The sequence below is a fragment of the Lampetra fluviatilis genome, chromosome 3 (assembly GCF_964198595.1).
Source record: "Lampetra fluviatilis chromosome 3, kcLamFluv1.1, whole genome shotgun sequence".
NCBI lineage: Eukaryota > Metazoa > Chordata > Hyperoartia > Petromyzontiformes > Petromyzontidae > Lampetra > Lampetra fluviatilis.
Window position 1 is genome coordinate 32,215,540 of NC_136277.1, and position 63,156 is coordinate 32,278,695.

Sequence of the window (63,156 nt, forward strand, 5' to 3'; positions counted from 1 at the left end):
TAGAAGGGAAACAATACATTTTGAGAATTGTATTGTTTTATATTTTTATTATTGTATTGTTTCCCTTCTACGTGACTTTACCGAAAGAACCAATAATACGTCGTCGGTGTGTTTGGGCCAAAGACGGCGGCGCTGGGTCGGACAACGTGCGCAGGGTGGATGAGGGCCGATTGCCGAGGCAGCTGTCGGAGTTGTCTCCACGAGTCCAACGACAATGGGGAAGAGAAAGACCTTCAGGGTAGATGGTGGGAGACTTGACAGGGCAAATCGTGGAGGTCACGCGTCTCCCGTGCAGCAGCTGTGGGATCTGGGAGAGGGTAAAACGCATTGGCGAGGTGCGATTGCACCAACGGCTTTGGCCATGGTGACATCTCATAATAATAATAAAAGTTCAATTTGTAACGCGCGCAAATTTGCAGACGTAGTGACCGAAACTCAGAGGCGCGGAGCCAAGTTCAGAGTCGCTCGAAAGCATGATTGTAGAGGTGAGTTTTTAAGTGTCTCTTGAAGGAGGCGATTGAGGTGATGCTGCGAATGTGCAGATGGATATCGTTCCAGACTGTTGGGGCTGCCACCGAGAAGCGGCGCATAGACATGACCATCTTCATCACATTGTCGTCACTCAGTAACTTTAACTGCATCACTCGAGACTGGAAAAACAAACAAATCCGAGGTGGCGTTTATATCTTTCTTAGAACTGGAGCCTGGAGCTGCCACCGATTCCTGCTGCGTGAAGTCATAGCGATTGGGTACCTGTTGCATAATAGGTATTTGTGGTATTCATAGCACAGAGTATTTCTTTTTTTAATCAGCTTAATGCCAGTCATTGTTTTGACAGGCGACCTTTCATCAAAACGCAAGCAATCGGTCTTATCAAATAATGCCTCGCTGGTATTTGCGAACTCGTTTGCATAATTCCTCTCCCAACAAGTGAAATAAAGGTTATTTTATATCCACAGAGTGGAGCGGCGACACAGTGGTTCGCGCTCGCTCACTCGGCGACCTTAGTTCAATGCTTGGCCATGGCTCAGACTGGTAGCAAGCGATATAACATCCAGAACCACACGTGGTCAAATAGCCCCCGTGAGCATCATTGTCCTCGGAGGCATTTATCCAGCAGCGGAGTGGCAAAATCATGTAAGTAATAATGATTATTATTATAATAAAATTGTTGCATCGTCCGCACAGAGTTTTGTACAACCGATTTGCAGCGTTCTAAATGCCCAGCAGCCTGGTCGTGCACACACACACACATCTACTATATTACAGAACCCAAGCTTGTAGCAGCTTCATGCAATGCCAACAAATTAATGTTGTTGTGCTTTGTTCTGCTCTCTGCTGATTTTCATCAGAGCGATATGACTTCTGTGAAATCTGCTTGGGGTTCGTCGAATGTGTTTTTGCTGCATTAAAACTGCTACGCTTAAGACTTGCTCCGCGTTTCGTATGGGCACTACAACAAAGCAACAGTTAGCACACTGCACTCTTGGTCTCCCAGCACAGCAGTTAAAACAATGAATGGGTCAAGTTTTGTTTCAATCATAGATGGGTCCACCGCAGTTAATCTATCAGCAGGTCACGTGTCGAACTTTTTTCAAAGATGTCTGGACAGCGTGGGAGACAGGCTGGCTATTTCTCACTCGAGTGGAGGCCTTTCCAGCAGCGCTGGTGTGACCAAGATGTTTACACAGCTGCGCCTTTACCGATATGACCTTTAGCAGGGTCAGTACAGTTCTGTGCTACGTTGGTGTTTTATTTATCGACGTCCGCCGCATATGATACCAAAAAACGGCTATTCTTAACCCAGTAGTAGAGACAACATCTGTTAGCTCACTTGACCTCGTAATGTGTTTTGTCTTTCATCAATTCATCTGTTTCGTTTTGTTTCGGGGCAGATGGCAACAAATCTCTACCCGTAGCCACCGTAACCTGTAAATACGCAGATGGTTACAAACATGTCAGCATTTTGGATTAGTGAAACCGCTGCAAAGCCAAAGGTCGTGATAAGAGCAGCGGTCCATCTATTATACGATGTAATTACAGGGCTTCGTGTAGGGCCCCTTACAACGTGTTTTTTTCTGAGCAACAAAAAAAAAATCTCACTTGGAAGGCGAGAGAGTGTGGACCGAGCTTTCATGTACATGCAAATGAGTGGCAAGGATTACAGAGTATTTCCCAAACAAGGCGTAACGGCACAGATGTAATTGCTGGCAGGAGGATTAAAGGATCCTTTTAAATAAATATATAATATAATCTGGACGGCACCACCTTACACATCCGAGGAATAATAACTCCGATGGCAGTAAAGTTAATTAAACTCGCGGTCATTTTCGCTGCACGGCGATATATTGGCAATGCACATTAACATTTTCATCGCCATCAGCCATTGTCATTGCTTGTGAAAGACCCGACGCAGAAAGGTCCCTGGGTTTGATCGTCCACGAAGCTCATGGTCCACCCTAAACCGCATCCACGCAAACCAGCGGATGCCCGATGCACAAATGGAAAATGGAAAACTCTCCAATTCATCTTCTTGGTTCTTTCGGTAAAGTCACGTAGAAGGGAAATAATAAAATAATAATAATAAAACATAATAAAACACAATTCTCACGACGTTGCGGCCACAACGCAAGCAGTCATTCAGACGCTGTCTTTCCGACAGACCTGTTCTTCACCTGAGGACGGCTGCTTGCGTTGTGGCCGAAACGTCGTGAGAATTGTGTTTTATTATGTTTATTTTATTTTATTATTTCCCTTCTACGTGACTTTACCGAAAGAACCAAGAAGATGAATCCCTGCAGTCACGAAAGCTTTAAATCGAAATTTAACTCTCCAATTGTGTGCGACTGTGTTCGCCGAGAACAGACCGCACAACGTCTAACGACGCAATGTCCGATTCAAAACACACGAAGGAGACATCAAAGCCATGATGACACACTCCACTCCTCCTGACGCGGTGCATCTGGCATTGGCCACCTGAATGTGAAATTGTGGTTGTTGCCCTGCATCTGCATCAGCTGTACGAAAGGAGGAGGAGGAGGGAGGAGGGGCGAGAGGGGAGGGGGAGGGAGGCAGTTCCTCTAAGCTGCTGCCACCTCTTCAGGGCTCATCGTCGCTCCACATCCTCGCTGGGGTCCCGTTCATACCTCGTGATCCCTAGCGCCCACCGATTTCCGCAAGTTGCCTCGGATGTCAAACGAAACGCACAGAGCTCTGCCAAGGTTTTGTTTGCGTTTCAGCTCACGAGACTCTGCAACAAGAAGCATGTAATAGCTGCAGTCGGGCTACAACTTTTATTACCACGTAAAAAAAATGCATCAATTTATTAATGCATCCATTAAAAATGGACTTTGTTAGCAATAAAGTCTTTTGGACCATTACGCAAAGTTTAATTGCTGCATTAATGTAACATATATCACTACTGCATTATTAATGAAAAGCACTATTAACTTTTTTTTTCACACAACTGTTAGATTGCAATTAAGCATCATTGACGCCTCATATAACATTCACAATGCCACTTTAAACAAAATACATCATTCATAATTCTGAGCAATTCACTCGGAGCGTGTCCAGGGCAAGAGTAAATGGTTGTACACGATGTTTAAAAAAAATGTCGATACACCACATCCATCCGATGTGCAACTCTCAAAACCCACCAGCTGTGAGATCATCATAATCATCATCATCATCCAGCCAGCCAATCCCGTTGGCTCTCTGAGCAGCATTCATGGTACAGTAAAACCTTGAATCGCGAGCATAATTCGTTCCGGAAACGTGTTTGTAATCCAAAGCACTCGTATATCAGTTGTGATCACGTGACGCTCGGCAGACAAAGCGTATGCACGTACTACTCGTATTGCAAGACTTCGCTCGTTTATCAAATTAATATTTATTTTAAAAAATGTGCTCGTCTTGCAAAACACTCGCAGACCAAGTTACTCGCAATCCAAGGTTTTTACTGTATAAAAAAAGAGATGAGCAACATGAGCAGAAAATGTGTTTACATTTATTTGTTGTTTTTGCGGAAGTGTAAGTAGGTTTTTATTTTTGACCGAAAACGGATATCGAAACTCGTTAATGTTGCTCCGCTGTCAACCTGCGTTTGTGATATGAACAATAGAAAAAAAACTGCACTGCGATGAATTCGAAGCATGTTCAAATTCTCTTTAGTTTCGAATTTGTAAATAACAGAACACGCATGTTCTCTACATACACATGTATGCTGTACATACACAATGAGACACTTGGACCTCGGACCTCTGAGCCAGTTTCTCAAATTAGAGTTGAAGGCATCTGGCTGTCGGCGAAACGACAAAAAAGCCGGAGCTTTGCGTTTGCCAGAAAGGTGAATTTTTATCAGGTAGAGCATTCAATTTTCAGAATCTCCGTTGGCAAGGCATCCGGCGAGAGTCTAAATTGCTCGGTCTCACTCAGCGCGTGGAGGCAGAATGTTGGTGTGTGAAAGCACTGTTTGTGTATTTGTAAACAGGTACTTATGCGTTCATTGTTGTACATGGATTGCTCAAGGGAAGAAAGCTTTCAGCCAAATAGCTGACGTGATATTATAGAAAAGAGTCAAGCAACGGTGAGCAGGGAATATCAAGACAATGGGACACACATATCTTGAGTATGCGCATCAAATAAGTTATTGGTCCCATATTGATTATATGTGTTACTGAAGATTCTATTACAATGCAAGAGATTAAATTCAGTTGTGCGGTTATTCTACATTGTCACATTTATCGCCTTTGATATACATTTTTCCAAGGATCAATACCGTTTCATTTTAATAAATGTGACAACGTTGCATGAGCTCATTTCAGAACAGCTGTTTCGTTAACATTGCTATTGATGAATAAGCCCTGGTACTTAACGCAAAGCGTTTTGTTGCTGTGTTGTTTACTGTCAACTACATTTACCATCATTGGAAACAGTCATTTCTGGGTTTTAAGTTACATGTATGAAACATTTATAATGTATTTACGTTCTTATTCACTTAAAAAATAACGACAAAATATAACGTTGACATTAATTTGACGTAGGTATAAAATAAAATAAATCACGACGTTTCGGGCGCAACACAAGCGTCCGTCATCATTTCAAACCTTTTAAAACAGTCTGCCTCAGCAGCAGACCATGCTTTCCCACCTGATGACGGACGCTTGTGTTGCGCCCGAAACGTCGTGATTTATTTTATTCTATACCTACGTGACTTTACCGAAAGAACCAAAGAGTATGGATTCCTGCAGTCACGAAAGCTTCAAATCAAGATATTACATTAAAACAGAGCCATTTCATTGATCGCATTTACATATACCAGCGCATACATGTACGGATCATATCATAGCTAATACCGAACAGATAGAACCATTATGCAAGTGTGAACACAGTTCTCCGAACGATCCAACATTCAGCACATTACTCTTCATACTAATAACAAGAGGTACTTGTGCTCTGCCAGAAATTAACTCGGCGCACTTACAATTCTGCTCATCTCAGCGGAGACGCTGAGCTAATGTTGCACGGCACCTCTCCAACACTCACCCCTCACTTTGCTGGAGGCTTCTTCTCCCAAGGGGCTGGAAAAGAGTGAGGTGTACGTGTTTCATTTCAATAATTACATTTGTGCTATGTATTTATTCCCCCTGTAGGCGACGTCATCGATTCGCGCGTGCGATATGTAAGGATTCGTTGTAAAAACTCTCCGCGTAGATTTCACGCCGTGCGAGCTGAGCCAACGAGTGTTGTCCGACACGCCTGGTGTCCGACGTTTCACTCCCTTTAATGGGAGCTTCTTCGTGGAGGTAAACGTCGGAAAAAAATTCCGAACGACGTTGCGGTGTAACGCATACACACATCGGAGGTGTATATTTGTTGTAAAAACCCACTTGGGTACATGCAAGCACTCAATGTAACACCCGAGCCATAGGCCTACGGTAACTCTGCATGTTTACGCAATAGGCTCTGTACAGAACACCTGTACACACTGCACCAGGTAATCATTTAAGGCTGAGTCAACCTAGGGGAAAAATAGTCATCGCTGATTTTTTTACCATGAGCAGGAATCGAACTCAGGTCGCCGAGTTTGTAGAGTAGCGCAACTAGCCACTGCGACACCGCTTCCCAATGGGGAAGCACACACAATACGTGTGTGTAGGGAGTAAGGCAAACATGATATTGTTCATATCCTCCTGGCTTTGGGAAGTAAACATCCATCACGGTTTTGCATGCCATTTACTAGTCCCGTGAGAATTGATGTCATTACCCTGCAGACTGCCTCTCTTGAAAATGAAATAACTTTTTTTTCCCACTAAATTCTCAGTGACCTACAATTCTTTCTAATGACGTGATTTTTTTTTTCTGTCGCTGTATTGAGTGCACAGTGTTTGTTTTACGGTGGTCTGTCAGCTGGAAAATATGAAGCTTACATACAGCCAATCCAGCAGCCTGCAGAGACAAAACCAGATGTTTGTAACGCGCATGATGCCTCGCCTCGCGCTCTACGAGGACAGTTTAAATGCCACAAATCTTGAGGCTCATTGCGCAAACGTTAACAAACAACACATGAACATAATTTAAAACAATAATCATACGTCAACAAAAGCTATCCCAGGGCCTGTTTTCCTTAAAGCAGCCTGTGGTGCCTTTATAGCTTAAAGTGAGACGTATTGCTGGCTCACAACTGTCAAAACAACAAAGCAAAGCATTTCAGATATTCGCATTAAATCGGAGCATGCGTTGAATGAATATCAACTGCCAGAAATATACCAGGTAGGTGGACTGATTTTCGGTCTTAAACAAACCAAGGAGCAACACCTCTTCAATCGCTGGTAAAACACAACCTATAACAACGTGTATGTTTAATGAATAGAAGGGTAACCTTACTAAAATAAGATTGTGCACAGGATTATTAAATACAATAATCCGAGCGAATTGGATTGCGAGAGGTGTTTGTACGTATGTTAAACTTCTTTTGCACCATACGTAGCCACCATGGCTGGGCTGGCCAGTGGTTGCGGGACTCCTCCATCAACAGTCGATTGACCATGGCTCGTGACGATGATGATGATGGATTATAGAAAAAGTGCTTGAACACAAAATAGTACTTACTTTTATCATTATTTGCATTATCATAACAAGAGGAAAGTGCTGAAACAAAGAGAGCGTTTACATTCCCCAGGGAGAAATTCCTCATATTGTTTGTTCTGCCAGCAAACAAAAAGTGCGTGCAGCGATCACCTCTTAGACGTTACGAGTCAGCAGAAACGATCCCCCAAAGACAGGAACATCTTCTGCCACTTCGCATTACCACATTTTCTTTCAGTGTCAACACAGACCAGATTGCCCCGAAATCATCGTTTGACAAGGCTTTTCCATTTGCACCACAGCACCACAACAATGCATTGTTGATATAAAATATATATAAAATATATTTATACTTTATTTTACTTCCTCGTGTTAGAATTCTTGAGATGCATCCATCACGGGCAGCCCTCTCCAAGTGATCAGGACGAGTCTTATCATCATTATTGTTATTGTTATAGCAGGGCGAACCGTAGCACAGAGGTTAGGGGCCGTCCATAAATGACGTCACGCACCTAGGGGGGGGGGGGGTCAGACATTTGTGACGATGTGTGACGAGGGGGGGGGGGGGTTGAGAAATGTGACGTTACATCAAAATGCGCAACTTTAAATAAATATAGACAACACGTTCTACTTAATTAAATAGACTTTTTAATACATGTTTTCTCCTACAACATCAAAGTGCAGCGCCACATTACATACGCACTACAATGACAATAGTTTAAAGCGATTTGTAGCATGTTTTATATTTTTTCGGGGGTGGGGGGCAGAGCTTTATGACGTAATATTTGAGGGGGGGGTCTGACTTTCTGTGACGCCGTGTGACGCAGGGGGGGGGGGTAAAAAATCGTCCAAAATCGCTTGACGTCATTCATGTACGGCCTCTTAGCGCACTGAACACAAACCAGGCCACCAGAGTTAAACGGCCATGGTTAACATCGGTGATGAGTAGTATCTGAACTGGTTCTTGGCACACTACTTCACAAGCCAACACTGGGCCAGAGTGGTGATGTATGGTCACCTAACCCTCATGACCGACACATTTTGTATAGGCTTTCATCCAGCAGTGGACTGAACATGGATGGTAATGGTGATGATAGTTGTTTTAGCTGTGGCATAGCGCTATGGAAATGTGTATCAGAATGGCATCGTTATGCCGGTTTACCTGAACCATTCTGGAAAACATCATGCAAAGGGGCAATTACAAGAACATTTAAATTAAAACTAGGAGAGAGAAACCTCTTTGGGCAATTATACGGGATCCCTACTCGGATCATATTTCAAGGTTTTTATTATAATTTTAGGAAAACACCCCTAAGTGACACATAATTTTAAATTATCATAGCCACATTAGCAAGCAGTGAGAGTCTCTGGAGTGCCAAGACAGGCAATTTAGAGACATCTCCAAATCATTTTATTTCCCCAGGTCTCAAAGCAACTCATTACTTATCAATTTACACTGCAACACGGCGGTTGTGACTATGCAAAAGTGTGCTGTCATGCTAGACATCACGTCAAACAGTGAAATATGTGCGTGTAAATGTTGCATTGAATTTATTTTATTAAAAAAAAAACAGAAAGGGCATGGAGAAACAGATGTCAGGGTGAGTGGAGTCTTTTTTGTTGAATTTTCTTTTTCTGCCAACGCGCGGAACGCAATTTGACGAGGATTGCACAGGTTTAACGTATAATATGTGTGTGTGAGAGATGGAGGGAAGGAACGCGTAGACTTGTGAACGATACACAAGTCAATGACATCGTAGTGACTGTCAAAGATCTTGGGCAGGAGACATCGCTAAAGGGGACGATGCCAGAGTCACGGTCATTTACGTCTCTGAAATATTGTGCAGGACAAAAAAAAAAAATTTGGATTTTTATCATCATCTTCATTGTTATCAAGAATAAAGATGGTGTGGCTACCAAGGTATGGAATGCTTTCGAGAGGATGTCCACCGAGGAGATGGAGCAATTAAATCCGCTCATGTGCGAATGTTAGGTGGAGTTACGCATCGCGAGAGATGGTGGCAGCTCCGGAGGCCTTCATATAGCAACGGATTGATGAAGGCCGACGATCATGATGATGTACAGTACGTCAGGCCGTTTGTATGCGACAGTGCCAATTTATCTCTAAGAGATCGCATCAAAAAGATCGGTGGGGAGACATGAAAGCGGGAGGAAAGTGGAGAGAAATTGGCGAAAGTAATAGTATCTGTGATGTGTCATGACCATCTTGGAATCGAGTCATGTAATCTTTAACTGTGGGGCTGATGGAGAAAATATATAAAGATCACAGGGAAGGTCTGAGAAAAGCACCGTACACACCAGACAATACATATTAATAAAAGTCACTGCCTTAGGCTCGAAGGAAAATGTTACAGCTCCAGCAACTTAGCAGACCCGATATTCTCGTATTTCGTGTTTCAATTGCATTCACTTCGTTTGTGATTCAATTGCCAATTGATGGCGGTATTCACAAGGGTTGGTCTGTCTCGTTTAACGTTCATCTCACTTGGCTTTACTGAATTCCAAATGAAAGCAAATATCCATTTCGTATGCAGGAGGATCCACAAATTAGGCAATATTACATACTCTCATGTTGCATATTGGTGCATGTGCACATTCACATCGCTCTTTGAAAAAGATGAGAAATGCGAGCCGCTCAGTTCAGTTCCTGAAGAAGCTGCCAACGCGTTTAGAACGCAACGTCAGACGTCGTGCCAAAGACGCGCGGCAAACACCCGAAGACGTCTTCTTGGTTCTTTCGGTAAAGTCACGTAGAAGGGAAGTAATACAATAATAAAAACAATAAAAATAAAACCAAGAAGATGAATCCCTGCAGTCACGAAAGCTTTAAATCGAAATTTACCCGAATACGTGTCAGAGAATGATCGTGTTTAGTTTCAGATAGCGTCGCCTTTCATGCAAATTGCATCTCACCACAGACAAGCTGGACGGCAAGCAAAGCGGTGAGAGAGGCACCAACAATTGCACAAGCTCTGCAGACCTCTACATAGAAAAATGTTTTCAGCCGATTAATGAGTGATTTTACAATATACAGCACGACCGCGAAAATATATGTATTTGTATTGCTGTTCACTATTAAGTTTAGGCTTTCAATCATCCACCTCTTTTATTTACTCGGTTGATCCTGATGCACCTTCAAGAACTGCCCAGGTTATATCTCACGTGTTATGTACCAATTTACCAATTTTTCCTATAGAAGAAAGTTTTCAATCAGTGCACATGACCTGCTCCGACTCGTGGATCAGACACATGCAGATTGAGTAATGGGGCAAAAGCAGCGAAAGAGTGCAAAGAAGAATGGAGAAATTAATTCTTGGAATTACACTGAAAGACAACAAGAGAAGGACACGTGATATTGAAAACAGACACAAACTGGAGGCATCATGCAGACGGTTAGGAAACGTTAGCGAGCAGGCTTGGGCAGGACGCGTCGCTAAAATGGACGATGACCTCGTGGTCGAGACTATGAACGAAGCGAGCATACCGAGAGGTCACCCACCACGGAGATGGAGCAACAGAATGATTGTTGCACAGCAGGACCAAGAGAGATGGCAGGACGACTTGATATATTTACCTTGGCTGGCCATCATGATGATGATGCAGAAGAGGTGACATGCCTTCACTCTTTCCCATTTGTACACTCTGCACAGTGGCACGAAACTTCACCTATGACTCACCACTTGTCCTTGTGGGTTGGAGTAAAGAACATGAGACGTTAATTTGGTAAATATTAACAGGGGTGACTGTTTTAAAAATAGACGAACACATGGAAGTCTTCATTTCATTTCAATATCACAGGCCTCAACTGTTTTGCATACAATACATATATAATGTAATTCCACACTAGTTCATGTATTCATGTGCCTCATGGCGGTTCTCTCTTTATGATCACGTTCGTGAATGTCAAGTGGACAAACCCCTCACGGAATGATCCCTCTTGGCCAGACACAGACGCCGAATATTTATTCTGTAGAAATACGATGAGATATAAAGCTCTTTTTCACGTATGTCCACATAAGTAAAGAGACGCACAAATAGCTAAATAATATATATATATAAAGTATATAAGTTTAAATTGCAAAAGTACATTAATTTCCAAGCTTGGGCAAGGCAGAAAAACAACAGCAAAAATAGTCCGAGACCACACCAACTCTACACACAGGCCCTCAATAAAATTGCACATTAAAATGGGACTCTCGATACACGGGCGGCAAGTGTGAACGTTGCAGAGCACGCTGACCACAACAACTCTGGCGTGGCTTTTATGTGACTGTGATGCACTTTTAAACTTTTACCGGCCAAACATCAACGATTGTATATTCGTGTGAATGTTTCATTCGGTTCATTCAATTTGGACCTCAAGAGTGACCTTGTCAAATCTGTGAGCACAACAATGCCCATGTCTAGAGCCCCTCTCCAATGAAAAAGACTCGAAAAAAGCCCTCGGGTGCGTCGGTGGGTGGGTAGGTGGGTGGATGGCTCAGTGAGTGGGTGCTTAATTTGTTGCTGGGTGGGTGGTTTGTTGATGGATGGGTCGGTGGGTGAGTGGTTTGTTGGTGGATGGGTCGGTGAGTAGGTGGGTTATTTGTTGGTCGATGCGTCGGTGGGTGGGTGTGTGCTGTCCAGTGAGGTTTTAATGCTGACAGAGTACCGTGGCATGTTGATAAAGAAAGGAGCACTTCCATATAATCTACCTGGTGCTGTCCATCCAAAGGGACTTTAACTTATATAGAGTACAGTCCTGAGTCGATAACGTAGAGCCTTTCCGTTTTTTTCATTCTCCGAGACTATAAGCTCCTATGATCAATAATGTGTGTATGTGTGTGTGTGTCCGGCAAAAACAAGCCCCTACCTCCTCGTGCCGGACGGCAACGCTGTGGTGGGCAGTGCTGTGGGGGGAGGGCCAATTTAAATTGACCTTACCCCTCATGGCGTTTGTAGCCACCACAGCGGCCAAATGGGAGATCTGGATGGGTACGAGGGGCTGGTAACCCCTCCACCTTCAATCAATTACCACCAAACTGCGACTGAAAATTGTAATTAATAAGTTTGTGCCGGAGGCCCCGGGGGGATAGGCGTTTATGACGTGTACTGGCCAAACCCCATTTGGCGGAGCCAGGAGACTGAATCCTTACACTCGGGGCTCCTCCAGAAACAACAAAAACCACTACGTGTAGCCACGTAGAATGTTCGAACGCTGACTGCGAAGGAGAGGCTGCCACTCCTCTGTCGGGAGCTGGACCTATACCGCCTGGATCTCTGTGGTATTCCAGAGGTCCGGTGGACCGGCTCTGGCTCCTGCCACCATGAGGGATGGAAAGTCCTCTTCTCGAGGCAGGAGACTGCCAAACAACAGAGAGTGGCTGTTCTTCCGAACAAAAGAATGAAGGGGGAGTGGGAGCATGGCGGTGAGGTATGGGAAGCTGTAAGCCCCAGGCTACTTTGGGCTCGACTTCCCATCAACCAGAGGCGCTACATCGTTGGTGTGCGGGATACAAAAAAGCATTTTTATCGCAACAATTATTTATTTCCCCAATATTTATTTATTTATTTTCGCAACCCCCGGTCACGAGAAACATCCGTTTATCGTGATGTCGAAGCAGTCCGGAGACAAATGTCAGTTCACATTTAGATTTTGGACTGCTTTACGAGGACCGTTGTGGCATGCTGCACCACCAATAGGTCAAAATACCACGTGTACTTGTTTTTGTCTAGACGAGTGCATAACCTGTTCCTGCGTGAGCACGCGGGCCGTGAGACGGAGGCGCAGACAACCGATGGCCAGAAACGTCGCCGAGAGGGGGCCGGCAATTTCCCGGCGGAGCGACCGTTGTCTGGCTTTTCACGTGGCATGCGAGTAACGAAGATGCGCCAAAGCGTCTCATTGAAATATCTCTCTTAGGGTGTGGTGGGATCATGTATTTACACGTCGCGTGACTTTACCCGAGGAAAATTCATTATTACCCATTTTAACACGTAAGCTTTAGCGACCAATATCATCCATAATAGAGGTTTTTGGGTTAGATCGCGCAAATATATAAATGTGTCGTTTAAACCCGCCACCACCCGACACAGCCAACTAGTAAGGGTTGTCACGTAAACAGAACGTGGCCAATTCGTCACTCGTACAGCAACACCGGTGTGTTGGAGAGCCAAGCCACAACATTTACAACCTGTTTCGCCAGTAATGATGAAGCTAGTTGTAATTAGTTGTAATTAATGGCCAAACGTCGTACTCAGGTTGTAAATGTTGTGGCTTGGCTCTCCAACACACCGGTGTGCTGTATTAGTGACGAATTGGCCACGTTCTGTTCAAGTGACAACCCTTAATGGTTGGCTGTGTCGGGTGGTGGTGGGTTTTAACGACACATTTATATATTTACACAATCTAACCCCAAAACCTCTATTATGGATTACCCAATCTTGATTTGAAGCTTTCGTGAATGCAGACATTTTATTTTTCTACCTACGTGGCAGAAAAATAAAATAAAATAGTGATTTCATTTTAGAAAAATAAAAAATATATAAAAAAAGATTTGATGAAATATGTATTTTATTTTATTTTTCTACCTACGTGACTTTACCGAAAGAACCAAAGAATATGGATTTCCCACTTATTTTTTTTATTGGGGGGGGGGGGTGACTGGGCAGGATAGAGACAGCAAACCACAGTAATCATGGTTATCCTCGCTGGACACCGAGGCCAATCGCTGGTCTCAGCATGGTGATTTACACGGGAAAGTCAAGATGTGAATGTCGTCACTTTACCATCGCAGTAGGGTGGGCCAAATAGGAGGATTTTTCATCTCCTGCTTCCGAGCCTTCCCAGGTCGGTGATGGCAAAGGCGATCACTGCCTACTTGAATTCCTACTGGCTTCATTCATATACCGCGTATAAATGCAGTCACTTGTCCGTTTAAAGGGCCGTCATGGCAATTTCACGCTCAAAAAAAAAGCGGACGTTTTTTCAGAAAATAAAATTGTCGCATTTTTGAGCAGCGCGCAGGACAGGTGCGCTACGGGCAATGGCGAGCCGTCTCGTCAGCTGCTGTGCTCGTTATCGCAGCGTGTGGAACAAGGGCTTGTGAGCGAGTGGCATTCTCTGGGGTCTAATCATCCATTACAGGGGGGCTCACTACGCCTGGGCGCGCACACGCGCATGCTTTTCCCGGCCCACCGGCCCAAGTGACGCAGGCACAATCCAACGCACGCGGCAGTGTCTCCCTGCTGCAAAGCGCAAGCCAGGAGGACAACACCTCTTTCCCATCTTACAGTTTTTGGTTTTTGTTCACTTTCCCTTTCATTGTCAATTGAAGGATGCGTTCATTTAGGAACGTTTGAAATGTGCGACGCGGCTGTATTTCATCTAGATTGTTGTCATCGGCAGCAGCACTAGCCTTGATCTATCCACCGCTGGATGATTGCCGACCAAATGTTGTCGTCACCGTCGCTCACGGTCTTGCAATGAAAAAATGCAACGAGGCCCCTGCACGTGAACCGATCCCATTGCTCCATGTCCGTGATGGCGTTTGCCTCTCCCTTGTCTGCCACTGCATCGTTAGTCTCGACCACGTGCCACCATCCCTTCTGGCAACATTGGCAGTGGTGCACTAGCCTAAGTAACAATACAACGTAACACACTCGTCAATAACACTGTGCGGTGCTATTGACGGGTGTGTTGAGTTTTGTTATTTGGAGTAACCCTGCTCTGCCCAAGACCACTTAATTTCCTTAACAGTCAATGAGGTGTGGTTTACGTATGTGTACAACATTTCCATGACTTCAGCAATCCGTCACCGATAGATGGCATGGTATTTTAATGTTTTTGTTGGATAAACACGTACATAATATAATAAGTGCAGCCAATACGTTAAGGGGAAAAAAATTTCACAGCTGACAGAATAAATTACGCTTCCCGAAAACAAAAGTCAATCCCAAACCTCTACAGTTTAGCTGACCGCGTGCGTGCGCATTGAACGCTAATTGCATTCGCTCTTAATGCCGCTAAATAACTCAGTCAATGTATTGGCTGCAACTTCAGCGCAGCGAAAAATGGGCCCGCGCACATTCCAATCAATCGGCCGATAACCTCAACAACATGGACTGTGCTTCGTGTGAACTTCAATTAATCGATTGGCCGGTGATAATGAAGGGTCTAAATGAGGAATGTCGGGGGATTTATCGCAAATGGTAATGAAGTGGAATAGGGTTATGGAGCAATGGCACTGTCACCATAAATTATTGCCATCGTCGTTAAAAGCAGCTGCAGGGGTAGCCATGTTCTATCCACTGCTGGGTGAAGGCTTCTTCAAGTTTACCAGCCTGGTGGGTCAATTGTAGAGTTAGCCACTTGCATTCGGATAGTTGCAAGTTCAAACCCTGATTGGGGGTTGAACTCGGCAAAATCCTCCTTCCGAGGTGAGTGAAACGAGAAAAGCTTTGCGGGGAAGTAAACAGTGGTGGCACTGTAGATAGGCTCACTCCTGCCATGAGAATGTGGAATTTTCACCACTCTCTCAAGATTGTAAACAAGAGATGGGGCCCTGCCTCCATGCTCATTTGAGCAGCGATAAATCACAGATTTTTTTTAAGTCATACTGAAATATAATACACTATAAGATCAGCATGAATAAGTTTAACACCTGAGGATGAAAGTTCATCTAGGGCACCGTCAAACATGGCTTTGATATTTAGCATTGCTTCATTTTTCAACCCTTAATATTGTTGACCTTTTCATCGTGTGCGCACCGTGTTATATTATTTTGATGAGCCAGATTTTTATTTGAAAAACTACACTTTTATTCTGGCACGATACAAGATATAGCTTCATGTCTTCCAGTGGCTCAAGCAAATATCTTTAACGCAACATTTCCATGTCACGAGACCCCCGATGCCCATATGTTAATTTGAATAAAAGGACGCGTCCCGGGAGATAGCTATTTTTCCGTGTACATCACTTGCACACAATGCGGAAGAGATCGGGTGCATTGTGCCTGTGATTTATGTCCGTGTCTATACTGGATTATTTATCCACGTCTCTTAGGTAGCGCGCACTTAATTCAGGCTGTCAGTAAGAGACATTCGTTGGAGTGATCTTAGTTTTGTCGATGCATCTAGGGCAGCCGTTCATCAGGGTCTGATCACACGAACGCTTGAAGCGCTTTTGAACGCAAGGGCACAACAAAATAAAATGCAACGCCTCTTTACCTTTCTTTCGTCCCCGTCCCCCCCGCTTTCTCGAAAAAAAAATCCAATTTCATCCTTCAGCAAACTTTCACCGAAATTCTTTTACACTTCACGAGGCCACTGCAAATATCCAGGGTGCAGCACCTCGCAGCTGAGACCAGAGCTGGCGTGGGAGCAGATAAACATTGTCAACACGACCCGCTGATGCTCGTTCTGCTGCCGCTGGGCTGCATCTGTGAGCCCGCACACTGCCGATTAACCCCACCCAACCCCACGTGGAATATTCACGGTCAGCTGTGTGAATGCACTGTTGGATGAGGGCCTCCTCGTGCCTTACGAACCTTGAATGATATTTGACTATACTTCACCACGCTGGTGAGTGTCTATTGTTGAAGGTGGGGGAGGGGCGTGCAGAAGAGACGTGGGTTTTTGCTGCACTGGCCGTCGACTACCCCACAACGCCTTACTACACCTGCCTATTACTTATGGTGGTCACCCATCCAAGCACTATTCAGCCTTAAACCTGCTTAACCTCCCAGATCTGACAAGACTGGGTGCATTCCGGGTAATTTAGTCATGGGCTAATAAGCTGCGACATTTAAATAGATTTTAAGAGTCGCCTGCAATTATGTTCATCATCATTATCATCATCCTAATGTATGCATTGCCTGATTGCTTCCCATCATTGTGACAAAAACACACCAAATGCAACCGATCTGTCATTGGACCTGCGATGCTAAGCAGGCTTGGGCCTGCCGAAGGCTTGGATGGGTAACCAGAGGGGCTTCCCATATGTTATAGGGATAGGGATCAAGGTGGTCAGGAGTGTATGTGTAGAGGAGTAAAATGGGGACGTGACGTCAGGTGTGCCGTTCAGTGCGATGACGTCACGTCTCCTAGGGTACTTAAGGGAGACCCCGTGACGAAGGCGGGGTCACTGTGGGAACGGGTAGAGTACGAAGGGTGAAGAGGGAACCAGGGGTAGAGAGAGGGGGGATCGAGTGGTGAGTCTGGGGAGAAGCCGGTGGTAGCCGATAGAGGTGTTTCTCTCTCCGGTCGGTGGAGTCGGCAGAGTCCCCGATCCGACACGAGAGAGAAAGAGACCGGAGCTAGCCGGGCAGGGACCAGGACTCAGTGTAGGACCCATAGCCCCTGGGAGTTGTGTACCCTTGTGTGTTATTGTTAACCTTTAATAAACCCTTAGCGTAAGCCCATAACTTACCTCCGTCTCCGAGTGCGTCCGTGGGAACTTCTCTACATATGTATGCGTGGTCTTCCTTCGAATACTCCAGTTCCCTCCCACGTGACCAACACTCGCTGATAAAATTGAGAAGAACAGAAACATTCACAACGCAGGGCCCTCCTGAAAAATGGCTTTTTGAGACTCATTGAAAGTGTTCTTGGATAAATAATTATCATCATCAGCCATTTTGTGGATCCACTGCTGGACCGAATGTCCTCCCCACACCGTCATAATCCTTGGCGATGCCAACACTCATCCTCACTGCTTCGCTTGAACTGATCTCGTCACTTTAAATCCACAGTGGGCGTTCTCTTTCACGTGTTCTCCCCTTTGGTTGCCATTATCACCGGTTTTATCCAGTCCCCATCACCCCTTCCAGCAATGTCTCCAGTTCAAGCCCACTTTATTTTCTTATCGGAAAATATGATGTGCACTCGCTTTGCACTCGTTTCCTGATCCATTTCGCACCTCCGATTATCACGGTTGGCTGCGTACGGTGCGAAAAATGTGCAACATACATAGGTATTCAACTTTACATCTCTCAGGGTAATTCCAAGCGTGCAACGTCCCTATGCTTCTCTGCACACATTTTATTTTTCACTGTCCCCATTCTGGATCCATATATCATAGCTGGAAACATTTGGCGTCACTAGGGATGGTGTCACCACGGGAGGTAACTCATGGTGTCACCCTCCATGGACCTCCGCCCGTACCAGACCGTGCAGAATCGTAGGTAATGTTTTGTGTACTAATGTTACTCGTAAATCGTAATTCCCGTATATCACTGAATATAATGGCAATAGTAGTGACGTAAACAACTAGCTAAATTCAAATTACACCTTTTAATTACAATATTTCATTTAATTACTACTTCATTCTCAAATAAGTTATTGATATAGCTTCACAAATACTAATTACCACAATATTGCGGCTAAAACACCAGAAAATGTGACTAAATCAGCGACTATAAAAACACGAGCAGCAACGAAAAAAACAACAGCGCGTGCTTGCAACGCGTGCAGACGAAACCACGTGACTCGAAGCGTCACTGTAGTTGTGTAACAATGACAGCTCTGACCGGAGCGCATTAGAATGTTCAAAAAGTACATTAGCATAGAGCTTTAGCCTTGTAGGTATATTTATACAGCACATGTAAGCTGGGCTTACGAAAAGTTTTTTTTTATGTAACTAACTACAGGGATATTTTTTTATTTAAAATCAAATTCTGCTGAAACGCTGCACAAAAACTGTACAGACAGTAATTTTGGTGTCACCCCCTCTGATGGTGTCACCCGGTGCGGTCCGCACCCCCCGCAACCCCACGAGTGACGCCACTGGCTGGAAATGTGGAGCAGTTGAAAAACATTTTCCAAAGGCACATTCGTATGATGTTTTTCATGATCAGCTTCCCAAAAGCACACTCCATATTGCGCTCATCCGGCTATTTCATCATCTTGAGGCAATAAAATATATTTTAAAGAATAATTTAATAATAACAACATTTCTCATAATTTAATTGTAATAATTGTATAATAGGTTTTTTTTTTACTGGACAATTTCCAACGTTGTTGCCTTTTTCAAATATTCACGTGATAGATATAAAACGTACTGTACATAGCTTCACTATCATAATCACTTTATAAACAGTACTCCTAAAAACTAACCATTAAAAAAGTCTTGATTGCAATTAAAAAGTCGTAAAATGCAATTTGCCTCGAGCACCCTGTACAAAATCATTGGTTCACTGACATAAATAGAGTTCAAGGTTAATGTTATTTTCTCCATCAGTGCTTAGCATACGATGCATTTGGTTTCAGACTCTGAAATGTGGCTCATAACAGGACAGAATTTAAAAAAGGCATACCTTCACCTGAAACCTAAAAAAGGTGTCAGTTTTGTTGCCAGATAAAAGGGTAAAAAAACAATTATCATATTTTGCTACTGGCAAAGGAGGTTCCAATAGTTCTGTTAGTGTTCATTTACATAAAGAGAGATCCACAATTTATACTCGTATGGGAAACAACACAGGTTCTCACAGCTGTGCTGTACAGCTCTCCGATATGTTTGCGTTTAATAACACTACGAGTTGTAAGGCGCGATGTCCGACGTTTTGCTCAATGCGCTGGAAGCATCTTCAGTGCAAAATGCGCATCCTTTTTATCTCTCCCTCTCTTCAGTCACTGCAGAAAGCTCAACACACGTGGGACAACACAATGCGGAACAATACACGGAACGATCCGAAAACGCACCGCTATCTTCACGCCATCGCCATGATCCTTGTTATGCTGGCGAAGCTGTGTGCGTGTAACAACAACTGGCCGAGCAGTCATTCATTACCAGCAAGGTCAGATGAGGGGCGATTGCTAGGAAGGGGTGGCGTTGAGGAGGAGGGTGGGGACTAATAGGCGACTGATATCACTGACTCCCCCACCTCTCCCAGGAGGCTTGGCCATGTGCTTACCCCAGGCTCAGTTCCCTGATGATTTAACCCTTTAACCAAGCAAAGGCAGCGAGTTATTCACTTAAGCGCCGACCTGCTAACGTGATTTAGTACAATCGAATGACATTCCAAAGCCAGTAATTTGCACGATGAGGCTAAGAATCCAGGGCGCAAAGAACTCCCAAAGCTTGTGAGCAAGCGTCAGTTACGAGGCCGCTGAACACATTCTACGATATTGGTTGCAAAATAAAAGTTTAAAAAGTACACACGTTCCCTCGATATAATTATTTTTTTATTTTTTTCATGGTATTGTCGGACAGTGGGTTAAGATGCTGGACCTTTGCGGGGGGTGAGATTGGGCTTGGAGCGGTGTTCGTGACCAGAAAGAGTCTACCAGGGTGGTACAAAACCCATCCATCAGTAGCCTCAACCCCAACGCTGACCCATCATGCTGATCACGTAAAGAAAATAATTACAACTTTTTTAATGGATACATCCAGGCTAATTAATGGATCTTATTCGAGGAATTTTGGCAATGCAGCCATGACGTAATGGTTAGCAAAACTGGATTCTCAATCCAGATTTTCAATCCAGTTTGATGTCTCGGTACGGTGGTTGGTACACCATGGTTAGTCGATCGGCAGATTACATATGGTGGGGTAAAGTGTAGGGCATCTTAAAAGAGATATGGACAGCGTGAAAAAATAGACCAAAATAACCCCTAAGGGTGTTCTCCATAGCCCACTAAAGTAGAGGCCATTCCGCCAACAGTTGCTTGAGCAAGCAATTGCCAGGCTGCAACTTTACCTTTTTCCAGAACCTTAAGATGTAGAGGAATACCAATACTGCTAATATTGACATTTCAGAAACGATTCAAGTTTTCTTCCACGAAAAAATGTTCAAGCGTGGTTCATAGCTCACGTAATAATGATCTTACATTGGCTTATTATGACTATAATAATTTCCATCTTTAGCAGTATGAGAGTTACTATTCATGATGATGATAATCAGCCATTGGCTATGGTATGTATGTACGTTAAACTTCCTTCGCACCGTACGCAGCCAACCGTGCTAATTGGAGGTGTGGAAGGACAACAAACTAAACACAAAAAGCAGTTCTAACGAAATTAGTTTGCCAATGTAGATGATTGTAAAGTGCATAGCTCCAGTGGCTTCCTAATGTCGGAAGAAAGAGCGTTCCAGACGGCCGCAGAAGCGCATCTGAAAGCGCGCGGTGCAGTGACCGTTTTTGTTCGTTAGTTGGGCAAAAGCCGCTGCTGTGAGGATGACCAGAGTTCTCGTGATTTGTGTGTAATGAGTTCGACCGTATAATGTGTTAGCTCGACAAACCGCAGCCAATGCAGCTCAGCGAGCACTGGACGGACACGGTCGGATCTTGCACTGCTGGACGAAGGGCCTCCCCATCCAATTGCCATCCTTCAAGCTTCTCCGATGCCACAATTAATCTCATTAACGAATGTAATCTCTTCACCTCTTCGGCAGTGCCTAACTATTGCGGTGCTGATGTTGCAACACAAGATGTGACTGCGTTAAGGTAACGTTCCTTTGCCATTTGCTTATCAATAATGAATGATTCTAGATTTGAAGCTTTCGTGACTGCAATGATTCATACTCTTAGGTTTTTTCGGTAAAGTCACGTAGGTAAAAATTTAAATTAATAAAAGTAAAATAAAACAAATTTTAAAAATTCACGACGTTTCGGAAGCAACACTTGATACAGCTGTCGTGGCTGTGACGGTTCCACCTGAAGACGGAGGCTTGTGTTGCTTCCGAAACGTCGTGAATTTTTTTAATTTGTCTTATTTTACTTTTATTAATTTAAATTTTTACCTACGTGACTTTACCGAAAAAACCTAAGAGTAATAATGGATGAGTTCTCTATTTAATTTTGATGCCACCTCGATGTGAGGCCGATACAAAGCGCCGATCACCGAACAAAGGGGTCGGGGGGTGGGGGGGGGGAACAGAAATTCCGCGAACAGCAGCACCCGAGTCGGAGGGCTCTAGTGGAGGGGTAGAACTGGGCTCTGTGTCCCACCCAGGGGGAGACCCACGAGCAGGGGACACGAATGTTCATACAGCTAGGGGGGAAATGGTAATGGGGAAGGTAACTGGGGTACTTATCAAAACATGCACTCTTGGTTATTAGCGATTTGGGTGGCCGCATTCGTTTATTTATTATTACACGCAACTTTGACATTGGAGGAATATTTGTAAATATGCAGACTTGCGTTGTGCTGGCTATTACACCGGAACACATTTTTTTTTTCGAAATAAAAAATTATCCACTCAACTCAGCGGCCTCCATGAGGGCCTTTGTGGTGAACAACGGTGCGAGCCACTGGACGTCAGGGCGGTGTTGTGTCCCAACACGAGCAAAAGGCCACGGACACTGCCACCGAAAGGGCGTCAACTAATGAGAGACGGGGCGGTGTCTGTTGATCCGCCGTGTGTTTAATAGCGGGGCCGTCCATTTAATGATTAACGTGTTAAATATTGAATCAATGTATCTGCAAATTGTCTTCTCCTAACGACGCTCACGCGATTGAGCAGCTGGCCGCACCGCGCACGCTCCACGGTGGGGCGCGGGTCGCGGGTGTCCTCAGTGCCGAACTCGCGATTCAATTCTCATTGAGCACCCAATTTCCCTAATTGTCTCAATTTACATTACGCCCCTGTCCCACGTGATAACCTTTTTTTGTGTGGCGGCAGTTGAAATTGTAAATGTGATGGCGAGCGTACTCGCGGCAGTACGATCGCGCGCGGACCTGTTTTCCTGTGTACCTGTGTGTCTGTGTACCTGTGTGTGTGACTGTGTGCCTGTGTACCTGTGTACCTGTGTGTCTGTGTACCTGTGTGTGTGCCTGTGTGCCTGTGTACCTGTGTACCTGTGATCCTGGGCAGGTGTTGTCCCTATGCCAGCCTGGCAAAAAAATATGTGAACTATCAAAGTAAGTATTTGAAATGAAACAAAGTAATTGGTGATGATGCTGCTGTGTTGGCACAGATGGAGAAGCCCAATTAACAAAAATCAAACATGAAAAACACAGAAGAATGAAAAACATTCACGCTGCCATTATGTTTTTTTATATATAAGAGGCGAAGTATCGGGCAATATCACTTAATCATCGCACGTGAAATGGTGTTTGAGATAATTAGAGTAATTAATCTAGCGTTTCGAGTAACTATATATATAACATGTACAAACTTGATCATATATGCAAAGGTCGGCCTACATGTTTAGAAAATGAGATGCTATCAGAAGTTGAAAAAAATCGAATTTGAGAATTTTAAAATATTCACTGTACGTGGTATGACGCATTCATATAAGTTCACATCATTATAATGCATCATATCAATATGATAATACATTCAAGAAATGTTCTTGAAAATGTGGAAAAAGTTATATTGTTAATTTTTCATTTATAATCATCAGGCAAGATCTATCCACTGCTGAATGAAGGCATCCCCAAGCTGTTGTCAATCTTCAAGGTCTCGCGACAGAGCAATCCGTCTTGGTCTCTGCACAATAGCTGATCTAACCACTCCAGACGTTCTTTGGGGCGCGTTTTCTCCTTTGGCTGTCACTCCGTCATTAATCTCGACCACGGCCATCATCCCTTCTAGCGGAGTACCTTGTCCGGTCACCCTATGTAAATATCGACCTCATATTTGTGTTGCAAGCAAGCGCTGAGTTGCCTGACACGTTGTGGCAGAAAGGGACATTACAGAATTAAAGATTTCACACGCAGTCAGCTCACTTGTTATCTCTAATTAAAGGCATCTTGCTATCTACAGGTGATTTGCTTGTCAGCTTCGATGTAGTTTCTTTGTTTACCAAAGTTCCTGTGCCTGACACTATTGCAATAATTGAAGATTTGGTCCAACAAGGACTGAATGCTGATGTCCGGCCCTGGTGAGACACTGCCTCACCAATACTTACTTCACCTGGAATGGTACATTATACAAACAAGTTGAAGGTACCCCAATGGGTTCTCCCTTATCTCCAGTGGTAGCCAATGTTTTCATGGAAAATTTTGAGACAGATGCCATCCAGGCATCCATCCTACGTCCTTCCTTGTGGAAGAGATACGTAGATGACACGTCCGTCATCTGGCCACATGGCCTGCCAGCTCTGAACCAATTTTTCAACCACATCAATTTCATACACCCAGCCATCAAATTCACCATGGAGGTGGAAAAGGATGGCAAATTAACATTTTTGGATGTTTTAATCGAAAAGAGACCAGATGGCTCGTTGGGACACTGTCTACAGGAAAGCCACCCACACGGATGCTTATCTAAAACCTGACTCTTACCACCATCCAGCCCAGAAGAATTCCCTCATCAAAACTCTACACCACAGGGCTCGTTGCATGTCCGACCATCACCACGTAGCCAGTGAACTGGAGCACGTGCACCAAGCCCTCAAGATGAATGGATATTCGGATTGCACCATCCGTAAAGCTGCCACCCCAACCGTTGGGAGAGAACCACCCGAGGACCCAATCAAAACCATCACCTTGCCATACATAGCAGGGGTCACCAAAGATATTTCCAAAATCATGAGCAAACACAAGATCCAGGTCCGATTCAACAGAGTGCATAAAACTCGTGATCTGATCCCATCTGTGAAGGATGTGATCCCTGACATGCAATACCCCTGTGTCTACAAACTAAGTTGTGCCTGCGGCAGTAGTTACATTGGGGAAACTAAGCAACATGTCTCAGACCGTGTTCGTGAACACAAGGCAGATCTGAAACACGGTAGGACCAATACCTCTGCCGTGGCTGATCATTGTTTTAACGCTGTGGGCATACATGAAATAGATTTCTCCAAGACGAAGGTTCTATGCAAACCCACTGGCTATCAACAAAGATTTGTCCATCTAGATATATAAACACAGACACAATTACTCTCATTAATCTGGCCGCTGCTGCGGAAGCTGTTTCACATTGACATGCTAATCTCTAATCTTGAACAATACAATGGCTTCTTCAGCACCGTAGTCGTGCAGTTACATTAACAGTTTGACGTGCTAATCTCTAGCAATACAATGGCGAGGTATATCTGGCTCTGCGATCTTACATTTACTTGCAAATTCCATCTCTAGCCCCGCCCACTTACCCTTGGATTGTCGCCATCTCAAACCTATATAACCTCTGGCTGCAGTAGCTCTCTCAATATTTATTCCTGCCTCAGCTGTTTGCCTGCTGTATTGTTTCACCTGAAGACGGATGCTTGTGTTGCGATCGAAACGTCGTGATTTTTTTTTTATTCTTTTTCGATCTACGTGACTTTACCGAAAGACCCAAAGAGTATGAATGCATGCAGTCACGAAAGCTTCAAGTCAAGATTCTCTTAAATGTTCTCGGACACCAAATATAAATATTGACAGTCTCGTGGAGCTTTACGATATCAGTGTTGTCCGGCATTTTTTCCGTTTGTACCACGAGTTGTTGAGCATTACGTGCGATGTTGCCACCCCATGTGTTTTGAGAGCTTCGTCTGGAACTCTAAAGAGCGAAACATCGGACATCGTGTCAGCCACGCGGAACAACCCGGAAAACACATCACAGAGGTGGAGAGCACGGTGATGGAAGCCGAGGCAGTACAAGGCAGCTTTTTTTTTGCTGAAACACTCAGAAACCGTCGCCAGTTCTGGCTGCAATAAATGCCGCAACTGAACAATTTTATCAAAATCGGTGAGTGCATTTCTCTCTCTCCAATCACTGCAGATGGCGTGGTGTGTGCATTAAGCTATTATCTAACTTGCCGTAGGAGTACTCCAACTCCAGCCTTGAGTAATGCGTTACGCAGACACCGTGCTGTGACGCGCATTCGCAATTGCGAGCGACCCCTGCGCCCGCTGTGTGACCTGCCCATGGAGACATATTTTAGGACCTAAAGGTCAGACCCTGCACGTGGTGCCATCATCAAGATGGGCAACCCGGCCTCCCGCATGCTCGCAGGCTTCCAGGATTGATCGAAAGAGGTTGGGTGATCCGCCGTGACGCTCACTATGAACTCGGCCACCAGAGCTCGATGTCCAGCCACTCGCTATGCTTATATATGAACCTGTCCATAATAAGCTCACACTGATCAACGTGGTGAAGTATGGTTAAGCCCCCCCCCCTCCCACCTGCACTGCGTCAGCAAGCCGTCATCCAGCAGCAGTTTAAAAAGAACGAATGTACGTTATTATTTAACTATAATTTTAACCACAATCGACCCCAATATCCTTCAACCCACTTTATGTCGTGTTCCCATCGCTTCGAGATGGACAGAGGTAATGACGGAGGAGAGAAACGTGCCAAAAGCGATTCATCCCAATGTAAGCGCGTGTTGGTGAAACACGAGACGGAGATCGGTTCACATCGTCGACGCCACCGATGTTTGCCGTAACCGGGAAACGAGCTCAGGTCGCTTCAAATGTCTGGACTGTGGACAGACGAATGGACCTGGTACCGCTGGAGTGTTCCCCTTGTGTGGAGGCCCCGCGTCGCAGTGTCTGCTCGTACAGATGCACGACATGATGCGGATGGAAATAATCTCTGGCTGATGCGATTCTCTCTTACAAACTGTACACACGACAATTAAATATAAAATGTAATAAACTGCCTCTAATTTAATTTGATTCTGCACATTGCTTGGAGACTCCTGCGACCCAAGGGCCTCTGTGTGATGGGAGGGAAGGGGCGACAGGGCGAATGCCCCCACCCCCCGCTCGCCTCCCCCCGCCCACACACAACCCTGCACTGCCCTTCGGCCGATAGGATTAGCGGTCAACCGCTTTGCCATTGGACACTCACATTCGCTTGCCCATTGGTTTTTGACAACTCGTGAATGTTGGTGAGTGGACGTGGTAGGGTATGGGATCAAGCCAGTAACGCTTCAAGGGGTTCTTGGCCCCTGCTTAAGAAGCATTGATGGGGGGAGGGGGCATTTTCGGTCAGCTGTGAGTCGGGCAGGCAGTGTTATTTCCGTTCATCCGTCCACCCATCAATATAAGCTCCGGGGTGTTGGAGGTCGATGGTCAATATATGCCAGCACTCTCTGTCTCTCTCTCCATTGCACGCTCTCGTGATGTCCCTCCCAGCTGAGCTGAGCTGGGTCCGCTGTGTCGTTTGGAAGGCACCGGGGCTTCATTTCAGCCGAACCTATCCAGGGCTGGTCTTCGGGGAGGTTTGGGGGAGGAGGTTGGTCTGAGGGACTGGGCACATGCGGGTCGGGGAGGGGAAGAAAATCTCCATGAGAAATTAAGCCCTCGATGGAACTAAACACCGCGGCATCCCTTGGCAGCTGGAGCGGATTCGCCAAATGCGGTGACTCTGCCTGAGCCAGTCACGGGAGGAGCGTGGATTAAGGAGGTTCCGTGATTGCCGGTGGGGCCTGACCGCGGTGCCACGGGGCACGCAGCGATGCGTAGAGGTCGCCTGCTCCCTCGCCAGCAAAATCCTGGCTCCACTCTTGACCAGCCATGAATCACTCATCCCCCCCCCCCCTGCTCGCAGCCCCTCCCCCCATGCCCTCGACCCCCCCCCACCCCCTCGTGCATGCGACCACTCCTCGGCCCACGTGGTGGGCGATTTATGGCACGCGTTGCTGCTGGCAGATGTTTGTTTAACATAATGCTCATCGAGCACACGGTGTATACTTCTACAAAATGAAATTGCGCGGCTCATCAGCGGGATCGGACTCGCACGCGAAACTCGATGTGGCTGCCTGTGTTTGTTTTGTTGTCTTGTTTTTCTTTTAACGCCGATCGCTCGCAACGTCAATCCTTGGTGTGGAGGTGGACGTGGGTGGGTGGACGTGGGTGGGAGGATGTGGAGCGCGGTCGCGTTTGTGTGTCTGGCAGATCCTTTTGTTAACATAGTCGGGGTAACGGGCTTGTGTTTTGAAACGTGGGTCTGTGGGAACAAGCATCAGTGCAGTCGTCTATATTATTATAAAAATACAAAAGGTAAAGGTGCAGCTCTGCAATACCTTGCTCACATCACTGCTGGCGCAAGAGTCTCCATTCGCGGTAGTTCTATAGAGAGACCCTCTAGAGAGTTTTTTTCTGGTCTACTCTTCCACGCCCCACCACACGGGCACTACCAATCGACTGCCTCAATGTGACACAGCAGTGTCCTTTCGCTATGCGGTATCGTCTTACTGAGTCTCAAAACTCGCTCAATTTCAGGAGGCTCCTACTGCCTCGTGACGATTGCTTTGCACGTGCGGGGCTACACACACACACACTTTCTTTTCCCTATCCGTACACATGAACGTCGCATAGACGTGAGCACATGGCCACAAATAATGAATGCTTGCACACACACGTGTGTGTGGATGTGTGGCACAATATGTTCAAGAGAGGGCTGAAATAAGGCCCCCTGCATTTACAATCGTTAAAATAAGGCAGGATTAAACAGCGCGGAGGCAGATTGACACTGGGGCTCCGCTCACAAGCACGCAACCGCCATTCGCCACTAAGTGGCGGTGACGTCACCACGGCGCCTGTGCCAGGCTATGTGCACGTGAAGGCCACGTGAAGTGTCGAACGCACGTTGGCAGGAGGTCACGGGACAGACCCAGGTGCCATGGGTCGACTGATTGAGATGACCGGCCAATGCACCACCTGTGCCCCTACTGTGCCAACTTGCTGTGTTTTATCCACCCGGCGGTCCGCCCGTTGTTGTGAGCGTTGCTCCTATGCCCTCCGTTGTTGCTGGAGGGGCGACTGCCTCCGACTGTCCAGTAGCGTCCTTCACGAGCCTCCGCCACAGAGGCCGACCTTGACACCACTGGCACCGGTCGTCTGCAAGTACTACTCAGCTCCACATCCTCCCGTACCCACACCACTCCATCGCTTCTCCAGCCCGTGTCGCGCCCGTTTAGGCCCCCTCTATCCTTCGGAACAAAAGGTTGTTTCGGGCACGCGGTGGCCGTGCATGCGGGCTACATGACCCAGCCAACCGGTGCCCTTCCCTGGCACGCGATCGCCACTGGTCGATGTGCACGTGGTGCCTGGCAGCGCGATCCAATATTTTTCCGTGTGCACGTGGCATCTCTATAATACGCGTAATTTGGCTATTAGAATAAAAAAAAACTTAACAATAATGTTAATTTCCAACGCAGGTTTAGATATGTAACTGTGGTAAGTTCATGGAGTTGTTGTTGTCAGCTGTAGCGGTGATGTTAATTCGAGCACGTGTGAACAACCACCATGCGAAGATGTCTGCCGGTAACACTGTAAAGTTGTCATTAAACATTTTATTGAAGTGGGAATATTTTCAGAACATTAACGACTGCTATAAAATTCTGATTACGTATAAGATTCGTAAGTTTATTTTATTATTCTAGTGATCCGTTTAGATGGCTAAAAGTGGCGAAATTAAAAGTTATATACAAACACAATGCACGATTATTGTTAAATAATTGATGCATAAAAGCTCAAAGTTGCGGTTTTAGTACATTAAGGTTACACAGCGTATGGATCAGTCCATTAATTGTGATGGAAATGATTTAATGTGTAAAGTGTGTTGAGTGTTTCCTCAAGATATTAATAAGTAATGGGAATTTAGTACAGTACATACAAATCATTGAATCCATGTGTAGTTCAGTAGTTATTTGCATTTCTGATTCATTGGTTAATGTGGTAAGGGAAGTCACGGTGATATATATATAATTATTAAATTTGAGCATTAATGTATCACATTACATGCTTAAATACGTAGTTAGATTTGGCATACTAACTTAATAATCCTGAGGTAAAGTATAAACTATATTATTTTTGAACCGAGAGAATTGGCACAAAGGTTTTATTCAGAGCTATTGAATTATAGGACAGACTCTTGTTCGCATCAAACGTTAGAGGAGGAAATTGTTTTCACGATTCCATAACAAACTCCGAAAATGGCCAGTTGGACTGAAACGACATCCTGAAAAAGGTTACAAAAGTTAAAAGGAAAATGTGGGGACGATATTTGTGTATCATGCACTATACACACTTTGCACGTGTCAAGCTGCGAACAAAATACATCTGCAGTTGCATTTATGTCTTAACAATTGTGGGGGGGTTTGTTTTATATATATATCACATAAATGCAACAACTTTCATCCTCGGCGGTGTTCAGTATTTAGTGGAGTTTGCGTCATGGGCGTTGGATTGGATGGAGATGGCGCGTATCTGCGTGCGAGTAAATGTGTCTCCGTGTCCGTCTGTGAGTCTTCTCACACGCTCGGATGCATGAGTGAGATGGATTGTGGCATCACAGGACGGAGAGGGATGACGACGGTGTGGGGAAGGCTTCATCAAGAATTAATCTTTAGTAGGGGGCATCCATTTAGTACCTACGCAAGCGTACGCATTTGGGATTAACCCAAATGCGTACGCTTGCGTATGGGGGTCTACTGTCAATGTACGCATAGAAAACGGTGGGGGGGGGAGCCTCGGTAATAATGTGTCTACATTGGCCTCCAAATGAGTTAGATAGTCCGGCGGTGGACTGTCTGTTTGCTTAAACACGTTTATTGTATTAATCCTTGGTCGTTTCTGCGTGGATTAAATATCGTACGCTCTATAGGATTGGGGGGTGGGGGTGCGTCAGGCGTACGTACGCAGGTGGGGGGGGGGGTGTAAAAGTGCGCGTGTGCACAGGGAGGGGGGAGGGGTGTGCTGAAGTAGCAACGAATTGGCACGTTTTGTTTACGTGACAAACATGATTAATTGGTTGTGTCCGGTCGTGGTGGGTTAACGACATATTTATGCGATCTAACCCAAAAAAAAACTTTATTATGGATAATATTTGTCTCGCAAGCCGACGTGTTAAACTGCGGGACCTTAGTCTTTGTTTGTATAAAAAAGGTGTCAGTTTTGTTGCCAGATAGAAGGGTAAAAACCCAATTATCACATTTTTTACTGGCAAATGAGGTTCCAATGGTGTATCTCAACATGTCGCAATGGACCAATTATAACCATCAATGGTCAAGCGTTGGCCTATTTTGATTTGTTTCCAGTAGTCCCTGTACTGGCACATACCACACGTACGTGAAATCATACATGTGTGAGCACGCACCATGTGTTTGAGTGAGTGCGTGAAAGTTATTCCTGCGTGAGGGTCAGGGGCGGTGCAGAATATGGAAAGAGTCCCCCACCAGCCAGCCTTGCATCTTCGACAGAACTACGATGATGATGACGATGATTTATGATCACAACGACAGAGATGGTGATTATGTTGATGGCGGTGATGGTGATAGCAACGATGAGGATTATGACTATGATGTCGATGGCTATGATGATGATTCTAGATTTGAAGCTTTCGTGACTGCAAGGAATCATATTCTTAGGTTTTTTCGGTAAAGTCACGTAGGTAAAACATCAAAATTAATGAAAATAAAATAAAATGAAAACAAAAATCACGACGTTTCGGAGGCAACATAAGTCTCCGTCATCAGGTGGGACCGTCACAGCCGAATTAGCTGCCTCCGAAACGTCGTGATTTTTGTTTTTATTTTATTTTATTTTCATTAATTTTGATGTTTTACCTACGTGACTTTACCGAAAAAACCTAAGAATATGATGATGATTGTGTTTTGCCCTCTCAGTCGCGCTCTCATCCATCCGGCCCGTTTCCCCTGGAGAGAGAGAGAGAGAGGAAATCTCCATGCACTCCCAGCGCCAGAAAGGCATCTCTGTACTTGTAGCTCGCTTCCTCTCTCCTCCCTCTCCCCTCCTCGTTCTCTTCTCTCTCTCTCCACGCCACTAGCTGGATCGAGGTGGGTGTCGCGCGTCAACTTCAATCCGTTTACCCTCCGCATTTTTTCCTAATTCCAAGCTCAAATTGATTTCTGATCGAGCCTCACTGCGCGCATTGCGCCCGCGAATTTCGGACGTGTTCAGTGAATGTTGGTAGCTTAAATGGGGGCGCATGGGGGGGGGTATTTTTCTGTTGTGGTGTGTTCGTGGTATCTCTCGTGTAGTCACTCATCAGAGCTGGTACCCGGCCGCCGTGCTGGTTAAACTGACATCTCTATCAGTGTTCTCAGCGTAGCAGCACCCGTGCGTTTCTCGGCTGTTGGTGGTGCCCGAAACGAGTTCAACCGGCGTCGAGTCCTGGAGGAGTCTTCGAGGTTTCCATCCAGCACCGAATAAGAAACACCAGAAATGCGGGTGAACGTATTCCCAAGTGACACCCGCCGGACCGGCTCTTTTTTTCTCTCTTCCCGTCTTCTTTCTCTCTCTCTTTCCTCTCCAGGACTTGCACTTGGAGGATGACGATGTTGATGCCACAGGCACATTTCACGCTAGAAACTCGAATGTGTACTGAGGAACACCACGCGTGTATCCGCCGAGTGGCGCGGGTCTAAAATTGAACATTGGCGAGATCACGTGATGATGGATCATTTACGGACGATGCCGGGTGTGCTGCTACTTCCTCGTCCATGTACTTTTTTTGTTCGCCCTCAAACGTAAGTCTGCTTGTTAATAAACCAATTTCATTAATCTTCTTGGTTCTTTCTGTAAAGTCACGTAATAAAAAAATAAAAATAAAACATAATAAAATACAATTCTCACGACGTTTCGGCCACAACGCAAGCAGCCGTTCTCAGGTGAAGAACAGGTCTGTCGGAAAGACAGCGTCATCACCTGAGGGCGGCTGCTTGCGTTGTGGCCGAAACGTCGTGAGAATTGTATTTTATTATGTTTGATTTGTATTATTTTATTATTTTCCTTCTACGTGACTTTACCGAAAGAACCAAGAAGATGAATCCCTGCAGTCACGAAAGCTTTAAATCAATTTCATTAACTTTCGGGATACGTGCGCCCGTGTCTGAGCGTGTTGCGTGTGTGTTAGGTTTCGTGTTTATTGCATCATTCTTCATTTGCTTAATGAGTGTTGCTTGTCCAAGTCAGAGTGTGTGTGCGCGTCCCGTGTCTTAACCCAGAGTGTGCCTTAGCGTGCCGCTTCTGGGTGTGCGGTTATTAGTGAGACAATTAACCCGTAAAAACAAAGTTTTTCACTATAAATCCTTTATATGCGTGGCGGCTAGAGTCCTCTCGTCCTCTGGCTTGAGATGGCTGCCACCTATGGGTCAGATGATTGCCTGCCACCATTAAGCAATTGGATATTAAATATCATTTTTTTTCCTAAGAAGTGTAAAGTTATGGAAAAAAAATTTCACAAAAATAAATTGTCACGCACAACGAGTCTGTGTGCAAAATGTTAGCTCGATTGGATCACGGGAAGTGGGTTAAAAAACGACCGAAAGATTTGCATGGTCGTAAGCGCGCAAGCAAGCAAGCAAGTGAACTTAATATAAAGGATTAAAAAAAAATGGACACATCGAGGAAAGGGGCCACGTTATTCGAACCCAGCACGCGAACGTGGCTAGATTTTACTAATTGCGCCCCAAATATTGCGTAATATGCCCCAGAACAAACCGGCTCATGTGGTGACCGTGGCAGTGCTCGCCGCTGCTGCCTCATGCGATCTATCTGGATGTGTGAATAAGTTTACGTACTCCACAGACCACGCAAGTAGCTAACCGCGTCACTTGTTGACAAAACAAATCTACATTGGGTGCTGTCCATTCAATTTTGACTGTTGTGTTAGCCGACTCTCTGTGCTGTATTGCATTGTATTTCTAAGTTCACGAGGTTTGTTTTCTAACTGATGACGATTGCTTGTGTTGCGATCGAAACGTCGTATTCTATTATTTAATGTATTTTCTTTCTACGCGACTTTACCGAAAGAACCAAAGAGTAAATTGTTAAATTGTATGTGTATATTTCTAGTTATTTATTTATTTATCTTTACCATACTTTGTACTCCTATCCTGCTTTTGAATTGTTGGCTGTTGTTGTAACGTTCTAACCCGCCCCGGCTGGACATCTGTGAAAAAGAGCTTTATCGGATTCATCCAGGATTTATAAATATTTTTATTCTGCATCCCGGATCACTGATAAACCACGACCTTTACGTTGCACACGCAATGTGTGGTGATCCTGCACATTTCACCCGATGATAAACCGCAGATGGACGCTCTTTCCATCACAATGTACGAGATAGCTGATTTTATAGACTGTGTGTGTGTAGATGTGCACGCCTGTGTCTGTGTATCGTAATAGTGGGGAGCGGTATTGGAGTGGTTAGCACACAGCACTACGAACCCCTAGGCCAGAAATCGATTCTAGCTCACAGCCAACAACATCGATGGCGAATATTTGGACTGGTTCTGGCCCTCCCACTAGGTCGACTCAGCCTTAAATGAGTACCTGGTGTGGTGTGCAGTAAACATCAGCATTTGGGGAGACAAAGGCGGCCGAGCGTGGTGTTGGCCAACCAACCCGCCCCCTCGTCTGCCGTCCCGGTCTTCACATGTCCTCGCGAACAGCACTTGCCCCAACAGTCTGTTGAAGGCTAGACGGGGGGTTTTGTCTTGTGTATGTGAAATTGATATTTGAGTGATGGGAGAAAAGGTCATGAATTGCGCCATCATCAGGAATCCGGGACCTGTCGGAGAGAGACGTTTCAGTCGCACCGGCAGCAAACGCGCGAAAGGGAGAACGATTTTGGACGCGACCCTGAGAGCATCGGTGAACAAGAATCACTTATTTTTTTGTAAAAAAAAAATCACCTACGTGACTTTACCGAAAGAACCAAAGAGCAAAAATCAAACCGCTCATGTGCTGTGTGCGTCTTCATCGATTAATTATCCTGCGTGCAGCCACTTGTCGCGGGCTATTCGTTTGTTTTGTAAATGTCCCTGGGAGATTTTCTTGGAACAGTTATATTAATGTTTTAATTGTCCTCTGTAGTAATTATACAAGCAATCCGTGACGTGTGCGCGTGTGTGTGTGCATTACGAAAGCGATCAAATAAACTTCGCCAGGAATACGCCGCTGTAGTTCACGCACTGCGTTATGAACGCGTCCCAGTCGAGTTCGATTCACGGTCGCGGCTGACATCAGGTGGCGAGCGATATCGGAATCGATTCTGACACCCCTCTCCCCCCGCCTCGCTTCGCCTCCCCTCTTAACCAATCGGCAATGGCCAGCGTGGTGAAGTATGGTCAAACAGCTCCAATGGACCAGCCTATGCGTGGGGATGCCTTCATCCAGCAGTCAATTGACGAAGGATTGTACGATATTACTCTCGTCAAATGTACAGGGTGCTTCAACATTTTTTTAACACTCAGCTTCAAAAAGTTCAAATAGTCTTCCACTTGTTCGCCATCGTTGTCAACACGTGCCTGGAATCTTCTCCAGGTGGTCTCCAGAGCCCGGAGGCACATTTTATCGTGGTATCGTTGCAAATTCTCAGAAGCGTTAACGTATTTTGTATTACCAGCCCAAACGTTCACGTAGATTTAAGCTCAACCGTTACTACGAAATCTTATCCCTGCAATAGAATGCACGCATTCATATTAAAGATACCCGATGTTCGTGCCTGCGTGACGTATATAGCCATGAGCATGAGCACTGGGGAGACAAAGGCGGCCGGGCGTGCCCGCTCGGCTCAGTAGGTTCTGGTTGTCTTGTAAAGCCATGAAGGAAAGAAATAAGGTCTGTGTGTGTGTGTGTTTGTATATGACTTCATGCACGTGTGCCCTTATCATTCGTGTGACTTGTGAAGGCATTGGCGCATCAGAGGCGGAGGAAAGGCTCCTGGACTATCTGCTCCAGAAAAACAGATACAACAAAGACATTCGCCCGGCCATCAATAACTCGCAGCTGGTTACAATCGCTTTTCCAATCTCCCTGTGCCAGATCGTCAATGTCGTGAGTGTCCTCAGACCCCCCCCCCCCCCCTGTTTGTATTCGAGTAGATATTTTAAAAGTAGATTTTCTTTCTTTCGTGGGTCATGATCTCATTGAGAAAGCCATGGGTGGTCAGATTTGCTGTTATCTCCACTAAAGAGGCGTTGGGTCGAATCAGTAAACACACGTGCTGTCTGCAAACATATAGCTTGTTCGGGGCCGTCCATAAATGACGTCACGCACCTGGGGGGGTGTGGGGTCAGACATTTGTGACAATGTGTGACGAGGGGGGGGGGGTGAGAAATGTGACGTCACATAAAAATGCGCAACTTTAAATAAATATAGACAACACGTTATACTTAATTCAATATACTTTTTAATAAATGTTTTCTCCTACAACATCAGAGTGCAGCGCCACATTAATTACGCACTACAATGACAATAGTTTAAAGCGATTTGAAGCATGTTTTTTTTTTGGGGGGGGGGGCAGAGCTTTGTGACGTCATATTTGAGAGGGGGTCTGACTTTTTGTGACGCCGTGTGACTGGGGGGGGGTAAAAAATCGTCCAAAATCGCGTGACGTCATTTATGGACGGCCCCTTATATTTTAATTAATACTCATAAATAATACCTGATTTTTAACCAACATACTTCGAACCCACGTGTTAATGTTGGATGTATCTGTTCATGATGATATGGAATTTAACTTGGTGATTATCTGTCAACGAAATTCGCATTGTGGTGGTACAGTGTATCTGCGGTATGATTTACTTGCAGGGAAAGGAGTTCCCTGCAAGTAAAATGTCACGGTTCTGTTCCTCCTGTCTCACCTACATACACCCTCCAGAACAACACCCCCTCCACTCACCCTGCCCCCCACCTTCCGCCTCCCACACACAATATATCATTAAATTAACGTACATATTAGAAGTACAGAAAAAGCACTTGCATTTGTTTGGTGAGTGTACGTGACCGGTTGACAGGCGACTTTAACACTATATAGATTAACATACCGCGTTGCATGGTGCGCGCGTCATCAATTGTGATTTGTGTCGCAACATTTAGGATGAAAGGGAGCAGATAATGACGACCAACTTGTGGCTCATCCAGGTAAGATCGAAGCTTGTAAATACATCAACGCATTTCGATTTAAAGTTCACACTCTGGGTTAAGACACGGGACGCGCACACACACTCTGACTTGGACAAGCAACACTCATTAAGCAAATGAAGAATGATGCAATAAACACGAAACCTAACACACACGCAACACGCTCAGACACGGGCGCACGTATCCCGAAAGTTAATGAAATTGATTTAAAGCTTTCGTGACTGCAGGGATTCATCTTCTTGGTTCTTTCGGTAAAGTCACGTAGAAGGGAAATAATAAAATAATAAAAATAAAACATTATTATGTGTTTTTTTTTAAATAGAACATAATAATGTTTTATTTGTATTATGTTTTATTTTTTATTATTTTATTATTTCCATTCTACGTGACTTTACCGAAAGAACCAAGAAGATACATCAACGCAGTCGCTGCGAACACCTACTCGTCCTCGGCGCATGAACATCAGTCGTTCCTGAGACCCGTTCGTAAGTCGAATGGTTGATTTAGTCGGAACACATTCTGTGTTATGACATGTATTTTGGCTCAACGAAAAAAGGAGGCATTGCTAAAGTCATAAATAATAAATGTGTTTTACATTTGCATGTTATAATTACTGTATAGCAAATCAATGGCTGAGGTTCCGTCTGTATCGGAAGTACGACGGACGATCCGGAGTCTGAGACCAGGCAGAGATGATCTCCCAAGTGAAATGCTGAGGGAGAGTGGTGTCTGTATGCAGACTGCCCTACATGACATTATCACAAATGTCTGGACCACAGGACGGGTTCTGCAAGATTGGAAGGATGCACTGGTGGTCCCCCATTTTTAAGAGGGGGGACCGCACAGATTGTAACAACTACAGGGGCATCTCTCTTTTCAGTGTGCCTGGAATGGTCCTGGCAAGGATTATTCAACATCGCCTTGCCAGGCACGCTGAGGAGAGGCTTGCTGAGCCCCAATGTGGTTTCAGACCAGGTCGGTCCTGCACGGATGCCATATTCTCTGTTCGTCTACTACACCAGAGGTGTGGGGAATTCCAACAATACCGACATTATTGCTTTATTGACCTGGTGAATGCCTATGAAACCATCAACAGGCCAGGGCTCTGTGCTGTTCTACGTGCTTTCGGAGTCCCTGACTCTGCTCACAACCATTAAGGACCTTAATGATGGTGGGCAGGCTCGAGTAAAGCTATGTGGCTCGCAGCCAGAGCCATTCCCTGTTCACCTGTTCACCTTGGGGTGCGACAGGGGTGTCCTCTGGCTCCTACAATGTTTAAAACCAACGACAGCGATTCCACGTGTGTCCTTAACAGGCTGTTGGGGACAGTGCTGTTAGCGAGCACCTATGAAGGCCGGCACTGTACACGAGGGGATGGCTGGTCAGCACCACGCACGGCCGCCTTTGTCTCCCGAGTGGCAATGTTACACACTGCACTAGGAACACATTTGAGGCTGAGTCGACCTAGGGGAGGCCTAAGACTGGTTCAGAAAATCGTTACTGGTGTTGGCCGTGGACGGGTATCACACTCGGGTCACCGGGTTCGTAGCCCAGCACGCTAAACGCTATACTATTGCTCCCAACACACTTTCACACACACGCACACGTCCACGCGTGTACACACATGCACAAACACTCCCAGCGCGAGGCCGACTTATTACAACTCACAGAGGATCGCTCCTCTGAACAAAATAGTTCCCTGGTTCAGTTTGCAATTGAGAGTTCACATTTTTAAGTCGATCTAATTTTTTTATGGAAGTTGGTTCGTAAGTACGGGCCTTCATAAGTCAGGTGTTGGTAACTCGACGACTGCCTCTAAAGTCTTTATATCATGAAAGTGCTTTGAGTCGTTTGCCAAATTACAATTAATATATTTTCGCATTATTGTGTTATTATTTTAAGGGTTGTTTCATCACATAACAGTGTGTGTTCATGTGTCAGTATCTTAGTAACTTTTGCCAGTCAATTCTACATTCTCGTGGCTGGGTCAAGTTCATTCCACTTCATGACTGTTGACTTCCTACTGAGTAGTGCGGCTCTGCACGTGGTGTTCATTCACAGAGAACACGGTGGGGCGGGGGGGTTTCAGGGATTAATTCGACCTTCTGAGCCCACCGTTTAATAATAACACCGCCCTGAATTTACCCAGGAAAGCCTCATTGAGCATTAAGGCTCAGTTTTTTGAATGAGGACATTGGGATGTTTGGCCAATGCCATAAATTAGTTTTTGGCGTGTGGGAGGAATCCTGAGCAGGCAGGGACAACCCACCACGCATCCAACAAAGCTCCTTACAGATGGATTCCATCCAATTCTGTGCTTCAATCTCCTGGCCACCTCGCATCCCAAACCAACAGGCTCGATCCGATGAGATTGGACACATTTAGGGTCATATGATCGTAGACAATTGCTATGATATTCCGATATTAAATTGTTAACGACACGATACCAGAGTTCGTGTGCAGTTGCTTGGGTGGATTACGACATCAACAGGATCGTGCTATGTGGCTGAGGCTTGGAGAGGTCTTCATCCAGCAGCGGATTAATGATATCTGATGATGATCACACTGATGATGCTATTAACAATATATGCAGTGTAATCAATTCGGTAAGGGTGACTTGTAAAATAATGTAACAGTTGATGGCCTGTACATACGTTTTATGCCCTGTCCTTAAAGCCTTTTATCTGCCTCTGGCGTGTTTATAGTCTATATACAATGATAAATTACTGCTTCATCAATAATGCACACGTTAATTGAATTCTATTATGGTACATAAAAAACTAGATTTGTTTCCCCCCATTGGAAGTGAATGGAAGCTTGGACGTTATGTGCTGCAGTCTTCATTACAGTGTTCCGGTTATAGAGACGACTTGATGGCCATGAGCAACTTTATTATGCGAGCTGGTCGAATAGAGGGGACACGCGTCAGAGAGCTAATGGGAGGAGTTTCCGAAAGAAATGGAGACAGGTGGAAAAAGCTGCAGGTAGTGGTCATTTCAGACGCTGTCTTTCCGGCAGACCTGTTCTTCACCTGAGGACGGCTGCTTGCGTTGTGGCCGAAACGTCGTGAGAATTGTATTTTATTATGTTTTTATTTTATTTTATTATTTCCCTTCTACGTGACTTTACCGAAAAAACCAAGAAGATGAATCCCTGCAGTCACGAAAGCTTTAAATCGAAATTTAAAGGTATTGGTGAGTTACACAGGTATTGGTGATATCTGGCTGGCATTGGTGAGACCAGGGTCGGAGATCGACTTAACCAGCCATCCCTGTGTGGTCGATAAAACTAATAACACTTTGTAGAAAATCAATAGCAGTTATTCCTGTGGATATACTTGTACCAATCATAATAAAATGGAGTTTCCAGGAGATGACTGACTGTCCACTGCATGCTTGCACCTTTGACCAGGCAAATCACTTGTGGGGAGGAAGGGGGGAGGGAGCGGTAGTGTAGTGGTTAGCGTGCTGCGTCACGAACCTGGTGACTCGAGTTTGATTCCCACTCGCGCCCAACACCAGTGACGATTATCTCAACCGGTCCTGGGCATCCCCTAGGTCAACTCAGCCTTAAATGAGTACCTGGTGCGGTTTATAAACATCGCCACTCGGGAGACAAAAGCGGCCGGGTGTGGCGCTGGCCACCCACCCCTTCGTGTATCGTGCGGGCCTTCATAGGTGCTCGCTAACAGCAGTTGCCCCAACAGCCCGTTAAGGCTATATGGGGAATCTTTGTTCTGGGGGGCAACTCCCCTTAATTGTTTAAGTTGTTGTGCACTTTGAATGCAATCTGAGAGTGTCCTTGCTGTTTACAGGAGTGGATTGACTACCGGCTCAAGTGGGCCCCAACTGACTATGAAGGATTGGACGCAACACGGCTGCCCTCCAAAGAGATCTGGCTTCCCACTATCGGCCTTAACAATAAGTAAGCATCGGCGCGGGTTGTGGCGTGCAAGTTCAGGCACCTCTCAGCGACCGTGTGTGATCCTTTTCATTTTGACGGCTGTACCAGCGGCAGTACACGTACGATGTGGTCATTACTAAGTATACTGGAGTTAGTATAGGATGAGTTTTTCCACCTCCCTCCCTCCCTGACTCCCTCCATCGCCTGCACGGTGCAGGTTACACCATTGGGGCGCCACAGTGGTGAGATGTTAACTACCTCGCTTGGTATGCAGGAGGTCGTGGATTCGATCCTGACAACGACGCCTGTATATTTTGGAGTTTGCACATTTTTTCCGAGTTCGCGTGCATTTTTCTCCGGATCCTCCGGTTTTTCCTTCCACATTTAGAAAAACGCATTTTGAGTATTTGGCGGCTATACATTTCCATGCGATGAGCCACTTCCTTTAGCTATTATTTGTGGCCAGCTCGCTTCTAAAAAATACCTACATAGCTCAGTTGGCCGTAAAATAACATGTTTAGTTTAGTCTGCTGATTCACACATGTGCGCTGTTTTCCCCTCGGATTATCATCATCATCATCACAAGTCACGATAAATGCACCGCTGCATGAAGGCGTCTCCCCATCTTTGCCCCCGAAGCCGTTGCTAATTCTCACGACCCCGTGATGCAGTAAACCACCTAGCTCCTGCACGCGAGCTGATTTCATCGCTCCATCTCGTTATTGGGCGCGTTCCGTCACTTACGTTATGCGTGGTGGTGGGTTTACTTCAGGCAGATTTTTTTAGTTCATTCATGGATTTGCCAAGTGATTCTTCTGAAAAAAAAGTTGGTGGGGGGGCCTGAGGTTGGGGGGAGAGGGGGTGTAATGGGCGTGTTCATGGGTTGTTACGCAGCAAAGGGAATGAAAAGGGGTTAGTGATAGTGGTCAGGCCAAGTATCCTGATTGGCCTGGTGGCATTAACCTTTCCGAATAGCATTATTTCGCAATGTCAGCGCCTCCATGCCTACCTTAACAGTAGGAGCAGAGCAGCAATGCAGCGGTAATCGCAGTGCTGTAATACGAAATATTACTCCTCGGTGGGGGGGCTTACACGCTCGTGTGTCTCTGTTCCAGTGCTGACGGCGAATACAGGGTTCCCTTACACAGCAACGCCATAGTGTCCTCGGATGGGAACGTCACATGGAAGCCGCCTGCCATCTATAAAAGTTCCTGCAAGATCAACGTCAAGCACTTCCCGTTTGACCAGCAGAATTGCACCATGACGTTTCGCCCCTTGGTATGTGACCACAACGAGATCGACCTGGTGCTCAAGCACGACTTGGCAAAGTTGGACGACTTCACTCCGAGCGGCGAGTGGGACATCGTGTCCTTGCACGGCCGCAAAAACAAGGATCCTGCTGACCCCGCGTGCGTAGACATCACCTACGACTTCATCATCAAGAGGAAACCTCTCTTCTACACCATCTACTTCATCATACCATGCGTGCTCGTCAGCTTTCTCACAATCCTCGTCTTCTACCTGCCGTCCGACAGCAGCGCGAAGATAAGTCTGTGCCTCTCCGTGCTGCTCGCTCTCACCGTCTTCCTGCTGCTCATCTCCAAGATCGTGCCGCCCACGTCCCTGGACGTCCCGCTCATCGGCAAATACCTGATGTTCACCATGGTGCTGGTCACCTTCTCCATCGTGACGAGTGTCTGCGTCCTGAACGTGCACCACCGATCTCCGAGCACGCACACCATGCCGAACTGGGTCAAGAAGGTCTTCCTGCACAAGCTGCCCATGCTCTTGTTCATGCAGCGGCCCAAGAACAGCTCGGCACGCGACCGCATGAGACAAAAACACTTGGGCGCCTCGTTCGCGAGCAAGGTGCACGGCGAGGGTGCGGACGCCTGCTTCGTGAACCCGGCGTCCGCCAACAAGTACGGCTTCAAAATGCAGGACCTCTCGGGCCCCTTCCGGAACATTTCCGAGCTGAGGTTCCGCACCTCGTCCAAGTGGACGCCCGAAATGCAGGAAGCCGTGGACGGGGTCAGGTTCATCGCGGACCACACGCGCAGCGAGGACGAAGACCAGAGCGTACGCGCCGCTCGCATACACACCCACGTCGACTCACGTGCACACGCACAGCAGCAGGGTGACCTTGTTTATGGGGGGTGGGAATAGAATTGGGGGGGGCTGAGGTTACAATAGGGGGGTAGCCCCTCCCTGCCCCAACGCCCACCCCCTCCCCGACGCTTCGGTTCCGTGAGTGGACGAGGACTCCTCCTCGCCGTTCGGGTAAAGGGGCGGGGTTTTGAGCACAACTTCAGCACGCTGGTCAGCGGCCATTGGCTATTCGTAACGAGTCACGTGCACCCACGACGTACAATTCTGTTGTTCGCGTGAATCGACACCGTCGTCGATTGCTTACGCAAGCAATTCGTGAGCTTAGAAAGCACGAAATCACCACGAGTCGATCAAAGCGTCGTTACTATCCCGCATCGGGCTCTTTTAACACTCGCAGACTCACAATGGTCATGGCTCCCATCTCCTATAGCAGCCCTAAGCCGCTTTAGGAGATGGACCAATCAGTTTCAAAGACAATGCTTATATTATCAGAGTATGTTTTTTTTTGCATTCTGACCACTAGTATATGTTGTTAATGCAGACATGATTCCTTGTAAAAGGTTTCCGTTTGGTGTTTTAACATGTTAACACCTGTTTTGTTGCAGGAAAAAGTGGAAAACCTCTTCTCATATTTTGGTACTGGCAAAGGAGGTCCCATGATGTAGATGCTCACCCCGAGCTCTCATTAATCTGACAGTGCGTTGTCTTTGTGCTGTACGACTTTTGGCGCCCTCTGGTCTAACACAGTTTTGAGAGTAGGCTCAAAAGAAAGCTGTCTCTGGTGTGGACCAATCAGTTTCAAAGACAATGCATATATTATCAGAGTATGTTTTTTTTTTTGCATTCTGACCACTCGTATTGTGGTTAATGCAGACATGATTCCTTGTAAAAGGTTTCCGTTTGGTGTTTTAACATGTTAACACCTGTTTTGTTGCCAGAAAAAAGGGGGAAAACTATTCTCAACCCTAAGCTAGTGGTAGACATTCACACGGGGAGGGCGGGGTGCAAGTATACCCATAAGGCAACTACTGTGGACTTACGGCAAAGTGATACCGATTTTAAACACCCTTAGGTGATGATAGGCTGATTTAACCCCCTACATCTGACCGGTATGTATCCTGGCAACCTTCCAAATGTTTAGTCAAGCGCTCTAAATGAAATTCCGCCGGTCCGCATAAAGTAGTAATTAACACGCGTGAGGGTTCACTCTCGCGTTCAAGCCTTGGTGTGCTCAACCTGCTCACGGTGTTCAGTTCTACCGCACGGCACATTGCACCAAACTAAGTTGCACGAACGCATTTTGGATCGTCATTTTGTCTCATCCGTCCCCCATCCTTGTATTAATAATCGTCTTCGATTCCAGTATGGATAAGAGAGCCTCGAATGTGACACTGTGGTAACATTTTACAGGTCTAAACATGTGCATACGTGTGATACGCATGTAGAAAAAAGTGTAAGGTACACAACTAGTCAGTGGAGCGGTGGTGCAGTGGTGAGCGCGCTCCTTCCGTGAAACTGGCTGAGTGAGATTTCCGGCCACGGCTAACATCAATGGGGAGCGAAATCTGAACCGGCCACAGCACCTCCATTTACACCTTCGCCAAACCTCATTGACCAGCGCAGTGAAGTATGGTCAAACAAATCCCCCATCACCAACACGTCGTGGGGAGGCTTTCACCCAGCAGTCATTTGACAAGGGGCGGTAAATGATTGCATTAAAATGTATTTCACACCAGAAGAAACATTACAAAGTTGTTTAGCGCAGTTGTCAAAGCGTGCAGTATTTGTGACGTTAATTCCTCAAACCTGCTGAGAGCGAGAATCGCAGTACCACACTTTTGGAATACTTCCCTGATGCCAAGAAAACATTCATAGTCAAAGATTCCCAGTGCAGCCTCCAAGTTATGTTAGCGAGCACCTATTGAGGCAGACACGAGGTGTTGTGGCAAGCACCACGCCCGGTCGCCTTTGTCTCCCAAGTGCTGATATGTGCACATAATTACGTAGGCTCAGTCGACTTAGGGAAGACCCAGGACCCATTCAAATAATCGCCCCTGATGTAAGCCGTTAGCCAGCAATCGAACTCAGAACTCAGGTCGCAGGGGTCGAAGCTCATAACGCAAAAAAAGTACACGCACCCACCGTGCAGACGTTCATTCTTCCTTCTCCACGAGATGGTTTTCCCTTCTCGCTTTTAATTAAAGGCGACATTTGCGTATAACAATAGCTGGGGTCGAGGATGCCCTGCGAGTGGGCGAAAATACATTTGCAAAGAAATCCCCTAGCAAAGCCTTGATCTTTCCTCAAAGATTGCGCACACGTGCGTGGCTTCATAAGGGGGGTGCGTGCACAGAGGGGGACGACGGGGGGCTGGGCGGTCATGAGGATTTACGGGGGGGGGGTTGGGGGGTGTGGATTACAATAGGGGTCAGGATTGATTACAGATCGAGGCGGCTTTGCACAGGGTTTGCACGCCCCTAGCATATTCTCGGAGGCCCCTGTGTGTCCATATGTATATCCTCGTACCCTACGCCACGTGACTTGGTTCACAGATGATGAGGATTGTTGAAGTTGCATTTTGAACTTCAGGATGAGCCAAACCTATAACTGAAACCAATCAACCCATGGGCTGTTATTGTCGAGTATACACATTGGAAAATGTTGGTTTCAGCTTGATTAATTATTACGAGCAGACTCCGCTATATGTGGTACATTGTTTGCCTTTTAGCCCTTGACGTCGGTTGCGGTCGCCTATATGTCGGATCAAATAGAACCCCTCCATCTACATATGAAGAGGACTGAACACATTCGCCAATAACACTGTGGCCTTAAAATATATATATTGTTTTGAGTCCACTCAATATATTCGTCAATAACACAAAAAAATGGCCGCAGTGTTTATTGAATGTGTTGAGTTTATTGTTAATTGTGCTCCACTACCAACGCAGGAGCATCGCTGAATCACGTGTCACCTGTGAAGAGATTCGGGTCAAAAGGGCAACTCAATGTGATAGAGAAATTCGCGATTTTTTAAAAATATATATTTTTGGGACACACGACAAAAATATATAATCATGGCGCCGGGTATTATGGGAATATTCATGATCCTGTATCAGCCAACAGAGGGCGTTCAAGTTAATAGGCCAGCGGGGTTGATGAGATATAATTGAAATTTTTATTTTTGGAGGAAAAGGTTCATGAAATATATCGATTATGCACCGCCAACCTATCTGGATTGTTAATTATATCTTAACAGCTGCCATTCAAAAAACAACATAAAACTACAAGTACCTATTTCTCCCCGTATGAAAAATCCTCATGATTAAGTTATATAGAATCAGCATTGCATGATTTGAATTAAATATATTTTGGTTAAACCTGTATTTAATTTGTGAAACAGTAATGAGTTGAAATGTTATGTCCGTTTATTGCACGACGGGCCAAACGTCACCACCCTCAACCAAGTCGACTTCCATTTTGTCTCGGCCACAGGCGGCCATGTTGGTGGCCAGGATAATGATGGCACCAAAATTGCGGCATCTTTTTTGTTCTTCTCGCTATCACGGTAAAACTCAGTCATGGCCACCACGTTCTCGTGAGCGGTGAGGCAAAGACAGACTGTGTGCACTGGACCCACCACAGGCTATGGTTCAGTGGCAGACGGGACGGGTCCATACGCCCTTACGTGTGGCGCTGGTGCGTTCCGCCATGAATTTATGACACGGGTTGAAATTGAAAAGGTCGACCGCGTTTAAAATATTTATACAGACATTGCATGGCAGCGGCGCCGCTGTAAATCTAATCTGTGCTTAATTAAGTGCAGATCGAATATAAAAAATACGCACGTAGTGTACTTTTTTTTATCAAACCGATGTAATTACTCAGCCATTGGCGTTTAAGAGAAGCCACGTCGTGCCCATCATACATTCCCAGCCTCCTCCATTCTATTTTGTTCATGCTCATGGCAATATGTTCATGTAGCTCTCTCGCCATGTTTCTTCCTGCCTTAGCAGTCCACCTGCTGTATTTTTTCACCTCAAGACGATTGCTTGTGTTGCGATCGAAACGTCGTGATTTTTTATTATTTTATTATTTTTCTATCTACGTGACTTTACCGAGAGACCCAAAGAATGTATTTAGCATTGTTACAAAGGGAGACCACTTTCAAATTTTGCCATTAAAACGAGTAGGACTGCTGAACTTAGTCGATGGTTCCAGATCAGAGATTTATTTTTGTATCCAATGAATCATAATTGCCTTTGAAGAAAACCATTGCCGATTTATCAGAGGGGTGTGAAACTGAACACGAGGTCAAGTTTAATTCGACCAATAAAGCCAATTATGTGACCACCATCTACTCATGTAGGGGTGAAACGGTGGATCAGTGTTCAGCGCACCACCCGATGAAGCTGGCGATCTGAGATAGATTCCTGCCCACGACTAACATCAGTGACAAGTAATATCTGAACCTGCCCTGGGCATCCTGCTTACCAACCCGGACAGACCAGCATGGTGAAATATGGTCAAACAATCTGCATGACCAACATGATATGGGGTGACCTTCATCCAGCAGTGGATTGACAAGGGGATTGCATCAACTCACGTATCAGAACACGAATGTGCTTGGAAAACAAAAACGCAAGTAGAAACTGTGAGAGCTTTTGATTGGAATTACTTTCATCTACACTGACCACAGAATATACAACGTCTTCCAACTAAACATGTCACGTTGGGTCAATTTTGATTCAGCGTACCCAAGCACGTGCCACCATTGGCCGAACGTCACGCGATTGCCGGGTACGTTATTCTCTTTGTTCTCATTCTTCTGCACAGGTGATCGAGGACTGGAAGTACGTGGCCATGGTGATCGACCGCCTCTTCCTGGGGATATTCGTGGTGGTGTGCGTGATTGGGACCGTGGGGATATTCCGACAGCCGCTGTTTCAGAACTAAACGACACCAACCATCGCTAAGCTATTAAAATGGGGGGGGGGGAGTTTCCCACAGCAGCAAACAACAACCGCCCCCCCCCCCCATAGCCGTCCTCACCCATACCTTTGGAAATGACTTCATTGCTTATAGTATACCAAAACGACACTCATACGTGTCATGTATATGAATATACAGTACACATTTCTCTAAACCGAGCTTTGTATAAAAGTACATGAAAATTCAAGCAAGCCACACAAATATGAGCGAGCCACGTGCTATCATGGGGTTAATGAACACTGCCCCCCAGCTGCGGCAGACAATATGAATATGCGGCAATGGGACGATCACAGTGTGGCTTTGCGCTAAAGAATTAGAAAAAAAAGTTTTTGCATTCGAGTTTTAAACTAATAAGTTGATTGCCCATGCAGTGACCGGATACATTGATCGGATCTGATCGGTTCTGCATGCAGAGAGCCAATCGTAGTCTTCACGGGTGTGGGTGATTGAACCTCACAGGTGATGGGTCTCGTCAGTCAAATGGACCGGGAGCAGTGAAAAGCCAGGAGAGAGATATAAAAGGACGATTAACTTGGACAGAGGGTGCAGCAACTGGAGCATGGCAGCACGACGGACCAGGAGGACATCACTTTACCAGCCAGGGCTACAACGGCCAGCAGAGAGGCGTTTTCGTTATAGAAAGGACCACTCAGGGAGACTATAAGTAAACCTTTACACCGATTATACATTTTGAGGATGTATCTATGGGTCGAAGGGGAGCTTAATAGGGTTCCACTTGACATTGCGAGGAGCCTGGTGGGGGAGCCTATCTGAGGAGCAGAGGAGACTAAGTACGGGAGTGCAAGGCCCAGAATCCCCAAGTGCCTGCGTTAATTTCCTAAAAGGAGACTGGGCACCAGCCTTGTGTGACACATAGTGGTGTGGTGACACTAACAGCCTTGTGTGACACATAGCGTTGTGGTGACACTAACAGCCTTGTGTGACACATAGTGTTGTGGTTACACTAACAGCCTTGTGTGACACATAGCGTTGTGGTGACACTAACACCCTTGTGTGACACATAGCGTTGTGGTGACACTAACAGCCTTGTGTGACACATAGTGTTGTGGTGACACTCACAGCCTTGTGTGACACATAGTGTTGTGGTGACACTCACAGCCTTGTGTGGCTCATAGCGTTGTGGTGACACTAACAGCCTTGTGTGGCTCATAGCGTTGTGGTGACACTGACAGCCTTGTGTGACTCATAGTGTTGTGGTGACACTAACAGCCTTGTGTGACACATAGTGTTGTGGTGACACTCACAGCCTTGTGTGACTCATAGTGTTGTGGTGACACTAACAGCCTTGTGTGGCTCATAGCGTTGTGGTGACACTAACAGCCTTGTGTGGCTCATAGCGTTGTGGTGACACTCACAGCCTTGTGTGACACATAGCGTTGTGGTGACACTAACAGCCTTGTGTGACTCATAGCGTTGTGGTGACACTCACAGCCTTGTGTGACTCATAGCGTTGTGGTGACACTCACAGCCTTGTGTGAAACATAGCGTTGTGGTGACACTCACAGCCTTGTGTGACTCATAGCGTTGTGGTGACACTCACAGCCTTGTGTGACACATAGCGTTGTGGTGACACTCACAGCCTTGTGTGACTCATAGCGTTGTGGTGACACTCACAGCCTTGTGTGACACATAGTGTTGTGGTGACACTCACAGCCTTGTGTGACTCATAGCGTTGTGGTGACACTCACAGCCTTGTGTGACTCATAGTGTTGTGGTGACACTAACAGCCTTGTGTGACACATAGTGTTGTGGTGACACTCACAGCCTTGTGTGACTCATAGCGTTGTGGTGACACTCACAGCCTTGTGTGACTCATAGTGTTGTGGTGACACTCACAGCCTTGTGTGACTCATAGTGTTGTGGTGACACTAACAGCCTTGTGTGACACATAGTGTTGTGGTGACACTCACAGCCTTGTGTGACTCATAGTGTTGTGGTGACACTAACAGCCTTGTGTGACACATAGTGTTGTGGTGACACTCAGCCTTGTGTGACACATAGCGTTGTGGTGACACTCACAGCCTTGTGTGACTCATAGCGTTGTGGTGACACTAACAGCCTTGTGTGACTCATAGCGTTGTGGTGACACTAACAGCCTTGTGTGACTCATAGCGTTGTGGTGACACTCACAGCCTTGTGTGACACATAGCGTTGTGGTGACACTAACAGCCTTGTGTGACTCATAGCGTTGTGGTGACACTCACAGCCTTGTGTGACACATAGCGTTGTGGTGACACTCACAGCCTTGTGTGACACATAGCGTTGTGGTGACACTCACAGCCTTGTGTGACACATAGCGTTGTGGTGACACTCACAGCCTTGTGTGACTCATAGCGTTGTGGTGACACTCACAGCCTTGTGTGACACATAGCGTTGTGGTGACACTAACAGCCTTGTGTGACACATAGTGTTGTGGTGACACTCACAGCCTTGTGTGACACAGAGTGTTGTGGTGACACTAACAGCCTTGTGTGACTCAAGCGTTGTGGTGACACTCACAGCCTTGTGTGACACATAGTGTTGTGGTGACACTAACAGCCTTGTGTGACTCATAGCGTTGTGGTGAAACTCACAGCCTTGTGTGACACATAGCGTTGTGGTGACACTAACAGCCTTGTGTGACACATAGTGTTGTGGTGACACTAACAGCCTTGTGTGGCTCATAGCGTTGTGGTGACACTCACAGCCTTGTGTGACACATAGTGTTGTGGTGACACTAACAGCCTTGTGTGACTCAAGCGTTGTGGTGACACTCACAGCCTTGTGTGACAGATAGTGTTGTGGTGACACTAACAGCCTTGTGTGACACATAGCGTTGTGGTGACACTGACAGCCTTGTGTGACTCATAGTGTTGTGGTGACACTAACAGCCTTGTGTGGCTCATAGCGTTGTGGTGACACTAACAGCCTTGTGTGACTCATAGCGTTGTGGTGACACTCACAGCCTTGTGTGACACATAGCGTTGTGGTGACACTCACAGCCTTGTGTGACTCATAGCGTTGTGGTGACACTCACAGCCTTGTGTGACACATAGCGTTGTGGTGACACTCACAGCCTTGTGTGACACATAGCGTTGTGGTGACACTAACAGCCTTGTGTGACACATAGCGTTGTGGTGACACTCACAGCCTTGTGTGACACATAGCGTTGTGGTGACACTCACAGCCTTGTGTGACACATAGCGTTGTGGTGACACTAACAGCCTTGTGTGACACATAGCGTTGTGGTGACACTCACAGCCTTGTGTGACACATAGTGTTGTGGTGACACTAACAGCCTTGTGTGGCACATAGCGTTGTGGTGACACTAACAGCCTTGTGTGACACATAGTGTTGTGGTGACACTAACAGCCTTGTGTGACACATAGTGTTGTGGTGACACTAACAGCCTTGTGTGACACATAGCGTCGTGGTGACACTAACAGCCTTGTGTGACACATAGTGTTGTGGTGACACTAACAGCCTTGTGTGGCACATAGCGTTGTGGTGACACTAACAGCCTTGTGTGACACATAGCGTCGTGGTGACACTAACAGCCTTGTGTGACACATAGCGTTGTGGTTACACTAACAGCCTTGTGTGACACATAGTGTTGTGGTTACACTAACAGCAATGCGAGACCCATAGTGTTGTGGTGACACTAACAGCCTTGCATGACTCATAGCGTTGTGGTGACACTCACAGCCTTGTGTGACACATAGCGTTGTGGTTACACTAACAGCCTTGTGTGACACATAGTGTTGTGGTGACACTAACAGCCTTGTGTGGCTCATAGCGTTGTGGTGACACTCACAGCCTTGTGTGACACATAGTGTTGTGGTGACACTAACAGCCTTGTGTGACTCAAGCGTTGTGGTGACACTCACAGCCTTGTGTGACAGATAGTGTTGTGGTGACACTAACAGCCTTGTGTGACACATAGCGTTGTGGTGACACTGACAGCCTTGTGTGACTCATAGTGTTGTGGTGACACTAACAGCCTTGTGTGGCTCATAGCGTTGTGGTGACACTAACAGCCTTGTGTGACTCATAGCGTTGTGGTGACACTCACAGCCTTGTGTGACACATAGCGTTGTGGTGACACTCACAGCCTTGTGTGACTCATAGCGTTGTGGTGACACTCACAGCCTTGTGTGACACATAGCGTTGTGGTGACACTCACAGCCTTGTGTGACACATAGCGTTGTGGTGACACTAACAGCCTTGTGTGACACATAGCGTTGTGGTGACACTCACAGCCTTGTGTGACACATAGCGTTGTGGTGACACTCACAGCCTTGTGTGACACATAGCGTTGTGGTGACACTAACAGCCTTGTGTGACACATAGCGTTGTGGTGACACTCACAGCCTTGTGTGACACATAGTGTTGTGGTGACACTAACAGCCTTGTGTGGCACATAGCGTTGTGGTGACACTAACAGCCTTGTGTGACACATAGTGTTGTGGTGACACTAACAGCCTTGTGTGACACATAGTGTTGTGGTGACACTAACAGCCTTGTGTGACACATAGCGTCGTGGTGACACTAACAGCCTTGTGTGACACATAGTGTTGTGGTGACACTAACAGCCTTGTGTGGCACATAGCGTTGTGGTGACACTAACAGCCTTGTGTGACACATAGCGTCGTGGTGACACTAACAGCCTTGTGTGACACATAGCGTTGTGGTTACACTAACAGCCTTGTGTGACACATAGTGTTGTGGTTACACTAACAGCAATGCGAGACCCATAGTGTTGTGGTGACACTAACAGCCTTGCATGACTCATAGCGTTGTGGTTATACTAACAGCCTTGTGTGAACCCTAGCGTTGTGGTTATTCTAACAGCCTTGTGTGACCCATAACGTTGGGGTCGGGCATGTGAGCTCTGCTTTAGGGTATTGAGAGTACATGTTTTGAGCTGTGGGTGTTTCGCTGAGATGAACACGGGAGCGGTAACTGTGGATACGTGGCGATGGATGCACAGAACGGTGTGGAACTGAATGTGCCTATAACTAGAGTTTAGGGTGGGTGAGCGAGGTGTGTGAGCAGGACTTTTCTCTGGTGCACAACAGTAAGCCACAGCCAGTTTTCCAGGCGCTCTGCGTGGTCTACCACTGCGTCGATTTGGTCGCATGGACGGGGTGGTACCAGCGTCGTGCGACTCGTATCTGATACAGTTGATACACGGGCTAGTGACTAACAAAGAAACTGTGTACCAACTGGCCGAGCATGAGTTTGTGATTTTAGTGAGCGTGTCATTTGACCACGATCGCGTTGGTGTGTGTTAGACGTAACGGGGTGCCCGGATTGTGCCGGCACTCTGCCCTTCTCTCTGTAATATCCCACGGAGAGCTCCGTTAAAGTGAACTCGGACCCCAACCTGGTGGTGGGAGTGTGGATTAAATAACTTTCATGACATAACCGCGGGTGGGTAAGTGAAGAAGAGAGATAACGTGATTAAAAACACACACGCAACTTAATGCGTGCTGCCATTCAACACACAGCTCACCTGTGGTGGGGTAAAGTGTGGGATAATTATATATCTTTAAGGATGATAATTTATTTTTTTTACCCTTCTATCTGGCAACAAAACTGACACTTTTTTTACAAGGAGTCATGTTTGCATAAACCACAATACCTGCAGCCATAATGCAATCAAAAAACATAACTCTGATAATATATGCACTGTCCTTGAAGTTGATTGGTCCACACCCGAGACAGCTTTCCTTAGAGCCTAGTCTCAGATGGGTTGGACCAGATGACGCCAAAAGGCGCACAACTCAAAGACAATGCACCATCAGAGTATGAGAGCTCAGGGTCAGCATTTACACAATTGGAACCTCATTTGCCAGTAAAAAATATAAAAAGGTGTCAGTTTTGTTGCCAGATAGAAGGGTATAGAAACCAATTATCATATTTTTTACTGGCAAATGAGGTTCCAATTGTGTAAATCTTTAAGGATGTTTGGCCATCGTGGAAGAGTAGGCCAAATAGCTCTTTTGTGGAATGGCATGAGCAAGCAATTACAGGGCTGCACCTTTACCTTTTACACTCCGTCAAGCAAGCGTAATGAAGAGCCGAGAGTTTGACTCTGGTCTGGGTAGAACTCGCTTTACAATAAATGAATTCCACAGTCGAGTTCATGGTAAATTGCCTCTTTGATGTTGATGGTGATCGAGTTAGCGGTGAGGCTGTCCTTTACGCTCGCACACAATATTCACTCAATCGTGTAGGAGATCCGCTGATTATATGCTTAAGGTTATGCGCATTGTGGATTCGTATGGGCGGCCACCATTTATCAAATTAAGGCGGTCGCAATTAACTGTGGATTGAACATTTAAGTAATTAACCCCTGGCAAACACAGAGCAATGTGCAACTATCGCACATGGGCGCTGTTCATGGTCCTGGTTTTCCCGGACTGCACAATTGTTTATGCTGCAATGGACATTTCTCGCGAGAAACAAACTTGGTCGCACACAAACGTGCGACTCCTACCGCACCGCCCTTCATCGCTCAAATCATACATCGTGCTAAGTGGAGCGGCGACGCAATGGTTAACGAATCCCGGGCCACGTCCGTAGCAAGGGGCTATCTGAAGAGGTCCTTGGGCACTAAATTCACCAAGCTGCAATGACCAGCGTGGTACGGTCCGGTCAAACACCCCCCCCCCCCCACCCCCACCTTGACTGAAAGGCGAGGGGAGGAGGCCTTCATTCAGCAGTGGACAGAGTTGCTGTGCTTTGCAACCCATTGCAGGTGGCACACACGCTCTGAGCTGCAGCATCGACGACGGAGCAGAATCATGCGTCTGGTTGTCGCTTGATGTGTCCTTAATTCAATCACCTGAGGTCTCATTACGATTAATTATAATTCAACTGTCCAAGGTACACGTGGTCGATGAACGCACAGTTGTTTAGTGACGTTGGGTGCACAGTTGTGATTTGTTCACAATGCACGTGGATTTTTTTTGCTGCCTGGCTCATAATGAACACGTGGATGAAGGCTCCCAATGTGTTGCGTCGTTCAGGCATGGGAACGGCCCGAAATCGTTCAACCCCATTAATAAACAGAGTGTGAGACTGGCACAGTGACAACTGCTGCCCGACCTACGACCCCGTGTCATTCGATAAGATGACGACACGAACAACCCCGATTGAAATTGCCACCATTTGCCGAGCAATTTCATTTTACCCCTTAAGTAGTGGCTTAGCGTGGCTGGCCATGGGGCCATGGTGCAAAGGATGAAAGGGGCCCCCTCCCTGTCATAAACAAACCAACACTCATTGCTTGCAAAGGAATGGAGCAAACATCCCAATCTAAGGCCGTCCTTGAAATACTTCTGGATGAAGAAAAAAATACAATATCTTAAATTCACGCTAACAATAACAGCAGGGTTCACAGATAACGCGACATCGTAGTGATTGGTTGCTCCTGTGTGGTGGAGCTTTTCAATCAAACCGGGGATTAACGGAAAGGCCCTAAGCCCCTTTTTAACGATGATTGTGCTATTGTACTATTTCCCCTAGAAGCGGATCGTTAGCAATAGCGGAGATGGAAGGTTCGTTTAATCACTTTACTATTGGTGAGGCTGTGCCGACGCGTTAGGGTGTTGCTTGATGCTGTGTCCGGTCATGTTTGTATGTGCGTGGGGTTGATGGTGTGATGGGGGTGATGGGCGAGCGAGTCGTGGGTGATTGAAGAAAGGCCGGGTGGTGGGTGAGGGTCTGAATGTTGTGCGCGATGATGAGTGAGTGGGCGCGGAGTGTGTGGTGGCTGACGGTGGATGCTCTGCAGGGTGTTGGTGTGATGGGCGATGGTGTGTGGAGGGCAGGGTGAGTGTAGCAGAGCTACCTTGTAAATCGAGCTGCTGTGAACCAGTTTTCACTAGTAATAGAGGTTTTTTGTTTGGTTAGATCGCGTAAATATATAAATGTGTCGGTAAAACCCGCCACCACCCGACACAGCCAACTAGTAAGGGTTGTCACGTAAACAAAACGTGGCCAATTCGTTACGTGTTGAATTGAGTTTCCACCAGGTTCACGGTTCGATACCGGGTGCAGTGGCCGGGTTATTTCGAAGGGAATGACCAAACCACTGCTTCTAAAGAGAACGTGAAAGATTAGGGTGACATGCTTGGTAAGAGGTAGGCTAATGCGAGCCGGTCAGTGTGGTGAAGCGTGGTTGGGGAAGTCGAAGGTGGGGGGGCGCAGATACGCCGGGACATACGAGTGCAGTACAACGATTGATTTTCCTGAGCACTGCCCTCTGCTGACAACGTAGCTCCACAGTGAACTGCGGGCACCAGCCTCAACCCCCCCCCCCCCCCCGCTTGGCTTGCGAGCTCTGTGACGAGATCGGGTGCGTTGTGGGTAATTTGGTTTGTCCAGGCCCCCCACACCCCCCCCCCCACCCTGTGTAATTTACTTAATGTCCACGTCGCATTCTCTGCCGAAAACCGGCAGTAAATCTCTGTGCGCTCGCTGTCCTGATGGTTTACAAAAAAAAGAACACAATTGGGATTCAATTCTACTGGGTGGACTTCCATTGGCCGAGTGAGCATCGCTGAACGGACCTCTCCAAACCCCATCTGAGACTATAAACTCCGTTTCCCTGTCAGTTTAGCTTTGTTTGTTTGTTTCACAGGCGCTCCGTCGTTTTTGAGCCCCAGGGCTCTGGAGAGTGGAGGATTTGGAAGAATACTTTTTATTGTCAGACAACTTATCCAACACTGAGGGGCTTATCCTACGCAACCTAAATCTGCCCCTCCTCTGAAGCCATCCTAGCATCGTGCTTAATGTCAAGCAGAGCCCCGGGTAAAACAAAGTCGAAGGCGTCGTCCCTTCTGGCTTCTCCCGGTCAAGGTGAGGCCGGAGTCGTGTGCTGGAGGGAACACGGGAGCTGCTTTAGGCCGTCTTGCAAAAGGTAATGTGGCAGTTGGGGAAGAATACACCGCCCTAGCTCGGGTCCTCAATGAGAAGCGGAGAGGTGGCCACGATGATCCTCCAAGCTGCCATTGAAGGCCAACTGCTATAGACTCGTGAAGCCAGGCTACGGGAGCTCGAGGAGGCATACACCAAACTGGATACGAAGCGACGGGAAATGTCATCCGAAGGGTGACTATGGACTCCCGGAGCGGGTTGTGGGCAGCACCTCCACAGTCACCCCCTTTCCTCAATACGAATGCTAGAATCCTAAACGTGCAGAGTTTTTTTTTACCACTCACCGGCATCGATTCAACTCGTTTTAGATCCAAAATTGTAGTCCATTCCCTAATTTGACAGCTTACTAATGAGCGTAGTAAAAAAATGATCGCACCCACGGTGGTCTTTAAAACGCGAAAACTCCTTTCAATAATAACGAAAAACGCGAGCGGCCACGAAGCACGGCTCGCTCCGACTCGCACCATAGCTCCGTCACGCTGTCCTAGAGCGGCGGGGACGGAATGACTTCCCGCTCCTTTTAACATAACGACAAATTTAAGTTGTCGGCAATTTTAAGCGGCGGATAATTTCTGATCCCTGGACAGGTGGCTTCTGAACGAAGAGCCCATGCCGGGGGGGAGCTGAGGAAGGAAATAGGCGAGTTGATCCAGATTAACTCGGCCTTTGACCCCCCCCCCCTCCTTCCTAGATACTCTGGGACTCTCAAGTAATTTGTTAGGGGTTCGTTGATGGAGAAAGGTGCACGCCGAATTAAAAACATTAATAAGAGCCAACTGGAACTGGCGCGGGACCTTGCAGCCTTAGATGAGAAGTTTAAATCAGCCGAGCAACCGGAAATCATTGGCGAAATTAACGCCTGAAAACAAAATTGTGGACTGCTGTTGGTGACGTCCGTTCAGCACTGCTCACTCGGCCATGACGTCACCAGAAGTCAGTGAATGAGTTCATGGGGAACAATGCATGCGCAATGGTTTGACTCTTGACTCAAACATTCGTTTCAAAACGTTGAAGTAACAATGGAAATTTAAATAAATTTAGATTTTCAGTATAAAATGTCGATATTGTGCTATTAAGGAAATCTGCAGTAACCTCCAGCGTTGCCCCATGACCAAAGCACCTGGAGTGTTCCCCATCTCAGCATAACTCATCAGCTAAGCAGCATTGCGGCTGGATAGTGCTCGTGAAGAGGAGTCTGAGACTGGTTAAGCACTTATTTGTTCTTCCAAGCACAGCCACACTCGTTCAGCAAACCAACCCCGAACACGCGTTTCACGACGCCATTTAAACTATGTCTCCGCCCCCCTTCCGAATCCACATCTCTGTCGAGCGCGCCGCGTGCGTGTGACGTCAGTGCCCTTTGACCCTTGACCCCCCGTCTAGTGGATTCCCGTGCGTGTGATTGGTGTGTGCGATGTTGAGTGCGGAGATTGTTTGTGTGTGGTGCGAGTGTGTGAGGATCGCTCGGACATCCTCTACACTTGGATAGACAACAAAGCATCCATAAATGGGTGTTTTCGGCTGCAGGCTATGTCGTGTATTGCATAGTACTGCAGCAAAAGCCATTGTGTAATACTTCTTCTGTACTCTCCCATCTTCATTCACCCCCCCGCTGACTAGCCTAATTATGCCTGTTCAATGAACTCCACGAAAAATGATGTGGCAGAAGCCCTTATCCAGCAGTGCATCGACCAAAGTGCTGTACTTTATACGTGTGTGCATTCTACAAAGTTGTACATCTATGTGTCTAAATCTACTAATGCCTCTCAAAAATCACGAGGCTTCAGTGTGGTCACTTCCGACTCCGAATCCTCTCCCTGCTCCCGCGCCCTATGAAAACAGAAACTCACTTCTGCTGGCTCATTCTCCTTCTCTTCCCTCCCCTCTCATCATTATTATCCTCTCATTCTCAACATCTTTGCCCAGGCATTCCTTCTCCACCTCCTCACCTTCCTGCAAGCGGCACTCCTTTCTTCCTGCTGCTCATCTTGAGCCATTTACCCCTCTGTCCGTCTTGGCGATATCCATCCCAGTATCCCTGTCAATTTCCACGCCTTTTTTTATCCGCACAGTAAACCCTTGACTCCACTCCCCTTCCCAAAAATGAACCACAAATACCTGGCTTATCTCGTCAACGGAGCATAAACCATCACGCAAACACTGGTCATCGTCGCAGCAGCTTTTGGCTAGCCATTCAGCAAAAATAGTCACTTCATCGCACACTTTCCGATGCACTTCTGCAGCCGTTTGGAACGCTCTTCCGATATTAGGAAGCCATTGGAGTTGTACACTTTTAAAATATAGATTGAAAACTAGTCTCCTTGAACTGTTGTGTGTTTATTGTGTCCTTTCCCCGCACCGCCGATTCGCACTGTTGGCTATGTACGGTGGGAAAGAAGTTCAACATACGCACGTTCCCGCGGTTATGTCATTGGCATAAAAAAATAAGTGCTTTTAGTCCAAGTAGAATGTTTCCTATTCAGCAACACAGTTCCTCCCAACAGCGCAGATGTACACTGCTCGGCAGTGACATAGTTAGAACAGCCAGCGCCGGAGAAAATCCAGCTCTTAAAATATGATCCATCACAGAGGCCTGGCCGCCACAGTCTTCTGCACCATCACTCAGTCCGAGGACCTCCACCCTCCACGGCACAGAACCACTTTATCTGATTACCATCCAAACTCCAGGCCCCAATTACACTCCCGGCATTGAATTTCTGCGCACGTTACGCGACCGCCGTTATAAATGGCCTCCCTCGCTGCGCGTCCGATTCCTCTCCATGGAACCGTTGCCGGTGCTTGGGCCCGTGACTGTTACGCGCAGTCCCATGAGAGCTTTGCGCTGGCTGAAGAGGTGGTGAGGGGTGGGGGTGCGCGGGGAGATATTATAAAGCCACCGGCGGTGAACGGAGCCCACGGCTCAGCCTCGTGCCTCCTTTTGGTGCATCCGGCAACAGCCACGCCACTGTAAATGGAAGATCAATGGCGGCACTTAACAAGCGTACATGTATTATCAACGTGAATGGAGCAGAACATCTTTTGTAAGTAGAGGGTAAACGGCCGCGTGCGCCATATAATGAGAAATGTTGGTTGCGCGCGACAAGGTTTTCGTACAAAACATTTCCCAGTGCACACAGATGCTCTTGTTTGGCGCCCGCACCACGGGCAAATCCCCATCCTTCTCTGGATTTGACCACGATCAATGAAGAACGCTCAGCCTTGATTCCGCGTGCAGAGCAGGTACAATGGGATATTGCATCTCATACATTGTATCCTATGCCCCCATGGCTTTTTTTTGTGAGGATCCCTGCTTTGGTTTGGCTGCCCGAGCCTCAGGCATTTCCTGCGTATCCTTGGAATCTCATGAATGTTACCGTATAAAAAAGGTTCGCTTTTTCTTATATATATGGATATTTTCTTTTGAAGGCTGTTCAACCTGATCATTATGTCCACAGCTGCAGTGCACAGCGTGTTTACACGTAACTTCAGGCAACAACTGCAGGCTTCGAATAGCAAAAGGGAATATTTGAAGTGTCGATCGCAAATCAAGAGCAACCTTGTTGAGACACATTGTTGCCTCCTTCCATATTTTCATCGTCGTCCATGATTATTCCACTGCTGAATGATGGCCTTTCCAAGCTGGTGCGATCTCTCGTAGCCCTGCTATCCATCCATCACTTGCACGTTAGCTGATGTAATTACTCCCATATCTGCAATGGATGCATTGCTCAATATTTGATCGTCTACAATTTCCATGCGCGATTAAAACATTTTACAATCGTCTCACCCACATGCTTTGGTGAAAGTGCAAAAATGCTACCCAACCAAAATAATTTGACTGTCACACAGTTCAGATGCAATTGCATACCGTTTCTGAAACATGCCACAAAATATTCAGTGAACCACCCACTTTACACGCTGTTTACCAATGCCGCGTATATCTTGCAACAACAAAAAAAAACCCCACACGCAGATGCACACCAGATAAACCCTCTCCGCACAATTGGCAGGCATTTGCTTCATATGACCAATGCGTTGGATCTGTTAGGGCAGCTGAAAAAAAACACAGCCCTCTTTTCTGCAAGGCTATACACAATGTCACTTGCAAAATTATTTGCATACGCACGAGATATCTGTTATTAGCGCTTGTTAAAAAAAGAATGAAGCTCTGATGCGTATGATTATAGGCAGGGATCATTCTCGCTCACACAAGAGGTCACGCGACAGATGCATTTAACGTCTCGCTGCCATTAATTTGAGCGCTTTTGAAATGTGTAATTTTTCGAATGGACAAAACATTCTCCCATGGGAGCCGTTCCCTAGTTCCCGTGGATTGCACATGGTGGTGTGCTAACCAGATGTTTATTGCATTTAAATAAAGGACTCGATCCTGGGTCTGTCTCCGTTGTCCTTTATTCGGGTTCTTACACTTTTCCCACACGGCCCTCGCTCAGAGCTCTCCCCTTGGCAGCTCCATAGCTGCCCTCGCTCCCGTAGCCTCCACACCTCTGCAGCTCCGCTGCAGATCCCCTGTGCAGTCCTCCGGCTGCCCTCACTGCAGCTCCACCGCTGCCCTCACTGCAGCTCCACCGCTGCCCATCGTTCCTCCGCGCTTGGTCACCGCTGGCCGACGGTGCCAAGTCTTACTCTCCGTGTGTGTGTGGCGATCTCGCCACTCCTCGACCTCCGCCCTGCGTGGCCTCACTCTAACTCTGTCTCCCACACTCTCCCGTCTCTTCCGGTATCTCTCCCTTAAGACCTCACCCCTCTCTCACACGTGACCTAACTCCTCCCCCCCATGACGTCATATCCGCGAAGCCGTTTACGCCCGCATTACACATATAAAAAACTAAACAAATATTTGCGAGTCTATTTCAGAGATTAGCTGACCCAAAATCAGGTTTCTAACGATCACTTTTATAGAACACAAAGATAACCATTTTTTTTTCTTTTTCCTCAATTATATTTCAATGGTGCTGTAGGTTAGAGAAAATGTGTCATGAAAATCATCCAATCAGAACTCTCAAGTCTATCACGCACCATTTTGGAGAATGGCCTACAGAAGGAGATATCAGAGAACTACTTCCAGGATCTGATGAGATTGAACACAGTCGGTCATAGGCACAGTAGGGTTGTATACTATGGATTTATGCTGTACGTGTAAACTTGTCTGCAATTTCATTCAAATCACTCCAGGAGTACGTACCCATTTATGTTCTACAATGGCACCGTGTTGCGTAATATAAAGCCGAGTATCGTAGCGAAAATTGGAAACGGGGAATTAATGACATTTTCGCCGATACGGACGTAAGCACGCAGAGAGCTCTGGACAGCTACAGTCGTGGCAGGTTGTACCTTCATCTCCCCTACACGTGTGGGTATAATCGGACGACACTGGCAATGTGTGAGCGCATTAAATGAGCATCGAAGCGACATTAACATGAAAGAAGTACACGAGGTGCTGCGTTCATGCGGAACCGAAATAAAGTGCTTTTTCCTGGAAAAAGCCGTGTCCATCTTTTGTTAAGGGGGGAGGAGGCGGGGGGGGGGGTGCAAAACTCTGCGACATACATTGATCGCGGGCACGTGGGCACTCGAACGCTGAAACAGGCAGCTGGCAAATTGCTGCCAATTCGTGGATCATTTCCACTTTCTTCGATGAGCTTACACACACACACACAAAAAAGATCGGCAGCTTGATTGCTAAACTCTAATCAGCGGACAGCCTGCTCGCTCTGGTATTAAATATTGATTCTTCCTGCAGAAGAGACCGGATTAAAATGGTGGGGAGGAGGGGTGGGGTGTAACAGATCGCTTGCGTACTCCACACGCGCGGCACATCTGCTCCGGCGGACGGGCCTCTAGCTCCGTCGATTACAAGCGGCGCACCAAACGTCGCAATGCCGTGCGCTCAAACCATGCGGAGAAAACGAAAACCCCCACCGTTCTTGCACGCGAGACTCTCTCTCTCTCCTCTCTCTCTCTCTCCTGTCTCTCTCTCGCTCTCCGTTTGCCGTGTTCTCTCCTAATGGGTGGTGACATTGGCCGAGCGGTAGCAAAATGTTTGCGTTACGAGGGCTAGGGGGCGCCCTGGTTAATACTGCCGGGGCCGGCGTGGGTGGCACTGACCCATGATGTGTACGCGACGTCTGCTTCACAGTGGACGTCACAGATCCCGTGATGATATCGGGAGAAGAGTAGGCCACGTGTGCAGGCTTCGCCGTCCAAGTTTGAAAAGTACTCGCGAATAACCCAATTGGCTAAACCCCAGAGGTGGGACAAAGTCATTGTTATGCAAGTCCAAGTCGAGTCGCAAGTCATCAAATTCATGACTCGAGTCTGACTCG

General features: G+C 46.5%; 1 protein-coding gene across 1 annotated transcript; it reads left to right on the top strand.

Annotated features, from left to right (window-relative positions):
* The first annotated feature begins 214 nt into the window (after positions 1–214).
* LOC144950263 (neuronal acetylcholine receptor subunit beta-4-like) lies at positions 215–47,883 on the top strand. Its single transcript, XM_078880329.1, has 6 exons — positions 215–317; positions 35,628–35,773; positions 36,818–36,862; positions 40,677–40,786; positions 41,881–42,844; positions 47,708–47,883. Exons 1-6 carry the CDS (start codon positions 215–217, stop codon positions 47,825–47,827), a joined length of 1,488 nt encoding a protein of 495 aa, XP_078736455.1. The 3' UTR covers positions 47,828–47,883.
* The last annotated feature ends 15,273 nt before the right edge of the window (positions 47,884–63,156 follow it).

Bases quoted from the DNA above. Each gene is read 5' to 3' on its own strand.
- LOC144950263 (XM_078880329.1), top strand. From the start codon at position 215: ATGGGGAAGAGAAAGACCTTCAGGGTAGATGGTGGGAGACTTGACAGG. The intron at 35,774-36,817 runs GTGAGTGTCCTC...CGCAACATTTAG, and splicing joins TGTGCCAGATCGTCAATGTC to GATGAAAGGGAGCAGATAAT. The intron at 40,787-41,880 runs GTAAGCATCGGC...TCTCTGTTCCAG, and splicing joins ACTATCGGCCTTAACAATAA to TGCTGACGGCGAATACAGGG.